General features: G+C 35.5%; 4 protein-coding genes across 5 annotated transcripts in view; 2 read left to right on the top strand and 2 right to left on the bottom strand.

The window, feature by feature from the left end:
- The window catches only part of LOC129254716 (vacuolar protein sorting-associated protein 37B-like), a 9863-nt gene extending 2446 nt beyond the window's left edge, over positions 1–7417 (top strand). For both annotated transcript variants that reach the window (XM_054893227.2, XM_054893228.2), the window contains exons 2-5: positions 415–586; positions 905–987; positions 3087–7123; positions 7194–7417. In XM_054893227.2, the coding sequence (XP_054749202.2) occupies positions 415–586; positions 905–987; positions 3087–3464 (633 nt within the window). In that variant the 3' untranslated portion in view covers positions 3465–7123; positions 7194–7417. The remainder of the gene's footprint in view (positions 1–414; positions 587–904; positions 988–3086; positions 7124–7193) is intronic.
- A 2059-nt stretch (positions 7418–9476) lies between these two features.
- On the bottom strand, positions 9477–13060 carry LOC129274883 (uncharacterized). The gene has a single exon (XM_064110924.1). It carries the CDS (start codon positions 12628–12630, stop codon positions 11464–11466), a length of 1167 nt encoding a protein of 388 aa, XP_063966994.1. The 5' UTR covers positions 12631–13060; the 3' UTR covers positions 9477–11463.
- On the top strand, positions 12742–25479 carry LOC129254715 (arylsulfatase A-like). Its single transcript, XM_054893226.2, has 6 exons — positions 12742–13103; positions 14246–14500; positions 17318–17686; positions 19538–19790; positions 20397–20666; positions 22118–25479. The coding sequence occupies exons 1-6, from the start codon at positions 12802–12804 to the stop codon at positions 22373–22375; spliced, it is 1707 nt and encodes a 568-aa protein (XP_054749201.2). The 5' UTR covers positions 12742–12801; the 3' UTR covers positions 22376–25479.
- A 10093-nt stretch (positions 25480–35572) lies between these two features.
- LOC129284234 (uncharacterized) lies at positions 35573–44281 on the bottom strand. Its single transcript, XM_054919663.2, has 3 exons — positions 43713–44281; positions 42851–43100; positions 35573–42492 (listed from the first exon to the last, which is right to left on the bottom strand). The coding sequence occupies exons 1-3, from the start codon at positions 43976–43978 to the stop codon at positions 41062–41064; spliced, it is 1947 nt and encodes a 648-aa protein (XP_054775638.2). The 5' UTR covers positions 43979–44281; the 3' UTR covers positions 35573–41061.
- Between the last annotated feature and the right edge of the window lie 27808 nt (positions 44282–72089).

The raw sequence follows: 72089 nt of genomic DNA on the forward strand, positions 1-72089 counted from the left end.
ACCCTGTTTTATCATTTAAAAGGTAATCAAGTATTGAAACTCAAAGCTATTTTTCTTGTACCATGTCCATTGCATTGTCTCATGTATCATTTGAAAGTATACGGTATATGCACAATTTGCACATTTTTCAAATGATCATGATGATAAACCACCTGAGTGGTATACATGTCAGAAAGTGTGCATTATCATTGTTGTTATCGTTGGCAGTGGTGGTGATGTTGTAATTCATTGTTATTTTCATTATTATTGTTATCATGATTTGAGGCTTATTACTAAAGCTAGGATACTAATTGATGGTGATGATAGTGTGCCTCAGATTGACAGTCCTTTATAAATATAATTTTCATAATAATCATCATAATTATGTTTTGTACATTTAATTTTGTATATTATCCTTTATCATGGAATGCCCAGAATAAACAGAGGATGGTTGACAAGGAAATGGCTATGGCAGAGAATAGGAGTTTAGCAGACTTCAATCTATCACGAGAAACAAGGTTACGGGAAGGACGCAACCAGCTAGCGCGACTCCACGAAGAGGCCAAGAGGATACGAGACGTTTATGATGTAGACAGGAGAAGATTAGGTATGTATATTAACCCTTTGTCCACTAGATATCAAACTGAAGACTGCTATCACATTAAAAGCCCATGTAGCCAAAGAAACTTGAATAAATAAAGAGAGGATTTTCACAAAGTTGTGTGTTAAGAATGCACATTGTAAGAAGGGCATTCTTAGGATGAGTAGACCTACAATTCAATAGGCACCTGTGGAGTGTCATCTCTAATTATATAGAAGTCATCCAGAAGTTGTCAAGAATAGTGGTCAAAAGGTTGAATACTGCAAACCATGTTTTCATATAGTTCGAACCTAAAGTTCCAGTTGATGTTTCTTTTCTTTTCAGAGTCTTTAAATGAGAATTATTCATTGGATGCTGCCAAAGTCATGTTAGAAACCTCAGCAACCAAGACAGAAGAAGAATCAGAGGTTAGTATTATTGGGTTACAAATCCCACGGTTGGCTCTTTGTAGCTAATCACAATTATTCCAGGAATAAGATCACAGATTCAAATCATGCGATATGTGACAGTGGGAACTTGGTGTTACATAAAGCTCTTTGATAAATAACTATATGACAAATTATTGGAATTAGTTAATATGCTAATGAAATACCAAAAAATTTTCATAGTGTTTTTATAGTGAAATGGGGCTGAATATCTCTACTCCAATTCATACTAAGTAATGATTGATAAGCTTCGTACTTTAATGCTTGTTTAAAATAAGTCTTTTGATCTACATGTACAAAGATTATTTTTCAATTTAACTGATTGAAATTAAAAGAACTGAGGTGCTGATTAGCATCCTAAGTACATGTATGTTCCCGTCAAACCTAAGGTCATGCATAACTTAACAGCTCTATGAATCTCCCCTAGATAATTCTTCAACTTCAAGACAGGATCTCCAGGCACACTTATTACTTGTGTGGTTGAAACTTGAAATTAACCTCATATCTCAGTACTTACAAGCAATTCAGTTACATGAACAAATAATGGGTTTATTTTGTGTCATGAAGTATTTGAGAGGACAGAGCAAAAGGTGGAAACATGGGGTGTGATCAGACCGAAAAATGCTAAAAGCATTTTGTTGCTGCAAAGTACCAATGCTGCCCTGATTAATATATTGTAAAGATGATATGGAAGGGATGTGGTATGTTCCCTGTTCTTATGCCAATACCATATTACCAATGCAACAGAAGTGAGCGTATATTGTTTATCCATTAAAAAAAAAGACGCAACATTTGTGACATGGCCTAAATTATATGAACAGTGTATGGTTTGATTACTGTAATATTACTGTAGTATACAGGGTCCCATCTGCAAAATGAACGTAATTTAGGAGAGGGCAAAATACTGGTAAATTCAGACCCCTTAACATGTTAAATGAGGGAAACGTCAACTAACATCAATGTTATCCAAGTATTACATTAAAGGGATATCTATTTCACTTTCTGTGGGTTTTTCTGAAACGGAGGGTAGTGAGGGTTGTAATATATAATAAGCCTACCAACTTTAGGTAGTTGAGGGATTTCTGTTTGTATTAATGCATGAAAATTACGATTTAGGGACTTTCAGATATATATGAGATCCATGCAAGTACTTTGAATTTCAGTGGAAATTCAATAAGTCTGTTGTTTTATCACAGTCAAGGAAATGAAAAGTCCATTTCCTGTATTGATTACTTGAGAGGATGGAAAATCCTCATTCAAAATCTTGGAAGAGACGAATGATTATTTCTGTTATTTAATCAGTATAAAAGAATCCCAGGAAGACTGACCACAAGTTTTTATTTTGGCCTTTGGGTCTATGTAAAATGTATCACATTTTCATGTTCATGTTCAAATATGGTCTGTTATACATTTGAAATTATAAAGTAGGGAATTAATGAGAATGTACAAATATATATCTGAGGGTTCATTTCTCTTCATTTGAATTTATCATAAATGTTTTCTGTCTCAATTGTAAAAAAAAAAAACATTGAAAACTGAAGGCAAATGCTTTGTGTTATACTATGGTTCATAAGAAACGACTTGCCTTCTAGCATTCTAATAATGGCATGTAATATTGTGACAGACCTTTGTGGATATCATAGGCATGGATTCACAGGGCAAGGCAAAAGATGTGCATGTCCCTCTTACAAAAAAAAAATGAAAGGTTCCTCACCCAATTCCTGAAATGCCTGTCATGTTTGAAGTGATAATTTGTATGTGTGTTTTTTTTTTTTCATTTCAGATTTTTTGGAGAAAATTCTTCTTGGTTTGAATGGGGACCTTTTTTATGTTTGTCTGAAAAATTTTGTCTCCCCATTTATGAAATTCTTGATCTTCCCCTGGATTATATGAATGCTTAAACAGCTTATTTAAATTTCTGGTATGTTACGTATATATATTTTTTTTGTCAACCTGCACATGGAAAAAAAGGGAATGTTTTTTTGTTCAACTCAAGAGGAAGTACCTTCTTGTAAGTATTTTTTCTTGTTAATATTATTCACACTTGACATGAATCATTTGTTTGTTTCATCCCCACTCAGGAAATTGCTGAAGAGTTCTTGAACGGCAACTTACCCTTATCGGATTTTGTTGAACAATTTATCCAGAGGCGCTCGATGGCACACATACGACGGATTAAATCAGACAAAATGCAAGAACTGTTGAGAAATTCTAGTCGAACCAATCCTCCAGCTGCACAGAATGTAGATATCCCCATGACCACGCCCATGGGCTACACCCCCATGCCCACCAGACCTGCACCAGCTGTCCCCCATGCTACCGGTAGCCAGATGTACTATCCTGGATACCCGTCACACACCCCTGCACCTGTTCCTGCCCAAGTGGCAGCCAGTGGGTCGTCATGGTCACCCTACCAAGGATCGTCCAGTACACCATCCCTACCGGCTTATCCCCGTTAACAGCATCTTATAAACTGCCAAAATGAGACTGAGCATTATTAGATGAAGGCACTGGTAATGGAGGCAGTGACAACAGGCAGCCATCAACAAGTGCAGTCTGAGTTCAATCTTGATGCTAATCATTCTATGCTTGGACAAGTTGAGGGAGCTAGATCTAGTACACCTGTCCCTATTCTTGAGAGGAATAAATGAAACTGCTTTTTCATCTCTGTAACCATTTACAAATTAAGTCCTTAGTAGTACATTTTAAATTCAGGAATGTTGCTGCTGTTTAGAATTTTCAAACTCTGTTTATATTAGAAGGCTTATAGGTCAGGATATACAATAGAATGGCAGGTTTCTTGAGAGTGTATCATAAAATTGTTGCCATATCAGGCATGGAAGAACCTCATGCTTAGTACAAGGAATGTGGTAGAGCAACACTCATTTTAATAGAGCAAGTTTCCCCAAGGGTATGGCTATAGAGCCAAGCCATCAAATTGGTCTTGAAAATAATTACCAATTCTGTAAAGTGAATTCTGATTGTAAGAGCATTCATTCAAGAAATTTATTCAAAATGGACAGAGCAATGTCACTGTCAATTTATAGAAGGATATCTATTGGATGTTTCATAAAAAAGCAGTTCGTTAAGTTACACACAACTTTGCGCACAACTGGAACGTTTTCTTAGGTGCTAAGTCAGTCGCATGCCATAGGCATACATCAAATAGCAAAAGATGGATCACCAGTTGTGCATGAGGTCATTCGTAACGTACATACAGCTTTATGAAACACCACCCACTTGGTGCCTTTAACAGATTAAAGAAAATTGCTGAAATGTAATATGGTACTGAAATCCATGTGATTGTCCATTGAAAATCACTCACAAAACTTCTCCCCTTATTACAATGCTAGAATCAATTCTCCCTTGATTGGGATTCTAACTTTAACATCCCCAAGCATTCTTTGACAGTGTCCATAATATTTCAAAGAAAATATTTTTCATATATATGCTGTTATTAGTAGGATCAGCCTTGATTGTTATTATAGCAAATTGTATATCTTACTATATAATCATGCATGCTAGCCTTGCTTTTCTATATGAATATTATGATGATGAAATGTTAAATCTGATCATGTATTGATACATTTTGATTATAAAGGCATTTACACTGCCATTTAAAGTTAGCAGTCTCTGTCATAATCATTTTTTTTTCTACTCTTCATTTAAAAATAAAACTTTAAAGATCTTAAACAATCAGTTGGGTCATACTGTACTGGAAAAATCTTCTGAAATCTAGTGGAAAGCCCTGGCTCTACCACCAATGACAACTACCTTGGTAACTTAATTAGTTCTTCAGGCTTAAAATCATATGGGTGTAGGAGGGGGTTGGGCTCTGCCTTCCCCCCCCCCCCTCCAGATAGGGGGGGGGAGAAATGGAAAATGATGAAGTATGATATCATTTTCATATATGTCAAAAATATATTCCAAAATTAAATTCTCATAAAAAGGCCCAAATTTTTGCTTGCTTGCTTACAAAATTTGAGTTTGTGCCCACATGGTTTTGTTTATTATACCACTGCTGAAAGTGATTTGAATAAATGAGTAAAATAAGCATAACACTGAAGATGTCTGGAGTTCTCTGATCAAGTCATCTCCCTATTTTTCTTTTTTTTAAATTTCATGTGAAACTACAGTTATTCAAATTTCTGCTCTAAAAATTAAAACCAAAGTTGACTGCTGAATCAATGTGTAAAATTGTAGTTTCTTTACCTTGTGTAAAGTTTTAGCGAAAAGAAATATATTTTAATATGCAAATGTATGAAAACTAAGATTACCCAAAAAGAGAGATTAAGCTTTCAATTCTTTAATTTATCAATTTACTCTTTTGATTCTTATTATACTATCTTTGGCCCCTGAGTACCCCTTTATGTCAACAGTTAAATCCTTTTTTCCTTGGTACTAATACTACTGATGACAAATGTACCAGATAATAGGAAGTTCAATGCATGGTGACGCTGATCTGTAGAAGTATTGATAGATATTTTGTGATCAGGCACCACGAAACTACCAAATAATCACCAGCAATTATCTGTTAGTATGTGATTGGTTCTGGAAGAGGATATACAGCTTTGAAATGATGTATAACTCAATATGATCCCAATACCATTTACCAAAAGAAGAATATTCACTACCAAAGAGGGGGTTAGAATTTGCCAGTTTATTGAAGTGCTCTGATGACTGGTAGCCCATTATGAACAAAGGTGACAATTGGAAGATTAGATCTCAAAAGAATTTTTGTGGAAGGAGTCATCAATTCACCCCAAAGTGTTAATTTAAACACATCCTGTTCTTTGTAATGAATCAAGTATGTGTATCAGTGAAAAAGCTTGCTTTAAAATGAATTTATATATTACATTGAAAGTCAAATGGTGATGTCCAGAAATAATTTACAGTAAAAAATGTATTTAAGAATCAGTCATGAAATAGCAGCATGTGTTTATTTGGTACAACCTAGTTTTACAGTACATAGACAAGTGAATGATACTATCAGAAAATATCTCAGTACATAGACAAATTAATGATATTTCCAGAAAATATAAAGAACGTTTATTTGATAGTTATGACCAAGAACAGTGTTGACAAGCTCCAAATGATGATAACACTGTGGATCCAGGTTGTATTTGAGAAATACGTTTGTTTGTATAAGTTGAATTGACAAATTTCATAGGGGAATGTTCAGATTTTGATCAATAACCATGACAATGAGTTTTCTATTTGTATGTACCAGTTTAAAAGTATATTCTTATTTTGTTTAATAAGCTTAATGATTAAATGATGGTGTGGGCTGTCGCAGTGCATGAAATTCATTTAAAAAATCAACAATTTTTGGTCAGATTCAGTTGTAAATTACACTATACATAATTCTGTGTCATTACTATTGCTTTATTAAAGGATTCATATTCCTGTTGAAATTTTTAGTTTTGAATGTGATTTGATTGAATGATATCTGTATGATCTTGCCATCGGGTGTTGTAGGACTAAGGGTCTTTTCATTTTTTTTGTACCAATATATTTAGGAACTCTAGATTAGATGTCTTTGTGTGTCCAAATTTCCTTTACACTTTTATTGTTATGTTCATACCTAATATTAATGAATAAGTTGCCCATATGATCCCTTTATCTTCTAATTGATAATGTGACAGCCTTTCAAGTAGACATTACCATGGTCTAACAAGTTTTGTTTTTAATATAAGGCAATGTCATGATGTAAATACGGCATCATTATTCACATGCTTCAATTTAGTCTGTTGTGCCAGTCAGTCCTATTCAAGGATGAAAGGTAGAGCTTAAGATTGTTATGGGGGGGGGAGGAGGGGGTCATACAATATGCCACTCTCCTTTGACTAGCAATGGACGATTCTCTGTGGAATAGCACAGGAAGCACTAAAACTTATATGCTGGGTTGGGATGAGGTTTCATGATTTTTTTTTCTTTCAAGTCTAAAAATAACATCACCTTGTTGGGCCATTGTCATAGAGTACCGAAGTGACTGTCACAATTTTATTTTATTTTATTGTTTTTGATACCATATTTTGGTTGAGCATGATGGAAATCACCTACAACCTAAATTTTTGGGAATCGGTCCATGGGCCCGAAGATAGGACCTCATTAATACATAATTGGCCCTACTGAAATCAATGTATTATTGGCCTGGTTCTAAATGTAATGAACCAGGCCAATAATACATTGATTTCAAGTTGATGGCAAAAAAGGATTAACGATCACTCCCTTTGTAACATTTTGAATCATGCTTTTGGCAATGAATTTACTTTTTTTTGGCACTTACCTTTTGGCAGCTGTTATTCATTGCATGTTTTGGCAGTATTATTTCCTACGTATGATTTGCAGTACTGTTTGATGTCTCAAAAAAAAAATTATGTCATGATATATTAAATTGTTTTTACTTGTACTTCATTCTGATTTTTGAGTGAAATCTTTAGAGTGATTAATTCATTTTGCACATTTAATTTAATGCTCTTGTAGTGTTCTCTTGAAGAAATTTATTTGTAAATTAACCTGCATTTTGATTTATATATTTATGTTTGGAGTGATTAAAAGTTTGGGTGCTTTTATTCTAAAAATGTTGGAGGGGTGCAAAGTGATTTGGCTATCACAGAATGGTTTCATGCACTGATATGGCAGTGTACACCTGAATCTTAGCATGTGTTTTTCTTGTTTTTTCTTGCATTTAAAGAAATATTGTTGTAAGCCTTTTGAAATAACCACTTGGTCTAATCCCACTTGTTTAATGCTAGATTGGTCTCGTCAAACATCTTTTTCTCAGCTATCCATCCTGTTTTTTTTTTCATTATTCATGTGATAACTAAAGTAACATTAGATCAACTTCAAATTTAGTCTTAGTTCTAGTGACATTGATCTGAACATGTTCTGTGGTCACGAGGTCAAGTTAAAGGTCACAGATGTCATTATATACCTGAAAATATATCTCTTTGTAGTAATTGAAGAAATGTTTGAGGGATAAATTTTTAACTTGGCTCATTTTTTTGTATTAGTGCTGTAATTTAATTATTTCCAAATCCGTTTAAGAAAGAATGATCGGATTTGGGGGTTGCGGTTTCAAACGCCAATGGTCATAGAGGTCATTATTTGAAACTTTTAGAAGTTGGGTGTGTAATAATTATATTCTTGATTTATAGGGGGTAGACATACATTTTGAAAATCCATCTTTAATTAGTAATTTCATCTTTAATCAATTGGCTAATATAAAATAAACATGCATCATTTAAGCATTGGATTTCCCAAAAAATGTTTAATGTGCAAACATTCAAAGCTAGAAGTGAAAATGCTATATTTGATTATTTAAGATCTAGGTAACTACTGGAGCAAGATTTCAAGTACATGTACATCTAAATATTTTTCATATTTCAATCATTCTTGCTATTTGTCTGGCCTTTTTAAAATTTGTATTTGCCCAATTGGCATGCTTAGCATTCACGGCTGGTGTCATTTTCTGATGCATGCCTGTATTGGATCAGTAATTAACGATCTGAAAATCTTTACATACCTGTTACATGTACACGAGTAATATGAATATTCAATTGTTTAGATTATTTCCTGTGATTCTTATGATGATGAATATTTTTCTTCATTTGTCTGTACCTCCAATCACATACATGTAGATTAAGAGCAAATGAACAAAAAATTGTCAGGATAATTTTTTTCCCTTTAAATTTCACCTCATTTTGTACATCAATGCATTCATTTAATCATTCATGTAATGACATTGATGGAATGTCAATATTTGTACTTTTTTGTGGAATGTAATGACCTATCCTAGGAACATAAATGTTCGAGACCCATTGCATATATTATACATTTCTGAATGATAAATGAGTTACAGTTAGTCTTTTAAACAAAATATTCATGTAAAACAGCTACCCATGTATCTTAATTTGTTATTGTCATTGTCATTTTTGGCTTCATTGCAAATGTTTACAGAACCCCAATATCCAGATATTTGGCAGTATAGTATGTGTCATTATTGTACATGAATATACATTGTAACTTTATTGCTTTAAAAATCAAATGTCATGTACATGTAAATGTATATTAATAACAAATGTAATAAATACAATATCATTATCATGATCCTTGTAATATTGGAAGTATTGATGTATGGAATTTTGTAAATCTTTGTTGATTTCCAGTGAAAAGTAATTTAGCAACCGGTAGGTCTTGGAGGTAGAATTTTTTTATGATAAAGGATGAGGGGTGAAAGAGAGAGAAGGGAGGGAGAGAGAGAGAGAGAAGGTAAAGGGGAAAGATGAATGAGGCAGAAGAGTCAGATATACACAGAACTGAAGATGAGAAAGCAATATGAATTATAGATTGGGCACCTCTTCAAGTCTGTTGTATTGTGTTAAAGCTGAGACTAGTGAGAGGGATAAACCATGTTCAAAATCACTCCACTTGATGACAAAAACAAATCATAAGTTCAGCATACATCATTGTGATTTTAAAATCCATCTTAAAATAGATAATAATTTATTTGTCCACACACATACTGTGAAAAAATCAACTTCAAATACTTGTTTGGCAGTTGAGTGTACCAATTAATGAATCCATTCCATGCCATCACTTGCCACAGTACCCTGTACATGTAAAAGAACCTGACGAGTCAACTTTATTTGTTTTATCAATTGGGACAACAAAGTTGTATTAACTTGAGAAGCAGAGTATTGACTTGGCCATATTGCATCAAGTAGACGTTCATGTAAAAGTTAATGAACGTGAAATTGTAACTGCTTTGAAGTTTTAACATTTACCAGCTAATAATATTTCTAAAGAAAATGCAGCAATTGGCATTTTCAACTTTAAAAATGTCTTAGATTTACTTAATTTTTCTTAATATACTTCTTCAAAATAAATTATTTTATCTTATTCTTGCATTTAATTTGATTGTTTGAAGCAGATAAATTAAAAAAAGTTCTTCAAACAACAGATTAAAATGGCATGCTTGGCTTGAAGTACAGTAATGTAAAGAGTATATTGCTTTGAAACTTGGTGTATTTAACCAACCCAAACTTACATGAAACATGTAATCCAACTGTTTGAATGTGGCTTCTTATGATTAAAATTACCAGTAACCCATTGCACGTTGGCTTTTTATTAATCTACAGTATAAGTGATCTACATGTAGATATATCAATTAACTTCAATAAAAGCAATGTAAAGGATAAAGTCATTACTTTTAAAGTTTAAGCACAATCATCAAAAGAAAAAAGAAAATCAGCTGCAGACACATTAATGATGCAGTGGGTATATCTCTTGCACACAATCTTCTAGAACAAGATGTAGTTCCCGTAATTTCATCAATACAATCATTATCAAAGGTATAAGATCAGCAAAGCATGATTAAATTTGGGGAAAAAACAATATAATAAAACTATGATAATATGGGGATTATATACCCTATACAAATGTATAAGGCAACGAGCACATTTAATACATATTCAAATAAAAAGATGAATTCCCTCCAAATAATAATAGGCATTTATATAGCGCCATCTATCTAGAAAATTATATTCCGAGGCGCACAAGAAAACAAAGAATGAGAAAATTTGGATGAGTGTCAAAGTGCCAAATACTGTTAGAAAAGATAAGACTTCAGTTTAGATTTGAAGGTCTCCAGTGATGGTATGATTCTTAAATTTAACGGCAAATTATTCCAGAGAGAAGGTGCTGAGGCAGAGAAAGCTCGCGCACCATATGCTACACGTGTCTTGGGAGTGTAAAGTTGCTATAAGTTGAATAGATTGAATAATAGGTACATCTGTACAGAGTTGATGAAAGATAATACTGTATTCTACATGTATGTGTACCCTATATTCCACTCTCACATCCATTACAATATTGGTCAGATTTATTTCCTCTAAAACAAATCTTGCTTATTTTGTCTTTTGTTTATGCTTTTCATTAAGAGCATTGAAATTCATACATGAATTACCATACTTTATTTCTCCATCTAATAACATGAAAATAATCATAGTTGTTAAACTTTGTCTTATGAGCCCCATACACTGTATAATACAATTTCAGTATCAGTGCCAACTAAATTTGCACTTTCACAACAAATTGTATGTTTCAATGATGAAAGAAACAAACATTTTTTTTCAATATCAAGAAAATACTCATACATCAATGACAGATTTGATTAAAAGAAAATAAAATCCAAATAAAAATGATATACATGTACAGGTAAAAATATTGAGATTCTAAAAATAATCTGGCAAAAAGTGAATATTTTGACACACCCTATATCTATGTACATGTAATTGTAAGTGTTGGTTGAAGAAAGGAGGTACCTGGATTTAATATTAAGGTCTACAAAAATGTACATTGTATACAGTGCTTAAAAATAACAGTTTTAAATCAATATATCATGTGATATTTATTTTACTGGTACACACATGTACATGTAGATAAATTTTCTAGTTATCTTCTATCATTTTGAGCTTGTGATTTTTTTTCATTAGCATTCAATGCATCATTCCATTCAACACTCTTTACAGCCATTACAACTGCTGCAATCATGAATGCTGCAAGAATGAATGGAGAGATCTTGGCCCTCTTCTGGAGCTCCATGTATTCCTCAATGCGCTGCTGTCTCTCTGCTCTGTCCCTCTGTTCCTTGTCCCGAGCATCCTTGTAGTGCTTGCTGAAGAAATCATCCATGTTCTTGGCTTGGCGTTTTGCCTCCATGCTGAAAGGGACACCAGACCCGGTGTACGTAGGATTGCGATGGATTTCTTCGGCAACCTTCTCTTCTGGTTTCACCTCTCCATGAACATCCCGCTGGTTGAGGGTGCCACGGTCATAGCGCTTACGTAGTGTGAGGTTCCCGAGAACGCTGTAGGCTTCGTTGATCAAGGCAAACTTTCGTTGGGCTTCCTTGCTACCTGCATTTTTGTCTGGATGATAGATCTTAGAAAGCTTGAAATAGGCCTCCTTGACCTGGGCTTGTGTTGCACTTGGTGTGGTGTTGAGAACTTCATAGTAAGACTTCTCTTTATGACGGGATCTTGGTCCAGTTGCATAATGCCTCACTAGCGGTTCCTTCAAAATGCCAACACTTTCTCTTTGCTTAAAAGACAGACTTGATAAATAATTAGGGTGAAGAAGAACTTGTGATGAACTGAATGCTGTTCTCATACATGAAAACAATTGTACATCATCACTCTGTCTCAACTCTTTTTTACTTAGGCCTACTCTTAGCTTCGATTGGTGATAGCTCAATCTCATTCTAATTCTCTTAATATTTTCTCCAAAAGTTGAGGTAGTTTTCTGTAAAGTACCATGATCTGTCCTCGCTGATACCTTAGACATAAATACTTGATATTTAAAGTCAGACAATGAAGATGATTGGTGTAAATTTTCCAAACATGAAGAAGCTTCTGCTATCGGGGTATCAGGTATACTTGCCCCCTGGAGTTCCGGCTGATCGCGATCACAGGAAGCCGTTGGTAGCTGCAAACAACTCACCAATCCAAACGCCTGCTTCAGCTTGACTCGATTGTCAGTGCCATAACGTTTGATCAAGAACTTGTTTTTATGTGGGACTTCGTACCTACAATGACAAGATCTTCTGAAGAAAGCTGCCATCTTCCAATAAGTTCTCTATCAGCTTTTTCGAAATAATTGATCATTATTTCGGCTTACTGCGTTTCGACATCGTCTACGTCGCCTCCGAGCTAGCTGAGCTGAGCTGGCGCGCGATGACCTTGATCGATCGACCTTTCGCGAGATCACGTGTTGCCAGGCAGATCACCTGACATGCCTGACATAAACGCGATCAAGAAAAACAACATTTTGAACAAGTTAACCACCATGAATTTGCAAGATATTTCTTTGAACTGTTGTCGAATTGTTGCGGTGTTATTCATATGGATATCAAATTCATATGCTGCACAGTCTAAGCCAAACATTGTTCTTCTCTACACCGATGACTTGGGCTTTGGTGATCTGCAGGCTTACGGACACCCGACAAGCTCAACGCCCAACCTCAACCGTCTTGCAGCCGAAGGTCTCCGCTTCACTCAGTTTTATTCCTCAGCTCCCGTATGCAGTCCATCGAGGTATCATCTCTGCACCTTGGCTCTTAATTTACATATTTCCTGAGACTGTGTCTGTCATTTTTTCCATAATTATTAGGGAGGGTGTAGGAATAGAGGCGCTAATGCAGTTTTGCACCAGCCAACTTTGAGCAAATTTATTTCCCCACCAGAATAAGGCAGAAATTAATCGTTCACAAACATGACTGACAAATGTCATCGCAAGTCTCTCACTCTCAGTCACATCGCTTCGCCGTAATTTTGATGTGAGCTGAAGTTAGCGACAAAAAGATTTGCCTGCAGCAGTTTGTTTGCATGATTTGGTCGCTAACTTTAGTCTATATTGAAATTACGTAGAAGCCAAGCGAAGCGATGTCTGACTTGGCCTTGGGGATTTGAACGATAATGTTGAGATCGAGGCTGAAATGCAGCTGTTCCCAATCGCGATATTTGGAAAAGCGGTAGGCATTATTGTTAATTGACCTTGAAATGTTACTGAGAGACTTGTGATGACATTTACGAACAATTAATTTCTGGTGGGGAAATTTGCACGAAGTTAGCCGGTGCAAAACTGCATTAGCGGCAGCGCCAAGTTAGATTGGCATGATGGGATTTCAACTTCACTTTGGACATAAACTTGTCATTCATTTTTTGTTTTACTTGGATACTTATTTATTGATGCTTCTGAACACAGGCTTAATTAAGAGCCTCTGTATTCCAAATATTTTTGAAATCTTCAATACTTATCCAGTCCATTCTTAAAAATGTGAACACTGGGTGCATTAACTAATTCATTACCGTACAAAGAAGACTACATCATACAATACATGTACAAGGTTCCTCATTCTTATGTAGAAAGATTTTTTTAATATTATTTATACTGGTATAAAATATATAGGTCTGATAATGTCAGGCCTATAATTCAGTGGCTTGCCTTTTGTTCTCAAAATTGTTGGCTTATACCATTCAAGTTATATGATAGAACATATAGTTCAGCAACAAAACATTTTGATAAATTTGATTCAGAGTCAGCAAGCAAAAAAAAAATGATTGTGTGTGTGAAAGGTTGCATCTGTACTCTAGATTTACATTACTCACACAAATATCCCTGATGGAAGATCAGCTGGTAATTAAATGTAAATCATGCTTATTTGAAATTTCTGTAGGGCTGCCATTTTGACGGGAAGATACCATGTTCGTACAGGAGTCTATCCAGGAGTGTTTGACCCTGCATCTTCTGGAGGGCTCCCTCACAATGAGACAACATTAGCCGAGATACTCCGCCCCCTTGGATACCGGACGAGTATCATCGGCAAGTGGCATCTAGGTGTTGGGAAGGATGGTGAATATCTTCCTACATCTCAAGGATTTGATCACTATTATGGCATTCCATACTCCCAAGATTTTTGCCCATGCTTAGTGTAAGTATATTGGTCCATTTTCAGGAAGCAGTAAAATGATATTAAACCATGCCTTAGATAAGTGGTTTGACTATGGGTAGGCCTCCTTGATCTGTAGCTTGAATTGATGCAAATAAAAAAAACTCAATTTATCCGTATTTTCAGATCAGTTCATTTTATTTAAATTCCAAGTAAAACATAACTCAAAATTACAAGTATCCACACACGATTTGGAGGTAATGCTTACAATTGTATATGTACATGGTATAAAATATTAACGTAATAAAGATTTAAGGAAAAGCAAAATACAAAATCCAGATGGTATGTTGAGTAAGCTACCTCGTGGGGGGAAGTGAAAGATTTGCATCAACATTAAACCAGATAAAATATATCAAAATTGAAAAGAAGGACAGTACACCTCACAAACCCTACATAAACAGTTTTAGATGAAAAGAGAAAAATGCATGTAAACTATTAAAGCTATCAGCAAATATTTTGGTACTCATACCAACGAAAACTCACCTAAAGTGATAAAGTTGAATATATTTTTTACTAATCCAATACATTCTAGCAACATGGTAATTTCCCAGGATACCTTGATTTGAATGGTTGTAGATCATCTTGCACTATGGGAATTACGACTGATACAGAATTGCTGTTGAGGACAAGCTTTATGTAGTTGTGTCCTCATCCCTGGTTTACAAATCCTACATGTATAAAAATAATAAATGTTGAATTTATATGAAAAAAAATTTATCAGCCAATCAAATTATATAAATTAAGGGACCAGGACCCCATTACATGAAAGCAACCATGATTGCTTTAAGTTCGGGATATTTAGTTTTGATGGCTGTTGAACATCATAACTACTGGTTGTTATGAATGCAAAAGGGGATAAATGGTAAAACAATAGCTTGTAGGTTAAGAAGTCTGAAATACTCTACCAGCTAGTCTCAATAAATCAGCAGACAAATTTACTGGCTTGGCACATACATATATGTCGTCCCTGATTTGCTGATTGGTTCACATGATTTTATCTGATTTTGCCTACAGGTTTCACAATTACATTATACCTTTAATGCCCATGGATTTTTAGTGTTTTAATGAAAATAGTATACTGAATTCCACTCTAAGAGACATTAAAGAGATACTCCAGACTAAAAATAAATATCTAAATAAACAGAGTAAAATTCATCGAGCAAAATGCTGAAAATTTCATCAAAATCTGATAACAAATAGAGCTATTATATGTTAATGTTAAGCAATATTTTGTTAAAACAGTTGTATGCATGTCTTCATGAGTATTCATTTATTCATTAGGCGACCTGATGATGTAATGTCCCTAATTTCGCTTCTCTTATTACATGTAATCATAATTATTTCATAAATTCATGTGTGTATATGTCTCCCTTATATTGAAATAAGTTGCAGAAATAAATATCTCATGCAATCATTCAGTTGTCAATCAAATTTTTATAATTCTTGGAGGACAAAAATTTGAATAAACATATTTTTATAAAATGAAATACAAAAGAACAAGTAGGGATATGACATCGTCACTTTGTTCGTTGAATATTCATGAAAGCATGCATAGAACTGTTTTACTGAAACAATGCAAATCTTTAAAATGTCATAACTTTGATGTTCCTTGTCCGATTTTGATGACAAATTTCACTGTTTGTCTGATTTTTCTTAATCAGCCTGGAGTACCCCTTTAAGAGAAGACCATACATGGTACAAAATGGCTTTTGAAATGCACTGTTTCGACATCTACTGCGGATTACATTCCAGCTGTAGTTTTAGTTATTTTAAAGCTTTTCTGGAGTTTTGGTAAATCTCTTCAAAAGTGCATGTCACTATTCCAATTCATTACTAGATATTAATGTATGTTCCAATAGAATATGGTTATGGTGTGAAAGATGAAAACTAAAAATGTGTTTTATTGGATACATTTTGAGATTTTTACATTAAAATTAAATTCAATTGGGTGCCTGATCAAATGAAATGTGTGCATAATTGTGTATTTGTATAAAAAAAATGATATTCAAGCATTAAAGAATTGGCCTAATATTTCAGGACATTATCTTTGTCAGTTGGTATATAGAATTATTAAATCTGTAAAGTACCTCCGAAGGGCTATTTAAAATAAAAATGAAAATAAAAATATTGCCAATTGAGGGAGATGGATGCAAAATTCAAAATCTAATAGAAAATGCCCAATTTAAATTTTTTAATTCTGATGCCTGGAAGCTAATTCAATGACTGCTACACTTTTGTAATATAATTTAGGTAATAATCTGGTCTAACCTTTTGCCAAAGCTTTTATAGATGTCGTAGGCTTGATATTTCCTGTTCATTTTTCTTATCAATCATGTTTATTAGTTCGTAGTCCATTTTATGAAGACTTGTTACAATAACCAATGCATTATTTCCATAACCAGTTTACTATCAGCCTATCAAGTTGAATGATTTCAGTAGTATTGCAAACTTATTAAAACAAGTTTTATGAAATAGGCCCCAGAATTTAAAAGTACATCTCGAGATGTACTTGGTCTTTAATGCTCAAAAGTTGGATTTACCCCTTCCCAAAACTGTTGCAGCCAAATGCAATTTAATTTATTGTAGATTTAGGCATGAAATCATAACGTATATAGGCACAGTCTGACACACATATCTACTTCTATTCTTATAATGAAATTTTGATTGAACATACAAAACACAAGCATTTTTTGTCATGTATTTTAGTTTGTTGGTTTTTATATGAGCTTTGCCAGCACTGTTTAAGATAATGTATAGCATGAAAATTATTAGATTTTGATTATAATTTCTTTTTTTCAGCTGCTTTTATCCCAAAGACCCTTGTTTTGATGACTGTCGCACCAATGAAAGCCCGTGCCCTATCTTCAATGACACTGTCATCGTTGAACAACCCGCAAATCTCACCACCATCGAGGCACGCTACACGAACCTTGCAAAGAAATACATCTCTGACAACGCAGCGGCAGACCAGCCATTTTTCCTCTATTATGCCTACCACCATACCCACCACCCACAGTTTGCAGGAGAGCAGTTCCGCAATACGACGATCAGGGGCACATTCGGTGACTCACTGGCAGAGTTGGATTGGAGTGTTGGTGAGGTGTTGAATCAGCTAGATAGCAGTGGAATAGCAGACAACACGTTTATATTCTTCACTTCTGATAATGGGTAGGAAAAACTAAATATTGGCACCAGGAATTGTACTGAGGAATTTAATATATATTTGGTCGGGGTAATGTTTCACTCAGAAATAAGGAAGACTCATAGGGTCATATCATCCAACTTGACAATTGAAATATCTTTGCACAGCCTTTTAATATTTTTATGATTTCTAGTGAATTCTGATTTTTGTCTCGCCTGCATAGCAGAGCGAGACTATAGGCGCCACTTTTCAGACGGCGACGGCGGCGTCGTCAACATTGAAATCTTAACCAAGGTTAAGTTTTTGAAATGTCATCATAACTTAGAAAGTATATAGACCTAGTTCATGAAACTTAATAAGGGTAATCAAGTATTACTAAACATCCTGCCTGAGTTTCAGGTCACATGACCAAGGTCAAAGGTCATTTAGGGTCAATGAACTTAGACCATGTTGGGGAATCAATATCAAAATCTTAACCAAGGTTAAGTTTTTGAAATGTTGTCATAACTTCAAAAGTATATGGATCTAGTTCATAAAACTTATACATAAGGGTAATAGTGTATCACCAAATATTCTGCCTGAGTTTCGCGTCACATGATTAAGGTCAAAGGTCACTTAGGGTCAACAAACTTTGGCCATGTTGGGGTTATTTGAGGAATTGTCATAACTTTAAAATTTTATGGATCTAGTTCATGAAACTTGGACATAAGAGCAACCATGTATCCCTGAATATCATGTGCGAGTTTCAGATCACATGACCAAGATCAAAGGTCACTAAAGGTCAAAGAACTTTGGCCATATTGGGGGTATGGGAGGAATTGTCATCATAGCTTTGAAATTTTATGGATCTAGTTCATGAAACTTGGACAGAAGAGCAATCAAGTATCCTTAAACAACCTGTGCTAATTTCAGGTCACATGACCAAGGTCAAAGGTCATTTAGGGTCAACAAACTTTGGTAATGTTGGGGGTATTTGTGGAATTGTCATCATAACTTTAAAAGTCTATGGATTTAGTTCATGAAACTTGGACATAAGAGCAGCAGTGTATCCCTGAATACCCTGTGTGTGTTTCAGGAACATGGCCAAGGTCAAAGGTCATTTAAAGGTCAATGAACTCTGGCCGTGTTGGGAGTATGTGTTGAATTGGCATCATAACTCAGGAAGTTTATGGTACTTGCTCATGAAACATCGACATAAGGGTAATCAAGTATGAATGATAGTTTTGCACAATCCTTAGGTCATATGATCATGGTCAAAGGTCATTTTGGGTCAATGGACATAATATTTTATTATCTTATTAATGTTTTCTTCTGTGAATAATTATTCATTAGCTGTTTTTCAGAGGAAGCACTGCTGCTATATCGAATTGCGTAATGCAGGCGAGACTGCCAGAGGCGTTCCACTTGTTTTTTTTTGGCTTATTATTATCCAGTGTGAAATAGTAAAAGCTCTATAATCCTTTGTAGTTATGCCTTCATCTACATGTATCCATGGACAAACATTAAGCAAGAACCTTGAATAATCAATTTTTTTTAGTTCTTACAAAAACTTGAAATTAGCATACTATTTAGCAGTATAAATGTATGACTCATCTCCACATCACTCAAATTATGCTCAGGGAATGGAGGCTATTCGGTAGTACAAATTGGCACTTTTATTTGACTATGATCGCTAGATCCCATTTTGTGAAAAAATATTCATAAATTAATTTGAATGGTATATTGATAATTATAATTCAAAGAGAATATGCTCATAATTTTTTCTTCCCTAAATTAAGACAAATCCTTGACAGTACGGACCATAGGACTTTGTAATATTACTTTGTTGAAATGTCTGTCTTTTAAATAATAAAAAAAAATATTTTTCTTGAATCCAGCCCAAGCCTTACTCGAGAAGTAAGAGGTGGAAATGCAGGGCTCCTCAAGTGTGGCAAAGGTACCACCTATGAGGGCGGTGTTCGTGTACCGGGTATCGCACGCTGGCCCGGTCGCATTAATCCAGGTCGCACGATTGAACTGGCTTCTCAGATTGACCTCCTACCGACGATTGCGAATATAACAGGAGCTACACTACCTGAGGTGCTGTTAGATGGAGTAGACATGAGCCCAATATTATTTGAAGGAAAGAAGGTGAGTTGAAGACCATCTGTTTGGACTGAAATATCCCTCATCAGGGAAAAATCAGGGAATTTTATTTTCTTGAAATGCTGGGAACCCTGTTGTAATGTGCAGTTGAGTATATACATATAAAGGTTGTTCAATATAAATGTGTACTGTAATTGTTATTATTATTATCATTACTATTATTATAGTAGTAGTAGTAGTAGTAGTAGAAGTAGTAGTAGTAGTAATAGTAGTAGTAGCAGCAGCAGCACTGGCAGTTTGTTTAGTATTGGAAGTTGGCGCTCTAGTTGTTAATGAAGTATTGCAATGTTTTATCTATTCTGTATAATACCTTGTTCAGATATTGTGAGTCAAATTTTGTACATAAAAAGTTAGTGATATTTGTTGTGCCATGTCTCAAAAGGCATTAAACTGAAATTTTGATCGCAGTTTTATAATCAGGAGTTTTACCAAGTGCACCTTGGCCCAAAGTCCCAAACAAATTTACATGAAAGCCAAACCAAGATCATAAAAAAAATTACATGAAAATAATAAAAATGTATCTACACATAAATAATGACTCATAAATGTTATCATCGTTCCTCTTTTCATGTTGATAATGTTCATCACCAGAGTTTGAGAGAAGACTACATCTACTACCCTGTAAATGCCAACCCCAAGATCGGCATCTATGCGGTGAGATGGCACCAGTACAAAGCACATTATTACACCCAGGGTGCCGGTACCAGCGGTTCCTTCAACCATGACAAGGATTGTCGGCCCACGGCCAATCGGACTTCCCATAATCCTCCACTACTTTATGATCTTCACCAGGATGCGTCAGAGCTTTATGATCTCAGGAACAGTACTAACTATCCAGAAGTGATTGCTGAGATTGAACAGGTAAAGTAGGTTTGGTGCCTTGAAAATGAATCACAACTCACCCCACTTTGTCTAATGCATAGTCTCATCCACATGTAGTTATTCCAGTTTGTCAAGGGTTTTTTCACTAAGATCTAGGTATTACCAAATAGTGTGAAATGCTCTAAGGCACAATATCTTTCCAAGGCAGAGCTACATGCAATCTACATATTAAAAAATGGAACTGAATGAGGTGATCAAAAGTTTGGTCAGGTGACTGAAATCTCAGTATTTTCAATGGATTTATTGAGTGCATGTGCTCATGAATATTTGTATATCATAACATGTATCCCAGCCTAATACCAGTCAAGTGAACCAACGGCCCGAATTCACAAAGGGAGCTGAGAGAAATATTGAGCCCAGATATCACTCTTAGGAAAGATATCTCATTATAGTGAATAATCCATCTCCCAGATCTTCTAAAGTTCTTATAACCGTTTGTTTAGGCTGTATTCTTATATAGCTCATTTAACTATTTTTTCTCTGGATACAAGACATATAGTCTCTCTGATTGAATAAATATGAGAGACTTGGGTGGTGTTTCACAGAGATTCAGTGTGACTTAAATTCATGATCAGGTTCCAATGCTCATCTCTACTCAATGCATGATATCATTAATGGATACAAGTTAGCGTGTATTCCTTGTTCATGATCTCACCAATGCGATGATGCATCATATACCACTGGGACTTTATTTGCAATTTGTTTGTCGTACTTTAATATTCATGAAACACTCCTCAGCTTATGAGATGATATACAAATAGCGAATAGGCATGAGTGCGATGGTGCGAGATTTCACATGAGGTGAAAGAAAGATGCTCTATTTAACGAGGCATTAGCCGGGTTGAATAGAATGTCTCTTTCTTTCACCTCGTGAAATCTCACACCATTGCACGAATAAGAATATTCGCTATTTGTGTTGTACAACGCCTCGGAGTTTAGTGAAAATCTGAAAAAAACAAGAGTTTTTCCCTGCAGTAATCTATCAAAATGGAGCAAAAATATTGAAAGCGAAAAGCAAGACCCCATAAGCACATGACCTCGGGTAGCATTGTGCATTTAGCCAGCAGGCTATATGCGTATTTCACCTTCATTTTTTACTGACTGAGCGCAATGAATTGAATCATATTGTGAAGTCACCTCCTAAAGCCGTGCAACGGCTCATTTTGGATGGTACGTCGTGTGTGCAACGGTACAAATGTTTGACATTCAGTCTCCCATTTGCTCGCGTACAACAAGCTAAGTAGGCGTTGTACAATATGAAATGAAGAAGACTTAGTGGGCAATGTGGCAAGTCAATCATTTGACCATTTAAAAGAGAAGAATATAAAGTTAAAGATCTTTTGTACTGTTATTTCCAATCTTATCTCAAAAATATAGAGTAAATATCAAGAACAATCATCTTTTACTTATCTGTCTTTTTTCAATGGCAGGTCAAGGCAAAATTTGAAGCTACCATGTTCTGGCCCAAATCAGAGGTACGCAAACCGGATAACAAGAACTTGGAACCCTGCTGTGACCTAGGATGCACTCCCTTCCCAGAATGCTGTCAGTGTCATTCGGACAGTGACCGAGCAGCTAGTGACCATGATGGTCATTTACATTGGACTAAAGAGATGTTAGATGAGAGCTGGAGGTCAAGGCCAATTGTACAGGTCCAGGAACAAGAACATCTAAATGGTCATCGGTAACAGTGGTAGAGGATGATTTTTTAACACTTGAACAATATGAAAGACGATTTCATAAAGTTTGTTTTGTTAATCAAATTCTCATGGTTTAGAGGGGTAAAAAAAATTATGAAATATTGAGAAGTAAATGTGTTCCTTTTATTGAAAGTGCTCCTTTTGTCATTCAGAACTCAAATTTTAGGGGTCATGGTTTCATGTCACTTAATTTCATTTTCAACAAAATATAGATTAAGTAAATACACTCATCATGACAAGTGAACAACATACCAAGGTCATTAGATTCACTATATCGGTTGAATGGGAGAATACCCCCTTTCCTCATACCCAATCCATAATATATATAACCTTCATGGAAAGCCACACAATTAATGTTTAATGGTTTAGAGGGGTAAAAAAAATTATGAAATATTGAGAAGTAAATGTGTTCCTTTTATTGAAAGTGCTCCTTTTGTCATTCAGAACTCAAATTTTAGGGGTCATGGTTTCATGTCACTTAATTTCATTTTCAACAAAATATAGATTAAGTAAATACACTCATCATGACAAGTGAACAACATACCAAGGTCATTAGATTCACTATATCGGTTGAATGGGAGAATACCCCCTTTCCTCATACCCAATCCATAATATATATAACCTTCATGGAAAGCCACACAATTAATGTTGTATTAACTCATAATTAGATGTTACTTTGTAATGATGTTTTTATTTTATTTGCGAAATAAAGATTGAATTGAATCATGATGACTGAAAGGTACTAATCAAGATGGCAACATGACTTCATGAACCAGTAAATGTAGCTAAACTCTTGGTTTTCTCTGTTTCTATTGATTTTTAAATGTTCACTATGAAATTGCCAATACACTGTACTTTATTGTAACTTAGTCAGGGAAAGTTAGATCAGACCCACTCACACTAGTTGGGCGAGGTTAGTATTAATATACTTACCTCGCATATTTGGCAGTGGATTTCTAACTAGTGGGTCTTGCGTGCTGCGACGCCACTTCTGGCATCCACAACACACGACTTCTATAGCTTGATTTTTCTGTGCGCGGCGTCATGTAATGAACCCTTGAGTGGATCAGACCGACATATCACTGACTGAACAAATGAAATGATTCTTGTATTTCTCAAAGTTTTTTTCAATGTTTATTAGCTGAAATACTGAATTGAATATTGTTTATTTTTTTGAAGGATTCATCCATTTTATTCATTATTATTTTTTTGGGGGGTGGGTACATTTCCTTAAAGTTGATATTCCAACCCTCTATTTGCTTAAGTGATTTCTCTGTTTTATGTTCATCTCATAACTTAAAAAATGCCTTGACTTTAGTTTTATCAGCCAGTTTCAGGGCTTGATGCATTCAAAGAATGTCCTTCAATATATATTCTCTTTATCATTGTAATTTGTTAAGTTTACTTGGTCACTTGAAATTAAATTCTTATCAAAAGTTTGAAGTTTTAACACAGGTGATGTATATAAAATGTTATTGTATACGCAGGATATAAGTCAATAGCTCAGATAATATGTATTGCAATCAACAGAATTCATTAGAAATATATAAAACATTACCTCTGTCCCCATTTCATGCACGCCCAATGAAACAGCCAAGTGCCATCTAGCTCAGTGCTACACAATACCAATATGAGAAAGGGTCATTCTGCTCTCCATTGTTGCACCTTTCATTCATGTAGTAATACGAAACATGGCATGCAGCAGTGCCACTCAACAGACCTTTTAATTCTTCTACCTATTTCAAATCTGATGATTGCAATTCAAAAGTGGGACCTGTGATGCCAACAGTAGGCTATAGACCATTTTGTAGTTACTTCATGGGCAAATTTGGTAAAATGACCTTTCATTTCTTTCATTGTGATAGGCAGATTTCAAAGCAAGGTATTATGTAAGCATGCCTTACATAGCAGGATGAAGAGATTGAATAGACCAGGGGAGCGTTTCATGAAAGGACTTGTCAGACGTTTTATCCGACAGTTACCATAGTAACATTGCTTATCAGCCAATCAAAATCAAGGAAAGATGTCAGATCTGACAACATGTCGGACGAAAATGTTGATGAAACGCTCCCCAGGTGACTAGAATAGCACACCAATGAACTCTATGAAGGTATTTGTTCCCTTTTTACTTTGAATGCATATTACAGGGGCCGCGGAACCGGGGGGGCTGGGGGGGCTTCAGCCCCCCCCACTTTTTTCCAAAACCGTGTACAAAAACGTAAAATTGACCATATAATTGTGATTTTTAGCATGGTCAGCCCCCCCACTTTTGGCTCAGCCCCCCCACTTTGAAAACCGTTCCACGGCCCCTGTATTAGAGGATGTTGTACAATGTACTTGGCAAACTGTGAAATATACCAGTCATTCGTGGACGCATTGTTTTTTGTGGATGTGAATGAAAAACACAATTCAAAAGAATATATGAATAATCAAGACATCAAAGTTGGTGCTTATCTCATTAAATTTTAGCATGTTGTTATGACAATGTACTTGGCTAACTGTGAAATACCAGTCGCTAGTGGACATATTGTTTTTTGTGGATCTAATAAAATACACAATTCAAAAGAATATATGAATAATCAAGACATTGGTGCTTATCTCATTAAATACCAAACCACCATGTCACTTTACTACCAATGACCTTCTGATCATGTGCAGCATGGAACTACGAAATGGCTTAGAGCTTATAACAGTATTTTTGCTTGCCATTTAAAATATGATTACTGAGACAGGCCAGCTAATGATGCTGAGGAAATCCATTGGTGTTTCTTTAGGGAGATGCAGAAACATTTCAGGGGTGGCACAATAGTAGGTGTGGGGTCGCTGCATCCCCCCCCCCCCTCCAAAATAGATAAAGATAAACATGGAAGAAAAGAGAATATATGGCTTGGTCTTGTATTATGTAATAACATGTTTTATATTTTGAAAAATTAATCAGTCGGTTGGGACCAATACCATAGTGTCACTCCTGATAAAGAATCTTAATAGTTATGAATTGTTTAACTATGTTAGTTTGTATGATGTAATTACATATTATGACTTATCAACGGTGAGAGGAAAATAAAGATATTTATTTTTATTACATTTCAGAACATTCTTGTCATTGGATGTATCTTTGGTCTCTGTCTTTCAATGAGTAGTGTGTTACTAACAAAACTGAATGGCAGTCTTACACTTCTAATGCTTCTTTATATCCTTGTTTGGAAGTTAACTGGAATAGAAGGAGGAGAAGAAGAAGAGAAGGGAAAATGTAAAAAAATAAATCAAGAAGATGAAGATGAAGAAAACAGAGAGGAAGAAAGAGGATGAATGAGTAGTCAGAATAAATCAAAAAAGGAGAATACGGAGATGGAAAAGGTGAAGGAGGAAGAGGAAAAGTGAAGAAGGGGAGGGGGATGGGAGGAGGAAATTGTTTACTCTAAAAATATCAAAGGATTTCCGATCTTGAAAAAGGAAAGAATTCTCTACAGGGATGACATCCAATAATGTTATTGAAAGATCAAGTAATCTGTCGGTTGTGACGAATATTGAAAATATAAAATAATCATTCGTTCAGGTTGCATTAAAGCGGTGGAATTGTCCATTGTTATCCAAATCATCTGTAGAGGTAAATTATGTGCAAGTCTCTGGTGCCTTTTAGCAAGACTTAGTGTTTAATATTTTTTTAAATATATTATTGAACTATTTCTTCTCACACTCCCTTCCTATTGGATCTTGATACCCGTCCCCAATCTGTTATGAATTCAGATTTTCTCATCTACCGCCCTCTCCTGTGCCCCTTTAAATTCACCTTTACGTCCTATCCTCTATCCTAATTTCAATCCCGCGCACCAAACCCTTAAAAAAAATCTTAACCCTTTATAATCTACCCTTGTACCCTCTATTTCAAAAACCACAATATCACCTCTGACTTTTTCTTTCTTTCTCTCTTCACTCTTTACTCTGTCTCTCTCCCTCTCCCAAGATCCCTTCCTTTTTCTCTTTCCGTCCCACCCATCTCGCTTGTCTACATTCCACTTTATATCTATTCCTCTTTTACTTCCCCCTAACTATTCCTTTTGATGCCCCCATTAATTTTTACATACTTTCATCACTTTTGTTCATGCCCTATCCCGCATTCGTCATCGCCCTATCCTGTCTGTTAAGTTTAACATGAATGTCAATGCCAAATTATCATAACTTAATTATGAGTCTCGTGTTTTTTTTAAAGGAGACGATTATAATGATGGAAGGGAAGAGCATACTTAGGGAAACACCTTATTAGAAACAGCCTCTCGACATCACAATCTCGATAAACTTATCAATAAAATCAGATTTCGCTAATGAAAATAGACATAACATGGTCTCACATTCTCATGATCATTAATAGCATGACAATAGTTTTCATCAATGCAGCGTGTGAGAAATTATTGCTTCTTCCTTCATCTGTTCATGCATAGTCTAGCATAAAACCCTATTGCAACCCTATTATCTTATACGAAAAAAAGCTAGGAGCAAATGTCGTGTCGCTTAGAGGGTCCATTTATTAGTTTTATCGCCCTTCATTTATTTTATTTTCAGGAATTACCCCTTCATTATGCAAACCGTTTCCTTTCAAAAGTTGACTTGCAGTGAAAAAAAAAAATAAATCTCCTACATAAAAAACACAGTCAATGCTTATTCATCTTCTTAGTGGATTGTACTCCCGGATGGTACTTTTGTACTCTACAGTGCGTCCCAAAAAAAACTATACACTTTTGAAATGGCTGCCAAATAAAAAATATATCACTTTGGGGGAAAACACTTACATACATGGAAGCCTATAAAGTCAACTTTAAAATGACACCAAAAAGTTGGAAAACTTTTCATGCTTGAGCGAGCACTGCCCACTAAAACAAAGGGTATGAAAATTAGGGTGGGCAGGAATTAGCCTTCCAATTTCTTTCAGTTTTTGAGATGCGAGTCCCTTGGAACTTGCAAAGTTGAGGATGTTTTGATAAATCAATGATCAAGCATTATCAATTTAGGTTTTTAGAGCAAATTTTAAGAATTATTAAATTGAAATTTAATGTATGAGTGAACATGAAATACAATTTTTCACTTTTTAAGTGGATCTCAGCAATGTGTTCATGGAAGTCAGAATAGGGATAGGACTTAGGTGGGGGAAGTAGGTTGACGGGATATGGGTCAACAGAACACTTAACCCCCCCCCCTCTCTCTCTCTACCCCTTTCACCCCTCCTGAGAGACTAGCCTTTGCTAGGGTGAGCAGGAATTAGCCTTAATTCCTTTTTTTTTGTTGAGGTGAGTCCTTTGGAACTTGCAAAGTTAAGGGTGTTATGCTAAATTACTGATAAATGGAGATCCGTTTTGGTTTCTTAAGCAAATTTCACGAGTTACTAAATTGAAATGTAATGCATGAGTAAACAGGAATGGTAATTTAAGTGTAGCATTTTTCGTTTATTATGTGGATCTTAGCAAGTGTGCTTGTGAGAGTCAGAGTAATGTGATGGTACCTGTTACATGCAAGGGGATGAGATAGGGTAAGACTGGGTTAAAGGGGCATTCTTCTTTGTGTTCTCTTACAAATTACATGTCATGTACTCACCCCGCCCTCCACCCCTTTCTTTCTCTTGGTTGGTATTTAAAACTTAAAATGCCAAGTGACTGATGGTTGATGGGTCTTTCTTTTCCATCGAATGATTTATTAAGAACTTGACTAATTATGATAATTTATGAAATCATTTATTGAAAAAGGTGAATATTTGATTGATGACATTGATTGAGTTTATTTACTAACAGATTGTTGATTGAATGATTGATAGATAAAAGTTGATGATCTAATTTTCAGAATTTATTATCAAATTGACAGTCCGCTTTGCACTTAATGCGTACATGTAATAGCAATCAGTCTCAATCTCAACAGGAGGGGGGAGGGACGGACCTGTAGGAGGGAGGCTAAACGTTCTGTTGACCCTTTTCCCATCAGCTTACTTCACACACTGAAGTCATTTCTTACCCCTATTCTCCTGACTCCAATGAACACACTGCTGAGACCCACATTGTAAGTTAAAATGCTTCACTAAAGATTGCAATTCATGCTCACTCATGCATGGAATTTCAATTTGATAATTCATGAAATTTGCTCTAACAATTTAAATTGATAATGAATGACCATCAATTCATCAGAACACCCTCAAGTTTGCAAGTTCCAAGGGACTCGCCTCTCAAAAACTGAAAGAAACCGAAAGGCTAATTCCTGCCCACCCTAATTTTCATACCCTTTGTTTAAGCGGGTAGTGCTCACTCAAGCATGAATAGTTTTCCAACATTTTGGTGTCATTTGAAAGATGACTTTATCGACTTTCCATATGTATAAGTCTTTCCCCCCAAAGTGATATACTTTTTATTTGGCAGCCATTTCAAAAGTGTATAGTTTTTTTTGGGACGCACTGTATGTTGAGTGAGTTGGGACTGATATCTTCAATAATCTTCTCAAAATCACTCCCTCACCGAAACAATCACTTAATTTTAAACACAAGAGCAGATCCCGCTGCATCAGAATGTTGTTTATTATAATTGTATTCTTTGTCAGCATTTTCTTACATTATTTTGTTTCAACGGTCTAGGTTGCCGCAAACCCCTTTGGCATCAGAGATCCATTAGGAAAGAGTTTCCATCATCATGACAATGTACTTCCAGTGTGCGATATTTTATGCATGTTTAATTCTATTTTCAGAATTAAGACGACAATCTGTCGGCTCACATATTTGTATATTTAAATAAACAAAACTATTTATCTTTTCCCCAGGCAATTTGCAATTTAGAACAGGAAAAGCAAGTATTGAGGTTGCTCCATAGGTGGCGGAAGCGGGGGGGGGGGGCGGGGGGGACATGTCCCCCCTAGATTTTAGGTGGGGGACGATCCCCCCCCTAAATTTTTTGTCGATAACCTTTTTTTTTTCTTTTTGCTTGTCAAAAAAAATTTGTGGTCCCCCCCTAAAATTATTGGCTTCCGCCGCCAATGGGTTGCTCCCATCTTCAACTTACTGACACGCGGACTGCTATCTTCAGAAGAAAGCATTCTGGTTATGTCTATTACTACGAAATTCGTCTCACAAGTCAATTTTAGGAAATGGAATTTAAATTTCATGTGTGCAATAAGGACATTCGGCATCGGTAGAGAGCAATTTGTCGTATTTTACAGTGGTCTGCATGCTGGACCTCCTGCTACACTCTGCCTGAATTAAGGCACAAAGTGCTCTCTCCCCCCTCCCCCCCCTCTCTCTCTTTGAGTCATTCTTGTCCTGCCAAGAGTTTCACGTTCGAGGAAAAGATGAAAAGAAAGAGAAAGTAAAAGAAATTATATCATTTTTTTAATAGTGCGTCAAAATTGATCATAAAACTTCATCTTCATTTTAAAAATATCACAATTTTCGCTCACGACTTATTAGAATTATTGTCCGACCCGCCATATGTAGTGTCCCCGCAATTTTCTGGCTCATTATATACGATCTGCCGTTAAATTGGTCAGAGTATAGTAGGTCCATGATAGTACAAATATTTGTACCTCACTGTTTGGTTTTTTTAGTACTTGGTCATGTTCTTGGCAGTTGACCTGTCTAAGCCGTTATGATAATGCTTGCAAGTTTCCGAAGGATTAAATGCCTAGATTACACTCTGTATAGATTAAGGTGACACCATAACAGTTAGAAATATGATTTAAACAGTTCAATATTATGGAAGGCTCTGGATTGCCGCATATTTTTTATTTTTTATTCTATTCCTGTAATCCAAACTATGCTAAATCTAGGCGTTTATTATGCTTTTTTGTATGATACAGGGTTTTTCTTCCTTTGTGCTCCAATAATATACTAACAATAAAAAAAAAAGGATTTCATTAAAAAACGCAGGTCATTTTTTCCAGAATTCATGGTGCTGCTGCTGCCTATGAAAAATAATACACGCAGCACCCCCAAGGAAAATGATACACGATACACGCAGCACCCCAAGGAAAATTTTGTGGGGTGCTGAAGCACCCCCGCTTATCAGGGCCATGAACAACACTTTATAAGAAAAATATAATCTGCAACGAAATTTATCTCGCCAAATTTTAACTGGTCATAAGTGAGGGGATGATGTTGTCCATTAGTTGTCCATATTGGAATACATTTTATTTGGAGGTACTTTCAGCTCAATTCAATATTCAATAATCGGAGAACGATTTAAAGGGATGGTCCAGGCTGAAAATATTTATATCTCAATAAATAGAGTAAAATTTACAGAGCAAAATGCAGAAAATTTGATCAAAATCGGATCACAAATAACGAAGTTATTGAATTTTAAAGATGTGCATTATTCCGGTGAAACAGTTCTAGGCATGTCTTTATGAATATTTATTAGGTGGACTGATGATGTCATATCCCCACTTGTTCTTTTGTATTTTATTATATGAAATTAGGTCTATTCAAAATTTTTTTGAATTTATTGCCGCAACTTATTTCATCATAATGGAGACATATCATTTACACATGTATGAAAAAATGAAACATTTATGCTTTCATGTAATAACACAACAAAAAGGAAAGTGAGGATGTGACATCATCATCCCACCTAATGAATATTCATGACGATGTGCATATCATTTTTTTTTAATATTGATGAACTTTAAAATTCAATAACTTCGTTATTTGTTATCTGATTTAGATGAAATTTCCAGCATTTTGCTCTGTGAAGTTTACTCTATTTATATAGATATAAATATTTTCAGCCCGGACCATCCCTTTAAAACATTGATATGAGGTTTAAAGAAATTATTTGAATATTTTGTATAATATTCAGTTTAGGTCAATTTAGGGGCAAAAATTCTTGTATATTTATCTCTTTATTTATTCATTATTTCAACTGAAACCACATAAAAATAAGAATAAAGGCACGACATACCCAAAATATAAAATTATTTATTCCATGCGTGACCCTAGGAAATACAACACTCCATTCAAACAATAAGAAATATTATCATAATAACGAAATCAAACTATGTATATAGGCCTGTTTGCTGTGCAGGGACAACATTCCATGGAGAGGAGAAAGACTGCTGCAATTAGAGGAAAGAACAAAAGTGAAACGAAATTGGAAAAACATAAGACAAAAATTGCGGAAAGAGATTGCTTGGTCGTTGAACTATAATAACCCCCTAATTCCAAGATAACCATTCAAATGTTACCCACATTTTTGGGCGAAGTGGGCGATGTAATTCTTTCATTGTGTCTTTTGATAACTTATTCAGAGAAAAACCATAAAGTAATTTCAGAGAAATCACTAAAGAAATGACTGTCAGCACGAGATATAAATGAAGAACAATGAATATAAGATACACGCAGAGCCAACGACTTTTCATTTATTTCAAGGTTATACAAAGAAATCGCACTTTTCCTCTCCCATTAGTTTGCGCTTATTCTCTTTCATCTCTGTGTATATTTAGTTCTAATAGAGTAACATATCCAATGTCTTAATAATCACCATTGTTATGATTAGTATATGATATTTTTCGTTGTGAAATAATTTCCTATTAATCATAATCCCATACATGCCACCCCCAGAAAAACCCCAAATACTCCTGAACGTGTGCTTCTATATTCTCCTTGAGGACATTTTTTTTATAGGCCTATATTTTGTGTTTATTAATAAATTAATATTATGAATTACAATATTTACACACAATATTGAGATGATTATCAATAATAATAATAATAATAATAATAATAATATATATATATATATATATATATATATATATATATATATATATATATATATATATATATATATATATATATATATATATATATATATTAAGGCATGGCTTGCAATGAAGGCATTCCATACATTTATGGGGCAGGGGTATGTGCCCCATGCGGGAATATTAACTTTGAGAGATCACCAAAATGGTTTACTATTTAAGGGCACAATTTTTTATAAGCCGTAACCTCAGTGTCTACCCTGGGCGCCATAATGCCTAGATACGCCACTCACCACCCTCATCTTGGATAAAAATAAATAAATAATAAAAACATCGGTCCAATTTAGCAAAGCCACTGTATATGCCAGAGTGATGACCAGAATGGCTCGAACTCGGTAACATGGGTACAACAGGGTTCGTTCGCGGGAAGCAACCACAAGTTGATTTTTTTTTCCAAGAATAAAGTAAAAACTAACATGAAAAACCACCGAGTGTCAAAGAGTGAAGAGGTATAAGGTTAATCTAATTTGCCTCACAGCGCGTTTAATAGCACGGAGTTGATTGATAACATTTTCTCAAGCAATGATCAGGCTCATCCATGTTAGCTGCTACTTAACCCCCCCCCCCCTCTCTCTCTATTTTAGACGATCACGACTCTATACCTTAGCAATTACATCGTCTGCTGATAATTGAAAGGCATGTCGCCTTTTGTTTTCAATCTCCACGGAAATAATTTCACTCACAACCATTTTACATGTTTACCTTTGACAAAATCCCCCTTGCCCGGCTTCAAGGAATTGCAGTGCACCACATCCGTTTATGGGTTTTCGATAACTTATACATTAATATTAGTTTTTTACAAAGTTGATGGGAGGAGATATTTCTGGAAAATTTTCTAGCTGAGAGGAGGAGCCCAAACAGAACAATGAGTTTACGATAAAAATGTAAATGGAAACTTTTGTTCATCCCGAATACCGTTTCAGGAAACAGGTCAAATTCTTTTTTGGTTCTTTGCGCCGTCAAGAGAAAAGACGTTAATGTAAGGATCTATTATCGTTCTTATATAATTTATGCATGATTTGAGGTGTGATTTAGGGGTCGCAGTGATGGGGGTGCTCAGTGCATAGGACATGGGCCTGGAAACGATTTTAAAAGAGGGGGTAGTGTTTGTTGACAAAAAAGTGATTTGGGTCAAATCCCTTCGTTATAGCATACCAACCTTATTTCCAGGGGGTGCTGCCCACCCACAGAAAAAAATCCTTCCCCATCCCAGCATGCAACCTGCCTTCTAGGGCCGTGGCATAGGCCTACACTCATGAAGACATACCAAAAGGAATTTGATAAACATCATTGCAGTGCATTTACTGGATCACATTCCACAAAATCTACTTAAAGATAAATTCCAGTATTGGTAACGATCTCAAAATGACTTTTTACAGAATCTAATATAATGACCACCCAAGTGTCTGTTTGTATGAATAAAAAATATGTGCCAAAGGATTCTGGAAGAAATTGTGTAATTGCTGAGAAATAAGCAAAATAAGCGCGGATTCGGTCACTTCCGTCGGGTCTTTATTCCAGCAATAATAATGCACTGTCCCACGTGTGCCTAACTGTGTTGGTGATCTTGAGTGTGAACATTTTTCAGCGTAGATTTCAATATTTCACGAAGTTCAGTTTATGTAACTGTACCAGATCTAGATCCTCGATGATATACTGACAATTAAGCCTGGTTTTACAGACTTTCTCATGAAATCAGTGTTTACTGCAATTACTGGCATTTCTCTTTAAGTGTAATTTCCATATGTCTCAATCCTGGTGCCTATTTGCCCCCAAAGAATTCATGTTCAGATTTTCAAATTGTTTGAAATGGTGATTTTCAATGTTTCTGAAATTTCACATTTTTAAGAAGCTGTCTCTTTTCCATTGCCACAGTTTTAATTATCCTCAAAAAGTTTTTTTTTCACACTCATGTCAGTGACATCTTTCAACTAAGGCTGTTCACTACATACTTCTCTCAACACCCATGCTCAGTTTAGCCCACCACGGGGGCGCAAACAAAATTGATCACATGATAAGATCAGGAAACTAACAATTCCCTGTCAAGATTTCAAACATCTAGTTTTCAGTGAACCAAGACTAGAGCATGTGGGAGAGTAATGGGCGACACCAAGCAAACATAATACAGAGCAGAATTTATAGTAAATCTATAGGAAAATTGCTATGTTCATAGTCTCTTCTCTTGATTTAGAATATTGACATAGAATGTGGCATTCATTATTTTTTTTGTAATCTATAAACAAAATTTTAACATAAATAATGTATGAAGCTGTAATAAAAACACTGTAATGACAACAAAGCCTCTTTTTTTTTTGAGGGGGGAGGTCAAAGTTTACTATGACACAAAGAGAGAAAAGGATAGATAAGGTAAAAACTGTTGCAGAATTTTTCTGAGATGGTACGTTGATAAGTCTATGATGTATGCCATGATATTTAACAGACTTTTTATTGGATTAAGTTTTGGATACTTTCATGAAAAGAATTGCATGAAAATAAACTAGCTAGCAGATCATAATAAAACCCCCAACAAATTGGTTCCAAAATTCAAAACAAGAATGGGGTTATGCATAGTCTAATTGACAAAATGTGAGGACTATGAGGAATGAGATGAATCTACATATTATCTACAAAGCGTCAACAAATTTTGAAAGGTAATCCTTCTTGCGCATATATACATGTGCGGATATAAATCCATAACTCTTAAATTTGACACTTTTATTTCAATGTAATTGATGAACTCGTATGATCTCTGTGTCGTATTCCTTTCCCTTCCTTGCAACTCCTCTCTTCCTGTTGTCTTTCTCTATCCATATTTCTCCCTCTCTTTCTTTATCCATCTTTCTTCCTCTCTTTCTTTGAATTTTTTTTTTCTTTTTTCCCTTATGACACGTGTTCTTAATGTACAAGAAGTATATACCGGTAAATGATAATCTGGACCACTATACCAATATGTGTTAAGGATAATATTTTACTTTCAAATTCTTCTAACTTTGTTTATTCTAACGTAAAATTTTGCAGCCTTACAACTTCATGTTTTTACCTCTTTTATAATGTTTGTACCTTCTTTTCTTCTGACTTTCTGCTCCACTCCTTCCCTTCACTCCCCCTCTCTTTCTCTCTATCCCTTTCCACACCTCTCTCTCTATCTGCCTCTCCTCCTCCCCATCTCTTTCCTTTCTAGAATTCCGCAACACAAGTAGTTTCAATACCATACTTTATCCGTATTATTCATTTTGTAATTATCTTTATTGTTTGAATATTTGTTGTGTCTTTACATGTATTACCTTGTGAATACATCGCAATTCGGCCTTAGCCGCGATGATGTCTTGATTTTTATTAATAAACCATTTATCTATCTTTTATCTATCTATCGTCTTCTAATGAAAAAAATATATTTTGACAAAGAATTTTTTTACGAGTATTGTTGAGCAGTTTTAATGATAAATAATTATTTCTTAAATAATATCCCAATTAATGAATAACACATGTATTGATTATCAAGACACAATGGGTATCGAGTTGTCTTAGAATCCTTAGAAATTATAGAATTTCCATTAAAAACACAAACTAAAAAACAATGCATTTTTTTATATTAAAAGTATCATATATAACAATATTATTTCCAGAAGCCTTTTTTTTTCATTTTAGTAACAAAATACAGATTACCACACTATATTCCAAACTAAATTTGGGCGAATATCAGCACCCAAATCTGCTGAAGGAACTGAAATATGTAACAAAGTGATAAATGCATGAATACCTCAACGTTTTGGGAGTTCCTTTATATTATTGCAGAATAGGGGCTCAATCAGATGACAAAATAAAAAAATCAATGTGAATATACATACAAAACAAGAACAAAAAGGGGCTTATTTTCACAATTTCTCTGATTAGAATTTGGATGATTATCATGAGATGCTATACTGTAGATTGATAATGCCATATTTTCATTCAAATATGAAAAGCTTCCCTAAAAATAATACAAAAAAAACCCTCAGAAAGTGTGATAATTTACTACATTAAAGATTCTTGACTGCCCAAATGCCAAAAAAGAAATACAATAAAAAAACTTTAAAGCAAATTTTCTACATGTACACATTCAAATTGACTTGTCTCAATCTTGAATAAAAGCTGTTTTTTTTTACAAAATACAAATATTACATAAAATATCATTATTCAATGGAAGCTATTTTGTACTGTTTGTATAATCAAAACTACAATACACAATGGATTTCATCTCATTTGAATGATTCTCATTAAAAAATAAAATATGAAATCTGCAGCTGTTAATTCATTACAAAAATTTACACTACAGCGAATTGCACTAGCACATACCACACTTTAAAAAAAGTACATAAAGAAGACATTTTGAAATATTTATCTTCTATAAAGGATTCTGATGAATAGAGTAAAATTAAAATTTGAACCCCCCAAAATGATGAAATTTTAAAAATGAGTTACAGATTTATCCTAATCAATGAAGAGCATCCAATAGGAAAGTCAAACCAAATCTTTAAAACTTTTTTTTCAACCAAGATGTTGTGGCATTTTGAGGTCCTGCATTTAGGGGTGCCACAAGAAAAATATAATTACAAAACTTATATATTTCAGTGTATAATATTGACGTCAAACCCATAATAAACCCCCAAATAGAAAGAGGGAGTAGAGTAATGAAAATTCATGTTTGAAAAATAAAGTTCAATTCAACTTCCCTCTCTTGCATGATTCTTAATCAAAAATGTTTATTACTTCATTAACTAAAATATAACAACCCTGTCAATTTTGTAACAAGCGGTCTAAACATATTTGTGTCTTTCATATCAATAATACATAGCAAAACTAATTTACAACACAAGAAAAACACATTTCGAGGAAACAAAATATCCAGCTATTGAACAGTTCATTTAGGTAGAAAATAATGAGGAGTAACGTGGGAAAAAAATATTACTGCACTGCTAATACTGTGACGATCTTTAATATTTATATACATCTTTGAATTTCTGAAACTTCACCAACCAGCTTGTGAGATTTTCGTAAAAATCTAAATATGTTAATGATATTCTCAAGGATATTTTTTATTACAGTTTACATAATTTTAAGAGTGATCAATAGAATAACATCAGATGTAAATGCCTGGAAATCCTAGAGTCTCCCAGCTTAGAAACATAATAAAAATTCCTACAACCATAGATATGAAATTGAATTGATTTTCAAATAAAATTTGAAATGTAACTTTGAGCAGTATAAAGAAATGTAAAGATGAATTCAATTACATAATGAAAAATGGCAAAAACATGGCATAAAAACTGAATACTTTTTATAGAAAAATTACATAATGGGGGAAAAACTCTTTGAATTGTTTATATTATATTATAAAACAGCTTGCTCTTATTATCAATGAAAATAATGAAACTTTTGGATAATGAATTGATCAGGAGATACTATGGCAAAATGAAATACCATAAATGAAAATGCCAAAATGAGGCAAAAATTTGTTGTTGTTTTCAAGCTAACTCAAGATTTAGTACAGCACCAATGTATGCGAGGAATATTTCATGTATCATCAACTGTGCCTGCATGGGCAAAACGCTTCATGGCTTTTATGAAAGCAATTACTGTATAGAATAATAAGTTTTTACTAACAATTTACTGTTGGTGTCAAAGGAACACTCACTAACATTTTCAAAACACTGTATTCTCTATTTGTGAAATGAGAGCACTAAAAGGGCTCGAAACCCTAAGGTCTCAACTTTCCTTTTCTTTTAGAATAAATATCAGTTCAATTTATCAATTTATGAGACCTTCTATAGCATTAACAACTATTTTGCCCACTTCCTGTGACTAACTAATAGAAAAGTTGTGAAGAATTTATCCTATTTCAATTAAAAAATGTCTAATTATCATTAACTTCTGGTACCCTGTGACATATTACATGTACCTAAATTTCAAACATATATATGTACTCTACAAAGAATGATCATATCCAATTATTCTAAAATCTATGACTTATAAATGAGAGTATCGTTTGCTCCTATTTGTACAATGCCCTGTATGCACAATGCTAAGTTTAAATTTCTACACACACACAGTTAAAAAGTACTCAAAATTGAAAAAAAAAAACCTAGAATGAATACAGATATCCAAATTTTAAAAATGCACAATTTACAGCAGCAACAAACAAAATACATAGGCACTAACAAAAATCATTATTCATTAATTGAATTTGAATTATTAATCGTAAGTCCACATATGCTTGCATATTCATTAATTTGTACGAGGCACAATGTTTTTACTCCTAAGGCAACGTTTACTGTCATTTATTACAAAATATATATTCTGATATAAAATATACTACAAAAAATGCATTCAGCCTGTGAGCCAGGCTAGGCAGTGTGTGGATAGCACCTGTTTATTTTATAAAGACACTTTCGGACTCCAAAGCAGGGAATAAGTTTATTTTACAAGTTCGATTAGCATTTTTGGTCATGAGAGAAAAGCACTAAACTGAGTTTGGAAAACTATATGTTAAATCTGCTCCACAAGACTTTTTGTTGTAGCAGTTTAAAAAAAATGTGGAGTACATTTCGATGCGATACAAGGAAAATTATTCCCTGTGAGGGGGAGACTAATGCAAAGCTTCACAAACCACTGTTACACGGCAGTACAAGTGGATTTCTTAATTATTTGAGGTCACATTGATTAGCAATAGTGTAAACATGTTGATGTTGATTACAATTTACATGACTGAAAAACTTGCTATAAACATATCAGTGCAAATTATTTATAGCCGTAACTTCTCCAATACAAAGAAATATTTGAAAGGTCTGAATCTCTTGAGTTTTTTTTTTAAATGAAGCAAAAAATCTACTTTAATTGTGAATATTATCATGCACATTACTTTATGATGAAAAAAATAACAAGTGATTCAACCCATAATATTTTTCATCCGCTACATGGCTCCATACTGCTTTTAAGTTTGAGTGTCTTTAAAATTTTCTGCACATTTTCGTCTTGGGTGGCTGACAAAAGAGCATTCACAAGTGTATGCTCTACTACTGCTTCATATCCCTTTGACAGTCGTAATGACATAATATTTACACATTTGTGGGATGTTAGTTCCCGTTTTAAGACTAAAAGAAATTTAGAAACCTCATTAACAAGTGCATAGGTTCATAAGTGAGTGTTAGATAAATAATGACAGCCGAGTGCAGACCCTGCAATGTGTTTTCCTGCATAGCATTATAAATACATACCCTGCATCGTAAAGCCTCATACTCTCACTGACCATTTTCAAATAGAGAATAGCAATGAGATGCTGAATTTTGTTTGAGCTACAGACTTAATTCATACTTAAATAGGAAATTCACCCTGAAGAAAAGATTGTTGTAAAAACAGCGGAAAAAATAGAAACAAAATATCGGTAAAGGTTTGAGGAAAATCAATTAAAAATTAAGAAAGTTATCAGAATTTTGGTTTTTGGATTTGGGACATCATAAACGAGCAGCTGCCCCATATGTTATGTAATATGTAATGCATTGATAAATTTCAAACTTTTAATGGTTCGTGATGATTTATTTTTGTTTTCTTTTAAGGAACGGGTGTGAAATGATTTGTATATTGATATACTGAAGGTACAGTAAATTTTTTTTTTCAATTTTCTGAAAATAATGACATTTCATTGATTTTTTACCATATGATATTGTAGGAAAGCTGCTCGCATATGACGTCACAAATTAAATAATTAAAATTCTAATTAAGAGCCCTGGAAAATCTCAATTCACTGTAATATTGAAGCTTCTTCAAAGTTGCAGATTTGTGCAGTAGGTTGTGAAAAATAGCCCCTAAATATTGAAAATAATTTTTTGTCTGTTCTCATTCACCCTCTTACTTTCTTGACATATCTGTGTCTGTCTCACACCACTATTCGTCGGTGTTCATCTGAACTGTCACATCAGTCAATTTTGGTCAAAATATTAATTTTGATATTTTGCAGAAAATGGAGATACAAGTCCTACTCTATACAAAATTAATAATAATAATAACGCAGTTCTTGTATAGTGCATATCACATTATGTCATAACGTCCCTATGTGCTCCCAAAGGACTTGGATATTATTACCCTGGCTTTAGCCCCGCAGCCTTTTACAGCGCGGTGGCATTTCAAAGAATAAATTCCTGCCAGGTACCCATTCACCTCACCTGGGTTGAGTGCAGCACAGTGTGGATGAATTTCTTGCTGAAGGAAATTACGCCATGGCTGGGATTCGAACCCACGACCCTCTGTTTCAAAGTCAGAAGACTAATCCACTGGGCCACAACGCTCCACGTTAAATTCAAAGGCAGTAACTGATTTTAGTTCCTGAGAAGGCGATGTCATTCAAATTTTTGATAAAATGCGCAAATCCCACTGGAAACATGTAATGAAACGGACAGCTGCCAGCAAACCATCGTTTCTGCATTGTGGTAAGCATTGTATTTCCTATCGCAGTTTTGTACAGGGAATCTCTAAACCGCTCAAACCAAAATTAAATGCTTGTAGCTCTTTTGCGATATTTTCTCTGATTCTTGGTTTTGCATAAAATAAAGATACCAATGTCAAGCAATTGTCTTGGTTTTTCCTGCACTACCATGTATTTTTCTATCAATGAAAATCTTGCAAGGCTGTGGACAAAAGTGTGGAAATTATAGTAAACTTTTAAGTAGATTTTCTCTGAAATGGGTTTGCACTTTCATATCTGTGATACGACGGTTCGGATGACCACCAACGAGGATAATGGTGTAATGGCAACACAAGTTCATACTGGCACTTCAGAAATTCAACATTATACATTCTCTTTCACCTATCCATTGACACAGAAGCATCATGTTTGCAGTAACATGCATCTGTAGTTTCCATCAAAAGTTAAATGTTCGATCATCATTTTGATCTGTACCAAATCTTATTTTGCGCAACTCTTTTTTGTTCTGCCTCTCTAATCTCCTGTCAATGTTCTTCTGGTCTCTATTGTGTCTCCTACGGTCTTTGATCACTATGTCAAATGCCAATGGTGCATTTGGTGTGGTCTCAAAAGCTTCTTCATAGGTGTTTGCTACCTGTTGGACTTGAGTGTCTGCAAGAGGGTTGGCAATGCCTCCAAGACTACTCTCATCCATTTGCTCATTGGAACTGTCCCAGGCAACAAAGCTCCCGAAGTAATTATTGATTGTTTGTCCTGTTGCATCTCTCAAGTTGTCTCTGCCTTGATGAGAACCACTTCCCCCATATCCCAAACCCGATTCCTTTCTCCCATTCTGTGGGCTAGGTGTTTCACTGGTGGTATGCAAGTGTGAAGGATTCAGATAATGTAAGTTGCTACCACTACCAGCACTTTCTCTAGCATCATCAGGAATATTTACTTGACCATTTAACCTGGCTTCTTTCCGCGAACCTTCTCTTCGTCTATCTCTTTGGTTTTCTCCAAAAGTGTTCCCACTATCTCTGGGTCTATCCCGACTCCGATCCCTAACGCCCCTCGATGGAGGATCTTCAGCTGTGATGATCCGGACTCTTCCTCTAGGACTGACTTTCATTCTTTCCCTCGTGCCATCACTATCCTTCTCCCAGCCTCTCTGTGGTTTATCCCTCACCCGATCTCTGTCTGTGACTCCTACTGGAGGGTCATCAAAGATTCCCCTGTTGTTATCTCTGTTTCCATCCCTTACTCTATCTCTACCTGCACCTCTATCAAGATCAGCATCTAAGAAGACATCTTGAGCATTGTCCCTCCCTCTTTTCTGGTCTTTATTAAACCCCAGCTGCCTTCTGCCTTCCTCTCGCTCTCGTTTATAGAGCTCCTTCCTCTCCTTCCTCTTCATCTTCCCCTCCCTGTTACTATCTTGCCAGATGTCGGTGTAGAGCTCCCAAGGATTGTAGGCAATTGAGCTTGTCAGGGTGCAGTGGCAGCAGTACGGCTGTGGCTCACATCCAGGATTGCAACAGGGCATGTACTCACTGTAAGATGGTTTATGCATCTCTGACACAGCCCACTCCATTCTCCCATCAAAGTCTTCCCTAATGCGGGTGATGAGCTGGATGATATCCTGGTACTCGGGCTCGTAGGCAATGTTGTACTGTTCTGCAGGATCCCTGTGGAGGTCATAGAGAAGGGGAGGGCTGTGTTTGGTTCTCTTGGCAGTCTTCCTGCAATCTGGGTCAGGATGTCCCACCCCTGAGAGAGTGGAACCCTTGGTGTAGAAGTGAGCCTTGTATTGCTTGTAACGAACTGCAAAGGAATTCTGTTTCTCACTGGCTGCTGGTGAGTAGTAGAAGAACGTCTCTCTCAAACTCTACAAGATTCAAACAAGAAAAAAAAAGGTTACATATTAGCAAGCATGCTGTGGATATCCATATTTTTTTGCTAATTATTAGCACAATCCATTTTTTAAACACTAATTCTTGACTTATGAAGATATCTTTTTGAGTTTTACGAGACATTATTAAGCAAAGGTAGGATAGGTTATAAACATTTTGGGTAAACATGGCTGTATATTCTAAGGGATGTTTTCAGGTGGAAATAGACAGGAAAGAAGACAGAGAATGAGAGAATGGGTGAAAAAAAGATTGAGAGAGGGGGGGGGGGAATGAGTGAGTCATAGACGGAAACAGGAACAGTCACAAGATCAGATGTTCAGAAAGGCTACTCACCTTGCCATCATTAAAGAGAAATGGTGCCATGTCTACACCGTCTAACACAGCATTGGGAAGTCTGGCCCCTGTGATCTTGGCTACAGTTGGTAGAATATCCAAGGTGCTGGAAAGTTCTAAGGTGTAACCAGGCTTGATACGACCCTTCCAGTGGGCTATGGCTGGGACCCGAACACCTCCCTCGTAGGTGGTGGCCTTGCCACACTTTAAAAGTCCTACACTGCCTCCCCATCGCTTAGAGAGACTTGGTCTGTAGTACAAGGTGAAATGCAATCACTTTAGGACTTTATGCTATAAAACTGTGAAATCTTCTCACTATGCAGCAAATTATATTACATAAGGGATTATGGGAGGTCTTTCACAATGAGCAAATTTTGATACTACAAAATAGTGTACTTCCTCAGAGCATGGTGTGACCAATGTGGTGAGGTGATTTAACTTAACACATTGGCTACTGAAGTATGACTTTAGAAAACTAATAACCATTAAAAATTCACAGAAGCTCATATTGATCACAGTTTATCAGTTATAACCACTGGATTAAAACAGACATCTCCTATTGGTCATTTCTGAGGTAAATGTAGATTACATCCTTGAAAAGAATCTGCAAGTTTAACTTGAGTATGGGAACTTGGAAACATACATGTAATTTTTTTTCAATAGCACCAAAGTGTTTTTGTCCAGTTAAAAAAAAACTATTTCAATTATTAATCATCCAATGCGATGTGATTTCAAAACAAATGTTGACATTTGGTGTAAAAAACAGTTCAAAATGCTGCAACAAAGCAACAATTGTCATCAATGGATAACTAAGAGTGATGTTTCCATATAGTCTATCAAAGCTGCCATTGACAACACATACCCATTGTCTGCACTGAAGAAGATGAATGTATCCTCCCATATATCCTGTTGATCAAGCTCTTCCATCACCTGCCCAATCTCCCAGTCCATTGCTGCCAGGGCATCACCGTAGTCACCCCGAGCAGTCGCCCCAGTGTTCCGCCAGTCTGCATACTGCGGGTCATGAGTATGCTGGAAGGAGTAGTATAGAAAGAAGGGTTTCCCAGCATCTACACTCTTCCTGATTGCCCTGCGAGCCTGAGTGGCATACTTCTCATCCAGAGTCATCAGGTCAATGGGTTGTTCGATGATGGTGGTGCCATTGTAGAGAGGACAGGGACTGAAGTTCTGCTTGCAGCTGTAGACGCAGGTTCGGTTTGGATGAAAGCAGATGCTGCATGGACAGTGACTGTGAGATGCAGGAAGACCTGAAGCGTATCAACAAGAAATCAACAGAAAGACAGTTATCAATAAATTGAAGAGCAGGAAGGGAGTCATGGGTCTCGATTGCAGCTGCTGTTAGCAGAGCTTCAGGTCAGATGAATGCAGACTACACTGTATGGACAGTAACGTTAGGATGCAGGAATACCTGAACAAAAATCAAGAAGAAAAACAGTCATCAAGAGGTAGAGTGGGCCCAGGCTCAAGTCCTGTTTGCAGCTGATCTGAAGAAATATGTTCTGTTCAGATGAAAGAATATGGTTCATTGGTGGTAACTGGAGAAACAGGAACATCTGAAGGATATCAACAAGAGATCAAAGGAAAATCACTTTTCATCTGCATATAATATTTCTGGTGCAGAAAGACTACACAGTACTGTAGAACCACAATGTTGTAGAATATATTAAATGAAATGAATTAAACATGACCATGACTCTTTTGATTCAAAGTTTAGTTTAAAATAAAAAATGTGAAAAGTTATTAATAGTCACATGATCAGGGCAGGGTTCATAAAGCAATTTCTCAGAACTTTTCAGACAACACTACTAAAATCCTGAAATCTGATTGGATGAGCCTGGCCAGTGAGGATCACTGACATGACGCTCTATCCAATGTTTTTGAAAGTGATACACCTCCAATTATAATACTTCAGTGTGCAAAATCTTTTAAGAAAAGAATAAAAACCCTACGAACAAGTAAGCTTGTGTGAAAATAGAAAATCCAAGAAAGAAACCAATGAAAGTTTAAGAAAATGTTGAACAAATAAAAAGAAAGTTATTCAATTCAATTCAATTCATTTATTCAAATTCCAATAAAACTTACACATATCATACAATTGCGTAAAAAGAAAACTTGAGCAGTGAAAATTTTTAAATATAATATTAAAATACGATATATAATATAAAAAGAACACATCATTATTGGAATAGGGCGGTCATAAAAAACCAAAAGGAATTGTCTGGATAACCACCCTTGATAACATAGTATAGAATTAGATTAAATCAATTTATAAATCATATTTAATAAAGAAAATTTATGAATAGGTAATGGGCATATAATTTTATAATGAAAACAAAGCAGAACACAACAAGATACAAAGACCGCACAAACCCAAAACAATAACAGGCAGTGCAGTAAAGACAGAATTTAAGTACTAGTGATTAAATATAATTTCAATTTTCTTTTGAAAGCATACATTGAGTTGAGAGACTTTATTGCAATGGGGAGATTATTCCACACGACTGGTGCATGATGTCTAAATGAAAATGATACATAATTTTTATTAACAGTCCACAAATGATATTTATTTTTATTTCTTGTGTTATAATCATGCACAGATGAATTTACAATAAGCATCGAAGATAATGATTCATGAAGTATATTGTGTTTATGTTTGAAAAGTAATATTGCACAGTGATATGAATTCAGTTGAAATACAGTAAGAATATTGAATTTGATAAATAATTCTTTTGAATGGGCTAATCTAGATGAGAATGTACATATGCGAATTATCTTTTTTTGTAACATATATATTGGGTTCAATTTAGTTGGATATGTGTTAGCCCATACTACATTGCAATAAGATATATAGGGTAATATAAGAGTATTATACAGAGTAAAAAGAATATTTTGGGGTAAAAATATGCTGAGTTTGCGGATGATACCAACGTTTTTTTAAACTTTGTTTGTGATATCTAAAATGTGATTTTTCCATGAAAGTTTTTCATCAATTATGACACCTAGAAATTTTAAATGAGCTACACGTTTAATATTATGATTGTTCATTTTGATATGTAAAAAATCTGAAATATTTTGAGAAGTATTATTGAGAGAGAAATATATATAATTTGATTTATCCATATTTAAAGATAGTTTATTAGAATGAAACCAGTCAGTTACGTTTTTTAGCTCAGTGTTTATAACATTATTTAAAGATAGTATTGAATCATCAGAAATTAATATGTTGGTATCATCCGCAAAAAGTAGAAACTTTAATTTATTTGTACAGTTCGGTAGGTCATTTATGAATATTAAAAATAATAGCGGCCCAAGGATTGATCCCTGGGGCACGCCACACAAAACATTCAAAGGTTCAGATAAAACATTGTTATAAAAAACATATTGTAATCGGTTTGATAAGTAACTTTTGAACCAGAGCAGCGGAAGACCCCTTATTCCATAGTACTGTAACTTACGTAATAAAATAGTAAAATCAATGCAATCAAAAGCTTTACTGAGATCTAAAAATATTCCAATTGTATGGTGCTTCTTATTCAATGAGTTAATTATATAATCATGTAAATTGATAACTGCCATTTCAGTTGATACATTTTTTAAAAAACCAAACTGATTATCATTTAAGAGAGAATTGATACATAGAAAATCATATAATCGATTATATACAGTTCTCTCAAGAATTTTTGAGAAAAATGGGAGCAAAGAAATTGGACGATAGTTAGAAATATCATGTAAATCATTTTTTTTATATACAGGAATCACTTTGGAAATTTTCAATTTGGAAGGAACTATACCAGATGATAATGACAAGTTAAATATGTGACATAATGGTTTAGAAATGAGTATAATTGTTTTTTTAATGACTATGGGACTTATACTATCGATTCCACAGCTTCTACTATTTTTCATTTTTTTAACAATATCAAGTATTTCATTCTCAGTGATAGGTTTAAAAAATAAAGATTTCATACATTCCTGTGGCAAGAATTTGGCATAATCATTATTATCTAAGCAATTTCCAGATTCATTTATCTTCAATCCAATCTTCACAAAAAAATCATTAAAACTGTTTCCTATATTCTTATCCCCGTGAACATTATTACCATTAACATTTATATAGTTAGGCAGCTTTTTCTTTTTGTTTCCAAGTACTTCTTTAATAATGATCCATGTCTTTTTCAAATTACCACTAGACTCTTTAAACTTTTGTTCGTAAAATCTTTTACGAGCATTCTTTAGTGCTGTATTTACAAAATTACGTATTTTCACATATTTTTTCTTAGAAATCTCATTAGGATTTTCACGATATTTTTTAAATAGTCTATTCCTTTTCCTCATCTGTTTTAACAGTGTCAAATCAATCCATGGTTTCTTTGCTTTTCTTTTTTCTTTGGATCTTGAAGCTTTTTGAAAGATATTGTTATATAAGTTACTGAATTTCATTAAAAATTTATTATAAACAATTTCAGTGTTTTCACAGAATAATATATCATCCCAATTAGCAATGGCAAGTTTTTCTTTGAAAAGATTGATTGTGTTTTCATTTATGTTTTGGCATGAATATATAAAATCTTGTTTAATCAAATTGTATTTTTTAGAAATTTGGAAAACCGGGAAGTGATCAGAAATATCATTTACTAATAGACCAGATGAAATATTGGAGTTGAAATTATTAGTAAGAATATTGTCAATTAGGGAAAAGGAAGATTGAGTAATTCTAGATGGTTTATTAATAAGAGGCAAGAAACTGTTGGCATAAATAACACTTAAAAATTGATTAACAGGACCATAATTAGAATATTTCATAAGATCAATGTTAAAGTCCCCCATTAAGTATGCATGCTTACATTCAGAATTTATTTTTTTTTAACAATCTTCAAAATATTCAGTAAACTCAAGTATGTTTGAGGAGGGTTTTCTATAAACAATACCTACAATAATATTTTTAGTATGTTGAAATGATATTTCAATAAAAAGTGATTCGTAACATTGTGAACAACTTAGTAAATCTGTCCGAACAACATAATTTAAGGAATCAGAAATCAATAAAGCTACTCCTCCTCCTTTCCCTTGACAACGATCAGAATTAACAAATGTATAACCATCTATGTTGAATAAGAGAGGGGTATTGCTATTAATCCAGGTTTCTGAAAAACCATATACAGAAAAGTTAAAAGATAAAGTGGATAAGTATTCTGATATTGCATCAAAGTTTTTACTTAAACTACGAGAGTTGAAATGTAAAATACTAAAACTACTATTTATATATTTAAAACTATCTACAAATTGATCATCTGAGAAATATTTACAGTTAAAATCAATATCCAACTCAAATTCATTGTCTTCATTTGCATTAAAAGTATTATATAATTCATTCAAATCTTGATTACTATAAAGATGATTGTTATCATAATGATGCATATTAATAAATTCATCATCATTTATCTCAAAATAAGGAAAAACAGAATGGATACATCTAGGAAAAGGACATTGGCATGTATTATGAATGTCACATGAGTGAATGTGAATGCCATTGTTAAAGTCTCTGCAAAATGGACATGTAATAATGTTTGTCTTTACTACAAGGTTACAATCTATACATAACATTAAATACAAAGTCTTAAAACATTAAAAGAAAAAGAAAAGTTTAATTACAAAAAAGAGAAAAAAATTCAGGAGTCCAATTATTAAAAAGAAAAAAAATTGAAACAACAAAAGTCATTAAAAATCGTCCAGGAGTACAAACTTGAGAGAGTTAAATACGATCAATATCTCCTTTTGATCTGATGAGTTTCTTGGTACTTCCACTTGATTTGCTTATAGCAAAGATCCGACCATCCAGGGACCAGGCAGCTTTGATTCGTTCATTGTTCTTCGCTCTCTGTAGTAGGTCAGCATTCGTTGAGGTAAGGTCTTCCAGGATGGCCTTTCTTGTTCCAGCAAGCTTCCGTCGTTGTTTGATGACTTCATCACGTTTACGATATGACTTGAACTTTGCAATGATAGCTCGTGGTCTTCCTTCACGGGATTTCCCAACGCGATGCGACCTCTCCAGATCTTGCTTTGTCATTTCAATTCCCAAGACATCTGACGACAGCTTGACGATATGATCATCGGTGTTCTCATTAGCTACCTCAGGAATACCAAAAAACCTTAAGCAGTTTCGTCGAGAGTACTGTTCCTGTTGATTCAACTTATCTTGCATGCTGGCTACACTGTTGGTGTTAGTTTCCAGTTGATCTTGTAGTGCTTTAATTTCGGTGTTCTTCTTCTGGATGGTAAATTCCATGTCAAGGATACGGGCTTCTTGCTTCTCGATATCTTCTTTTAACTTGTTAAGGTGATTTACTACATGGTTCTCAATAAGGCTTATGAGACGTTTGTCTGTGAGGATATCTTTGATTGTAGCTGCAACTATTGCTGAAGTTCCCCTTGTTGTTGGTGGTGGAACTTCTTTATCTGCCATCTTTGTAAGTAGGCGATTTAGGATAGAGATTACGGCAGTAATCAATAGGCAGATGAGGCAGGATTAAGAAAACAATGGAGTTCCAGGGTAGGGTAACAATACAGTGCAGTATAGTTGAATGATGACAGCTCTACAGGGTTCACAACAGTAAAGAGATTCACTGCTGACGATTTATGAAGTACATGGGACTGTAGACATTATTTGAGTGAAGTCCTCCAAAGTTGAAATCAGCAAAAACAGGTTTATATCCAAAAGAAGAGATAAAAATGTACTCCTGGGTGATGAACACAATAAAACAGCTTAAATAAACATTCCTCACTAATGACAAAAAGTTCCAAAAACAAAAAAAATGATGAAAATTACGACAGCATTCCACACACCTCAGACTGCCAGTGGATCAGATATATACCTTCATTGATTTTCTTGACCAGTTTGGAAGTTGGGATCCCTGATGATGTGGACATCTTCCCATTGGCAATGCAACCAAAATGTGTGATGTCACACTTGTACAACTCCCCATGTAATATTCTACATAACTGACTTAAATTGTCATTTTATCAAATCTATCCATCGATCAGGTGGTTTTGTTTCCATGGGAGGTCATGTAATGAAGTTTTCATGAAATAAATGTATATCATGGACAAAGAATTTGAAGTGTCATTAGAAGGAGGAAAAATAAATGTTTTGGGGTATATATTCAGTATAAACAGGGGACAGTTGTACTTCCAAGACATTAAAAATCTTGGTCGCATTGCCAATGGAGGATCTATATAGCTAGTGATTTTTAAATTCATATGCTCATAACTTTCTTGTTTGTCCAATTGTTCTCAAGGTTTCATTGATCTTATTGTTTTATTCTCTTATTCATACAAGCTAATTTGTTCCTAGGCTTTCATTTTCCTTTAACAGTAAAAATAAAAAGTGTAGAAAAATGCACACTAATGATCTACACGAGCTTGTACCTGCATGCAGAAATTAAGGAACAAATTTTAGCGCAAACTGACAGTTGCTATGGCAACTTTCCAATGCATAAACCACAGACGAAGCATAATGAAGATATTGCCAATACATTTTCATACTTCAATGGGCCACATTATGTTGGGCAGCAAGTGAGGAAGATTATAATCATGACTCATGATCTATTATTGAATTATGTAATATTCAACATCCATGTCATCCGTTTGTTAACTGGTTATAAGACTGATGACTGGAATTTGGGACATAACTGTAAATAAATTCAAAATAACTTGTGAATAAATATCAATATTAAAGGCATTAACCATATTGTTTCTGGCCAACTTGTGAAAATATGCATCTTGAGCCTGTTTACACTTTTATAGCACATTTTAAAAATTCCTTTAGAGGTGTAAAAATTATTTAGGTCACTTTTAATGCAAGTTTCATTGAGCATTTATAGCAGGGGTTTTCATTTACATTGATGGATAAATAAATTATGTTTGCGGGTAATTCATCCAAAAAGGTGTCTCATATGGCGCATCATAATAAATTGGCAATGCAAAAGAAGGTCCTTATATAGACCCATTTGTGTAATTGGCTCCAGGTTTTCACTGCAGCAACATACTAGCATGATCTCAGGAAAGATGATAAAAATACAGCTTAGAATTGCCAAATGGTACAAACTCTGACACCATTCTAAAAACTAGTTTACTGGAAATCGGTTCAGGAAACCAGTTTGAAAGATCGCTTTGCTAGCGTTCCCATTTGATCACCTGAAAGTGGTTTTCAAAACCACTTCACGGAAAGCAGTCTTGTGCTATGGGAACACTCTCAGTGGGGTGACATGTTTTGCGCAAAATTTGAAACCGCAGTATAGCATTCCACATACAGTGTGTGGAGTAGCGCGCTCGAAATGTGCGAAGATCGCTCCCCGAAGAACGGTTGTGTTCTCACTTATGCTAAAACCAGTTTAACTAGGCAAAGCGATCTTCAAAACTACATCGTGAGGTGGTTTTCTGAAGCGTTTGGAAGATCGCTTCTAAGACAGCTTCCACCGTTCTCATTACACGTTAAACTAGTTTCCACTAAACTAGTTTTAGGATGGTAGTGAGAATGGTGTCTAAGTCAGACTGGGTGCATCTGTATGTATTTAAAGAAATACTGAAACTCTAGCACATTTACACACCTTTATCCAAATATATAAATAGAAAAACATAAGGAAGAATTTTGATTAGTAGGCAAATCATTCCAAAATGAAATACCATGACAAAACATTTATCACTTTCAATTGTTCTCAAGTGTTCTGTGTGGATGTAATTCAAGTGTATAAAAGTAGGTCAAAACAACAATATCAATGTCCAACCGGTCTGAATTTCACTAAAAAAGGTCATATTATTCAGGGTTTCCTCACCGATAACAATGGCTTTCATAGTATATAAGACTAAAGACACTGAGTTCCTGATGCCTGAAATTGGTTAAAACATAATGTGCACTTAAAAATGACAAGTCTTCTACTGTAATACTAGTTTTAGGAAGTATGTTTGAATTTATTTTTTTTAATAATTAATTAATAGCTTTCAGTCCTTGTAAAGGCTGGTTCAAATTTTAGATTTACACAAAAAGAGATATTTTGTTATTGAATTAAATGAATTCATCATCCTCTTACAGGAATAAATATAACATTTGAGAAATAGAGTTTGAGATTACAAAAACTGATCTGTTTCAAATGATATGATAGATTCCATGGAAAGTATTTTTAATAGTCAAAAGCTGAGCCAGTGCTTATACTATACCAACATTGATCCTTCCAACTGCAACTATTCCCTGCAACAGTGAGAAAATATTCACAACATTGCTATATGATAGCTATCAAACTTGTTTCATTCAAGTTTTGTTGTTGTTGTTGGCTTCATGCTTTTTGAGTATAGAAAGATCATGCTATGTACATGTACATTGACTTTGGATTTATATGCTAATAATAGCCGAATTTTCTGTCTTCTCAGAAACCAATTCTGAGGTCTTTGATGTTCTAAATTCAAATTTAGTTTTCTTAAGGGATATGTACAACACATACAACAATGCATGGCAAAATTTAATTTTAAAACACACGCTAAACACCGAAGACAGGTTTGATTTAGAATTTCTGCTGATGAACAGTTGTATTTTATTTTACTTTATTTTATTTTGGATTTTGCTTTGTTATCAATTCATTTTGCTGTATATATTGGTAACTTGATTTTTATTCTTGCTGAAAACTGCAATTTCCGTAACATAATTCTGTGTTTTTCCTGAATTCTGTGTATTTCAAACATGCTTTCTTTAATGTGGCAAACTGGGGACTTAAACAAAGTGCCTCTCCATAAAACATTTTTGGGTCACTTTACCACTCAAACATGGACACTGAATTCTAGTTCAAAGTAAATATTTAAACAATATATTATATTACCATACCACATGTATTGTGGGTCCAAAAAACATTTGCAGTGAATTTTAAGTTGAGGCTGTGTCCATCAAAGGGATCGTTTAACTTTGTGAGCAACCGATTTAAAAAATCTCGTACTAAGGCTGCGTTTATCCGACCTCAAGCCAGAATCATGATTTGAATCATGATTGGAATCATGATTCAAATCACAAACATGAATCACAATTACTACAGAATTAGGGTTTAGACGACCTTCGTTCCAACGCTGTTTCTCCTCGGATTCGGACCGATCCAGTGCGCATCACAGTGCGCAGTTTGACCCAGGAAGTATAGGTCAACTTATACGCGCGTTTTCTAAATGTAGCATCGCGAGCCCATAGCACAAGCAGAGCCCTCAGTTCCTCGTCCGTCCAATTTGATCCTTTATATGAATTGGAAGTTGAGGACATGGTGATGATGAGCAGGAGAATGATAGTACTGGATGACGATGATGATGGTGATGAATGATGATATGAATTCGAATAAAGCTAGCTCTATTATTTCGATAACGTTGGACACTTAATTGGAGGTCGGCGACGTACATGTGATGTGACAACGTGGGGCGCGTGCCTTGGCAAGAACCGGAAATAGCTCGACACAATGACGTCATATAATCATGATTCAAATCACGATATCGTTTATTCGAACATTTTCGTACGTGATTCTGCAGAAACGTCTTTCCAAACGCCCCTTTTTTCGTGTTTCATGTTTGTGATTCTAATCATGATTATATTCAATTTCGACTAAACGCAATCGTGATTCTGCAGAATCGTGATTTGAATCATGATTGGAATCATGATTATAGGGTAAAAAAGTGGCGGATAAACGCACCCTAAGATGAAACATGTTTATGAGTTTATGTATTTGTTCTTAAAAAAAACCTGGAATTTGTATCAATGCCAGATGTAGGGATGATCATCTGAGAAGCAACTGCAATTTAACACTAAAACCATTAAGGTTTGCAATGAATCACTCAATGCCCATGACCAATCAAGATCATCGTTGCATTCACACTTTCTTCCAAAAAATGTCCATGAACCAATCACAGTTTTTCTATATTTTCATTCCATCAGCAGAATGTTTTATACAGTGTGGAAGCCAAAATAAAACAATGAAAACAATTACTATTTCCAGTTTGTTTTGAAATAGTAATCCTTGGATTCCAATTAGGTTTATGAATGTACCACTCTGTACATTAATTGAGCACAAGGCTACAAAGATGCACTCATAGAACCATGGATGAATCTAACTGCATATTTGGCAACGTTTTCACAGTCAACTGGGTTCAATGTTCTCTCCAGGACCTTTGGGGGAGGGAGGGGGGGGGGCGGTGGACTAGAATTAAAAGTGGTATGTACTGTAGATAACCTCATAACCAACCCATATTAAAAACATTTTGCTTGCTATAAGCAGATTAAAATGATTTAAATATAAGCCTATTATTAGTTTTGGTAAATCTCCCAAAAGCCAATGTCACTACCTGTATTCCAAGTGAGTACTAGACAATATGGATGTGTTTCAGTGTTTGCCCTAAAATGTATCAGATGTGAACTTGTGAAGAATATGGAATCAAAATGTGATTGATGTGATAAATTTGCTGATTTTACATCAAATTAAATATCCAAGTATATTTGGCTTGGTTAAAAAAAACATGTTCAAACTATTAAATACTGGGTAATTCAAATGAATTGTGTTCTTAACAATATACTAATTATCCAACCCTGTGGCTATGCAACCAACCTTCAATTTGAACCAATGGCCCACTGGTTGCAAGACCATTGCTTAAAACCACCGTAACAGTATGTATCTCCTTCGTCACATCTTTGAGGCATTTTAAGTATACAATGCTTTTGTTGAACTGTCTGCTTATTACACAAAACAAACAAATTATTTCCACAAAACAAACTGAATCCTCTTTGAACAGCTGACTGTTCAAATAAATTATTATCAGGTAAAAGGAATATTTGCTCTTCTTATGAAATACATTGTACAATATGATTTTGTGCAAATATAAATAATGTGGTATTAACCAAACATACTTGGTTGACAACCAAAACCAAAATACTTTTTTTTCTCATGGACATAAATTGTGTTTACCATATATACTAGACAACAAATGACACCCACTGATCAGACATGAAATAAATATTGGATGAAATATTTATAGAATTTTATCTATTGAATTATATCATCAGTCTACATACCTGGGGGTGTTTCACACAGATTTAAGTATGACTTAGAGTCGCACTTAAATGCCAACGCGCACATGATATGTAATGCACAATCTGATTGATGGATATGTGGTAGTGTGCGTCCCGTGCGCATGATCTGACCAATGTGGTGATGCCTTCTATACCGTACGCAACTGGGAATTTAAGTGCAACCCTATGTCACACTTAACTATTTGTGAAACACCCCCCTGACAACTCTAGCATTAGAATTCATACTATCTTGTGCCAATTTCATGGACAAATTAATCCTGGATTGAGGAAATATATTATAAAGCACATAGTTATTTCCAGAGCAACTCGGCCTCATCAAAATATTGTTGTTGCTATGGAAAATATGTTTATGCACAGTGCATATTTAAGTCCAGTAAACATCAAAAAGAGAATCTTGTTTTGATAAAAACTAGTACAATTCCCACAAGTAGGCCCTTTAGCATTAGTATCATGATTTAAGCTGGTCCTAGAACCCATACTCATCTACATTGTACTTTCTTAAACCAGATTAATGTTTAATTGGAATGCTGAAAACGATCTTGAAATTGATTTCAAGTGGTCTTCCAAACCAGTTTGAAAATCCACCACACGTGGTATATCAACACCATTGGCATGACTGGTTTGAAGGGATACTTCAGGATGAAAACAATATGATTTGCACAGATAAAGTGAAAACAGCTTTGCCAAGCCAACATTTTGGGACCAAGTTTATGGGCTGGCTATCTACATAATTATGGCCAAGATGAAAACCCGGAGGGGGGGGGGGGCAGTCAAATATATTGCTGTACACACGCGTGACCACAAAAAACGTGTGTAAAGGGGTGTTTTTTCAGTTTTGGACACGTTCCGCGCGGGCTCGTTAAGGGTATAAAAAACACAAATTTTCAAGAAAAGGGTTGGTTTTGAAAGACTGGTCAATGGTCAATCGTGGGGTCAAACATATTTAGGGTATGTTTTTTCCCCCAAAGCTTTTTTTTAAGACTAGCCAAACGTGTTTAGGGTATTTTTTTCCCCAGGCTTTTTTCCCTGAGGTCATATTTTGGCGACAACTTGTTGAAGGGCCAAAATGTGTAATAAAGCCCGCAAAAAAACTTGTTTTAAAACATCAATAAAACTTGTTTTTTATTAATATCTTACTGCTGAGGCACATTTTTCAAATTTGATTTTGCTTTGTTTATTAATACATTTCTTGTATTTAGGTAAATGCAACCACAATTGAGTTTTCAGTGAAATTCTTCTGCACCAGTGTTATGAACCAGTACAATAATACACTGAATTCAATGGGCTAATTATGTATTCATGCGGTCATATCTTGGGCGACCAAGGACTGATTCCCACCAAATTTAGGTTGTGGAGGTATTTTATCACGCTCTACCAAACTATGGTATCAAAAATGCACAAATGGAAAATTGATTACATCACACTTCTGTACTTCATTTTGATGACAAGAAGGGAAAGAAGAGGTCATAGGCCTTTCCATGTTTATTCTTCTGAATTTCCAAGAATTCTGTTTGTATGTCATGTGCATTAAGAAATGATTCCTGAGCCCCCCCCCCCGGTTCGCTTTCTAGGAAATTCACTCTTGAGAATGAAGCTTCTGTAGAGAAAACATCAAATTAGAAAAGACATCATGTTGGCAACTTTCCTGCAACGGATGAATTGTTTCCTTTTAATTTCACTTTACCTAATCTTTTAGGCTGTACCAATTTTCCTCAAATATACTCTGAATGAACGATATACATGGTAGAGCAATTCCCCTGTACTAAAACTTCTCAAAGGTAAAGTTCTTTAAGATTAATGATCTCCAAAGCAAACATATTACACCTCATTGAAAAGATTCAACACCTTAGAATGACCTCTGCTGAAGGTAAATAGATTAATCTCCTTGTTAAGACCAGTATCATGACCATTCACACCACAGAGAAAAAAAAGACTATGCATGAATTAACATTTGGAGACAGGAAATGTAATGAATGATGTCACAAAGGCATTAGCCTATAATCTAGGTGGAGGCTGCAGTTATTGTCTTTGCTGTTATGCTGAACGCGAGAGATACGGCTAATCTGGCGAAGACTACGCATTTGTGGATGCGAAGCATCCACTGCCTATACACTCTCGTCTGCCCAATCAATATTCATATATTCATCTCGTCGTTTGACGTGTTGTGGTACCGGGATCCGTGCCGGTACTTGTATTGCTGTTGCATGCCAACGACTTGAGATCATAAAAGCAAAGATATTATCGTTACACAGAGGGATTGCCTGGTAGATTTCGCTTTTCCACATCCCTCCCGTCGTCAATAATGCTACGAATGGCAGATTCAGAAAGTGACGTCATCTCACATGACTTATATGCATTACCTTCTTCTTTCCAACGTATTTCTGATTGGTCTGATTTATTTCTTCTCATACATATGCATGAGAATTTTTCATACGAAAAACTGGCGTCATTTCAAGGTCGATAATAAAAAACAACATCCAAAGCAAGACGGGAGTGTATAGGCCGTAGATGCTTCGCATTCACAATGTGTAGTCTTTGCCAGATCAGACATATCACTTGCGTTCAGCTTAACAGCAAAGACAATAACTGCAGCCTCCGCCTAGATTATAGGCTACAAAGGCATTGGCATCCCTACCTCTTAAAATCAATGTATATTGAGGATAAATTAAAGATGATAAGCTAAAGTGAATAAATTTTCACAAACATGTAGGATAAACACTATCTAACTCAATGGAATTTAATATTTAAGGCATTTGTTTTTATTGAAGTAACACCAAATACATCAAAGTTATTTCTTCAAAACACGGCTTAATTTTCCAACACTGAATGAAACATTTTGCATTACAATGTGCAAAAATAAATCAGTCCCTTAAACATTTTTACAAATACTGTGAAATTTGTGAGTCTGAATGGGGTAGGTGTGTGTTGGGAGGGGGGAGGGGAGGTGAAGTACTTGAAGATCTTGATCCTGCATTGACCTTACTACAAGAAAGATAAAAGAAACTCAATAACACCAGAAACCAAATCTGAGAATGATATCATGTTGAGAAGGGGCTCGATAAAAAAAGTGCATGTGACAAGTTCATAGAAACTCAGCATGCATAAGGACAAGAAATTCCACAAGAATTAAGATTACCTGAAATAGTTTGTACAAGTCTCAGTTAAGGGCCAGGTTGCAACTTTCTGGAACACTCTAATCTAATAGACAGTTTAGGATGATCAAAAAATATTTTTTATATAATAAATTTAGACTTCCAAGTATTACTATTAGCTTTAAGATACATTTTAATATAGGCCAATTTATTGCCTGCCAATAAAGGCAATAACATTTTCACAGGAAATTGATATACCACAGTTAAAGTTATAAAGGGTAAATAACCATTTGATTCTCAACAGAGAAAATCAAATGTACAGTATTGCAGCTTGTATCTGTATCACTCCTACCTTTTCTTGTGTAATTAATGCTAATTGTAGTTTACAATGATAATCTTTATGTTTACAAATGATGGGATGAATCAGCATTATCCAGCATGGACATGATGGAAGTGACTCACATAAAGAAATTCACATTAAGTGATTAACTCCAATAAATCACGTCTTTGAGATTTTCCTGGGGTGTTTCATGAAGTTCATCATATTAAGTTAATAAACTTTTCCGATGATTGGAATATGGAATGCCAAAGTAGGTAAACATGAAAATCATTGTGTATTGCATTAGTTTTAATTATGCTGTAGGCCTACAAAACTATATAAAGTATGTTGTTTCCAAAAATTGGTTCAAGATTATTTGCAAACAACAATAAGTTATTACCATCTGTAAAATTCTACACTAGTACACACACAATGACATAATAACTATGTAGGCCCACAAAGCTAATATTTTGCTAAGGCACCAAAGTTGAAACCCAAAGGAGAATAATTCCTTTAACTCCCCCCCCCCTATGGACATGGGCAATGCTCTATAAATGTAAACTATGTCCAAATTATTGTATCTAACTTTAATAAAATCAAAGTAACTGACATTTCTGAAACGGTTGGAGGAGGAACTTGTCTTACAATGAGTGGTAATCCTAAAGATAACATGTTGATCTAAAGTTGATACCTATAAGAAGGGAGAGGGAGGCAATGTCACGTACATGCTGCGCACTTCTACCATAGATTCTTGCAAGATTCAAGACTTTCCTCACCAAATGTGCTATGTTACAGATCCAGACATGGTACATGTAGGATGCAAATGTCAATGTGATTCAACTGGCATGTGCGCACAGGTAAAAAACAATGGTTGCCTAGCCAGGTTGCTCCCAAGGGAGTGGTGATGGTGTACTTTATGTGAGAAACAGTGATGGTACGAATAGAATAATATGTAACGCGGTTAGAAATGCAATTTTTTTCCTTCAAAATCTAAATAGTGCTCAAAAGCATCTAAGTCTTGCCAGCATTGTGCAATATGACATAGCAGCAGAGCTGACTTTAAAAATAACTAAGATTATAACATTTCAAAAAAGAGAAAAAATATATTTGAAAAAAGTCAAAAGTTTGTTGATCTCGAATGACCTTTAACCGCGGCTTTGAAACTTTTTATTCATTTGATAATGATACTCTGTATTTATATAGCGCTTATTACACATAGGAACAATGTCTCTTTAACTGCTTTACAGATATTATTCTGTCATCGGATCCTGGCTTGTCTGAACACAATGCATGCACTTTCTCCACTCCCTGGGGATCATTCTAACATAAGTTTTAAACTCAATTGGTATGCTTTTGCATCCTACCAGGTACCAGGTACCCATTGAGTACCTGGGTGCAGAGTGGCAAAGGCGACATGTGGATTAACAGGCTGTGGTGGAATTTGAACACAAACGTGTACACCCTAATCTGTACAAGATTCAAGGAATGGGTATGACAACTAAGCTATAAATTATGACAAAATATAAATTTTATCCAATTTTTTTAAAAGATTATTATAATAAGTGATATTTTGTTTAAAACAAGAGCAAATATTAACCATGGTCTTTTGTACTTTCCATCCTCTTCACAAGTTCAGACAGTTATTCACTGGAGGTACGTAGAATGTTCTTACAGCTATTGATAGCACATTCATAAGAGAACAAAACAAGATATGGCTGGAACTACATTTCAAAGGAAAGAAAGCGAGAGCTTGTTTGTCTTGAATGTTATCCTGGAGAGTAGGAATTGGTGTTGTTCATGAAAAAAAATGAAACTAGATTTATAGAATACATTGGCATCATGTAGCGCCAGACAGGTTCAAGGTAAGTTCATATTTAATCAAATAAACGTTCCTTCCAATACACCTTGCTAAAAATAAAATAAGGAACCAAACTAAGGGATGGTATCTAAATATACAGAGGCACTAAATGAAATGTTTCAAGGTGAAAAGTACAACGTGAAAACATCTATGCTGGTCCTGGCGCATAAAAAACTTAAGCCTGCTACAGTAAATATGGTAACTTCCATGTAAACAGGGCTTGACTTTTCTTCTTTCCCCTCCCCCCCCCCTTACTTTCTCTTCTTCTCCTCAATCATATTTTTCCTTCTCATTCCTTTCTTCTCTTCCTCCCTCTTTTCTTCTAAAAAAATACTGCTCATCCCTCTTTTTCTCATGTTCCCTTAATTCCTCTTCTCCCCTTTCCCCCTTCCTTTGTTCCTTCCACTTCTTCATAATCCTTCTCAATCTTATTCCTCAATTTCTCTTCCCATTCCCTTCCTGCCCCTACTCCTCCTTTTTTCTCTTCTTCCCCCACTCTCTACTGGCTACCATCCTCCCATTTTCTCCTTCCCTTCCTAGCATCTTCCTCTTCACTTTCCTTTTTTTCCTCCTCTTCTATTGGTCTTCTTTCTCTTTTTCCTTTCTTTTTTCTATAATCACGCTTTTAAGCCAAGTTCTTGTGAAATTTCAGGCATCAGGAAAATGGTATATGGAACCATTGTCTTTCACAAGTTCATTTCACTTTAAAAATATATCACTACCCAAATTTCCAACATAATACAAGATTGCTATTGCTTCATGTATACAAAAGATTCTATGATCAAGACCTCTTCAAATTCTTCAAATTTCACCCCATGTGATGGTGGAATGATGCAGGAGTGGGATATCCAGGAATTCCTAGTTCAAAAATTCTATGAATTTTTCTTAGCAGATGTAGCACGTAAACTGTACTGCATTTTCAAGGCTTTCCCAACATGAACCATAAAGTCCCTATGTAAGGTGAACAAAGGTGGATGTCATCAGTTCAGATGGACTGACCATGTACAAATACCAAAACGATGATTAATATATAACTTTTGGGAATGTTGTACTTGTTTTCATGTTTATCAAAAACCCCAAAATATTGACCTTACAAATTACAGACCAGAAAGTCCATTATATCTTGAAAAGACATAAATATGTTTATAAGAAATTACAATGAAAATAACTTTTTGAAGATCTATAATTAGCCCCCAAAATATGAATTCAGCTGTATTTTGGCAAATTCCTCCCCTAGCGTGACTACAATTTAAAAAGAAATAAAGGCTGGCCTCTAGTATTAACTGCACTATTATTGGTCTCTCATTCGTAAGGATTCTAAAATCTGTAGACTCTTTCACCCAATTGTTGTCAGGAATGCATTTTGTACAATTAAAATATTATTTGTGATATGGACAAATAGAAGGGTCAATCGTTCATTAGAAGACATAAAAACACATGGTTCATAAGGGGGGAGGGGCAGTAGAGGGGTGAGAATGGACAAGAACTGAGAATGGGAATTAAGAATTGAGAATGGGGGTGAAAGGAAACAAGTGGAATGCCTCTGGCCGTCTCACCTGCATCACGCGATTCAATATAGCAGCAGTGCTGATTTTGAAAACTTCTATAACTCGCACAAGATGTTCAGTGATACTTGGTTACTCTTATTTCCACGTTTTATGAACTAGACCAATACACTTATAGAGATATGATGGCAATTCAACAAATACCCCCAACGTGGCCAAAGTTCTTTGACCTTACATGACCTTTGACCTTGATCATGTGACCTGAAACTCGCACAGGATGTTCAGTGATACTTGATTACTATTATGTCCAAGTTTTATGAACTAGACCAACACACTTTCAAATTTATGGCTGTAATTCAACAAATACCCCAATTTGGCCAAAGTTCATTGACCCTAAATGACCTTTGACCTTGATCATGTGACCTGAAACTTGCACAGGATGTTCAGTAATACTTGATTACTATTATGTCCAAGTTTTATGAATCAGATCCATAAACTTTCAAAGTTATGATGGTAATTCAACAGATACCCCCAATTCGGCCAAAGTTCATTGACCCTAAATGACCTTTGACCTTGGTCATGTGATGTGAAACTCATGCAGGATGTTCAGTGATACTTGATTAACCTTATGTATAAGTTTCATGAACTAGGTCCATATATTTTCTAAGTTATGATGACATTTCAAAAACTTAACCTTAGGTTAAGATTTTGATGTTGATTCCCCCAACATGGTCTAAGTTCATTGACCCTAAATGACCTTTGACCTTGGTCATGTGACATGAAACTCAGGCAGGATGTTCAGTAATACTTGATTAACCTTATGGCCAAGTTTCATGAACTAGGTCCATATACTTTCTAAGTTATGCTGTCATTTCAAAAACTTAACCTCAGGTTAAGATTTGGTGTTGACGCCGCCGCCGCCGCCGCCGCCGCCGTCGCCGCCGCCGTCGGAAAGGCGGCGCCTATAGTCTCACTCTGCTATGCAGGTGAGACAAAAACTAAGGTGGTGCTGCACCAGCCCAAGTTTGCTCTTCGCGATTAATCTCGAGATTCAAGAAACCCCGTCTCCACCATCGCAAGAAGAGCAATTCCTGCTCGAGCGAGGCATCGATGCATTATGGTCTGATGCCATGAATAAATAATTCCGAGTGCGTCTGCACCTGCGTATTAGTGGGATAATTCGTAAAATAGCGTGCTATTTTGCAAATAATCCCAAGTTGACTTGGGATTGCAATCTCGAGATAAATCCTACGAACTAGCGCGATAATTGAGTCTCCATTACAAATAATAATTTTGAGATTGTTCAGATCGGGATAATTTGCTGGATCAGAAATAATCAAGGAATCAAGGAATAATCCTTAGTCATCCTGGATATACAACTGAAACTAAACATTTTGATTGCTTTTCTTTTGTAAAGAGTAAAATTTTAACAACTTTTTGGGGGGGATGCTGGGTACAATCATCCCCAGTGGCGGATTTAGAGGGGGGGCACTGGCCGGATCTTTTGAGAGTCATATTCAATATTTTCAATGTAAATATGCCATTAATAAAGAAGTGTGCCCCCCCCCCTTTTACTTCACAACAAATATTTTCAATGGGAATGTGTAACTATTTTTTTTTTGCTTGTCAAATTCTACATGGGACAAAATGACTTTCAGCTATTGGGGGAAAACCTTTTTTTTTTCTTTTGCTTCTCAAAATTTCCTAGGATAAATGTGCCCCCCCCCCCCACCCTCTTGGAAAATCGTGGATCTGCCCCTGATCATCCCTCAGTTTTCAAGGAGGAAAACAATTCTTTTTATGTGATATAAATTCATAAATATCATCCTCATCATCATTCCTGTTGTTATGATAAATAATATTATATAGTTATCAATGAAATCATTCCAGAAAAGTCAATTTTTTTCTCACTCTCATGTGTATTACGTATTTGATCGTTTTGACCAAGTAATTGTGATAAATACAGCATTGTCTCAGAAAAAATGACCAATCACACCACATAATTCATGAATTCTAAGTACCAGACTAATGAATGTCTGGTAATAGGGAAAATAAGAAATGCCAATGTAAAGTGGGCTTTCAGTGCCAGACAACCTCCAATCCAAGCTAAATTTTACCATTGACCCCTTTTGTCTGGAACTATTGTGACTCCTGAATACTAAAGTCAGTTGACAGACAAAATTAAAGGGGTAATTGAAATCCATCCAAAAGCAAAATAGAGTGAAAAACAACAATAATCTAGTGAAAGTGTAAAGAATCATCAAATAGAAGAAAGTAAATCTAAGTCACACATGCATAAAAATAGAGTTTTTATTCTTGATTAATGTTTACACTTTACAAGCAGTTCTCTTCTAAATGATGTTGTATGATTCAAGTCCCCAAATCATAAACTAAATTCATCTCTCCATGCCATATCAAGTGTAAGACTAAAATTAAATTATGATAGAGAATACTTTGGCTTCTTTTACACTTGCATGTAAAAAGAATGTAACTGATATCTATACATATATTTCAACTAAGCAAACTTTCAAAACATGCGATAGAAATATTCCAGTCATTTGTAAATTCATGCAGAACTTTAAAAAGATCTTTAGAAATAGCTGTATGAAAGCAGCCCCCAGGACCCCTGTTAGCATTGAACCCTGATCAATATGATCTTAATTTAAAGCATGATTTGGATTCCTAGGTGGGACCTACTAGAAAGCCAGTCCTAAGCTCAGCGGGAGCTTGGTGGGAAATTCCGCATAACGAAGGATACCCCAAAACAGACTGAGAACATGAGCTTGATCATGGAGGTAGAAATTTCTACCTCCTTGGCTTGATCAAGCCAAGGTCAAAACTCCTCTCTATCAGTCCTTTCTTTCCTCTAATAAAAGAGAATTGTACATAACCTCTGTAACTTGCTGGAAGACAAACACTCTATTCTTAATGAAGTAAGCTCTTTATTTTCTCCTGATAAACAGAAGTGGAAATTTGCAAAATGATATCTATTCATATCCATAATAACTTTGTCCAAATTACAATGAGATATAAATATACTTTATAAGTCCAGAGCAATCCTTCAAGAACAAACTATATCAATTTAAAGCTGAATAATAGCCCAGCCTTATCATCCTATTACCATGATAATGCAGTTTAAAAAACATTTGGAAAATGCCAGGTTTGTGCATGGACACAATTTACAATGCATTTAGAAAATGGGAATTGCATGTTTTTACCCAATGACCAATGTTGGTGCCAATTTTATGCGCACTGGCCCAAAACTAAGGAAAGATTTTATCTACAACGGCCCGTATTCTGAAGTCAGGTTTAACTTAGACCGCGGTCTAACTCTGTGCTAAAATTATGGGGAGCCAAAAATTCAAAAATTCTTTTTATATTGTATATTTCTTATGTTTTACTATTTTGTTTCCTTTTGCTTTCATAATGAAGGTGTCATATGAGTTAATAAATTGAATGTGTACTGTTAGGGATTTCTGACCCAATTGGCTCTCCATCGTTAAACCAGGTTTTAATTAAAACCCGACTTCAGAATACGGGCCAAAGAGTTTTCCTTGGTTTTCGGTCAAATATTGTTACTATAGCAACACAATTTCCTACTGATTTGAAAAACATATCTTGCACATCTTTACCTCAAGACGAATGTGTGTACAAAATTTCATGAGAATTGGTTAGAAACTGGGGAAGTAGCTTGAACCACAAGATTTTTACCTTAGACTTTTATTCTAATAATATTGTGTTATCATGGCAACACAACCAAATATTGTCTTGCAGATCATTACCTCAAGGCAATAATATGTTGTTACCATAGCAACATTATTCCAACACATGTAGAAAATATGTCTTGAACATCTTTAGCACATGACCAATATATGCGCTACAAATTTGTTGAAAACTTGACATAGTTCGGACCACAATAGTTGCAACAAATGTATGTTGATTTGTAGGTGCACCCCTTCAAAAGCGCAGAAATTAAAAAGTTTATGTGATAGTACACTGTTTATTGAGGTGCCTTTAGAAATAGACTGGTTATCATCTTGCTTAATGTGTTCATCAGGCAGAGGGTGGGAGGACAAAGTGGAGGAATTATGGGGGTGGCTGACGAAATGATTGAGAAATGCTAACTGCAATATCAAAGGATTGGTGAAAAGTTTAAGAACTCTTCATACAGTGCATGTACACACATGCAAGCAAGAACACCTCCTCCGCTCCCCTATACATGTACATACTTGCAGCCTCAAATTCAGCTTTTAAATAGGTTACAGGAACACAAATAGAGGAATTATGACCAACAATCAGACCATACATTTTTATTAAATGATGGTCTGCTTACCTACATAGGTTAAAGCAATTCTCTATCCAAACCCGAATCTCAAAGAAATCTAAGTTGCTTCATGGAAGTGAAGAGGGAAAAGAATGAATCCTGTTGAATTACAATTCGAGGTGGTTCCAGAATTTCAAAATACACATAGGGGTGTTCCAACAGTGAAAAGGTCTTTACAGAGCATGAGCGGGAAGGGGATGCAGACTCCAGGATTGAAAAAAAATAAGGATTGTTGTGCAAGGCACAATGCCTTTATCAATGCTCTAATAACCTACTTATAACAAAACATAAATCTAACCACACACTCAGAAGTGAAATATGAAGTAAAATGTTTTTTGACAGTTTTTTTCTCTTTTATCCTAAAAACCTGATTTTATTAATTTTTATATCTAAGGAAATGAATATATAAAATGGTGCCGACAAATATATTTTGGCAGTATCAACAAAAACTTAATCGGTCATGGACATAGGAGGACAATTGGAAACATTGTCTGTACCACACAGAGATGACTTCTACCCCAGACATAGCTTCAAACTAGAACTGTCAGGAACAGTTACAATCATACATATGCCATGCAATCAACGACACCGTTCTCAATACGCTTTCTAAAACTAGTTTACTGGGAACCGGTTCAAGAAACCAGTTTAAAAGATCACTTTGCTAGCATTCCCATTTGATCACCAGAAAGTGGTTTTCAAAATCACTTCACGTAAAGCGATAAAGCGATTCTCAGTGGGCTGACACGTTTCATGCGAAATTATAAACCGCAGCGTAGGCATTCTACACCTGTCGTGTGGAGTAGCGCGCTCAAGCGAAGATCGCTTCCTGAAAAACGGTTGTGTGCTCACGCTAAAACCAGTTTTACGAGGCAAAGCGATCTTCAAAACTACATCGCGAGGTGGTTTTCTGATCCGGTTTGGAAGATCACTTCCAACATCGCTTCGACCGTTCTCATGACATGTTAAACTAGTTTCCACGTAACTAGTTTCCAGTAAACTAGTTTTAGGAAGGTAGTGAGAAAGGTGTCAACCTCTCTTAATGGCATGAACCTATTGACCTTTATGTCATCTTTATATAATGATTGCTATCAAGGGAAATGGTATCTGAGGTTTAGCTAGTCTCTATTAACCCAAATGTGCATCCCTAGGATGTGTGTCACTCTCAGCCCAATCCATGGCCCAGGGGTGTATTCTTCTAAGCCGTTGGGTGTATTATCATAGGGTGCAGTCCTATTCCTATCCCAATTCCCAAAGGTGCATCCTTATGCCCCAGCATAGAACTATCCTTAGGTGGTTTCAGACCGCCTCGAAGTTCGCCAGTTCCAGGTATTCTCTGATCGGGAAATTTACCCCGATCAGAAAATACCAGGTATTTTGGCGGTGTGAAAGCAAACTACGCGTAATATCCCCGAAAGAAAATACCCGATAAATAGTAGGTACTTGGCGAAATTACGAGAACTTTCGCGGGGATTTTTCCAAGGTCGTGGGTATTTTGGCGGTCTGAAAGCAAATTACGGGAACTTTTAGCCCAGCGTGTCGTTGGGTGCGGCGCCGTGCATGGGTTGCTGCTGGGCTAGTGATTTTGAATTTCGCGCCTTGCTGCTTATCAGACCATACTGCGCATGCTCGTAACTTCAGGAACTTATCCCGAAGGGTATGTTTCAGGGCGGTGTGAATGCAGGAATAATTAATGGGTATTTTTCAGCCTAAAAAAGTTCTCGTAATTTAACGGGGATTCTTGTGATCGAGGCGGTTTGAAACCACCTCTTGAGCACTTTTAGAAATGTACGTCCACATAGTGGACTGGTACGATATGACGTCATTTTTTGGCCTGCCATATGCCTCAGGTCCTCACACACGTCCACTATCAAAATCGAGAACCTCGCCACATCCATTTTGCGGTTCTCCTAAATCATAGACGACGTGCACGTGAGTGACGCCATTTTAACCGTTCAAGCCCAGCATGAAGATCAACCTTTCCCTTTTAAAAGACAGTTTTCAGTGACTTTTCACAAAATTAATGTAAGTTGTACGATGCATTATGTTTATCATATTTGAAATTGCTTTCTGATCTCGAAAATATACATCGATATATATCCTAACTCGCGTAAAAAGGAATCAAAGCAAGTGAAAGGGCACATGTGCACAAGTTGCACCTTCGCATCACCCGACCGGGTCGCCGGTCGATGGTGCGCCAGATCTTCCGGGTCGGGCAGCGTGTCATGACCCACTGGTTATCGCGCTGTTTCAAGTGGACGTACGTACACGTACAAGTCGAGTGAAATCTAAAGTATTCGCATCTGTAGTGAACGAGGGCAGACGACGACGTTGACTCGAACGATCAGAGGACTGCTACGTCGTTCACGTTCACTGCTCCTAAAAGCCCTTCTTACTAGCAAAAGGACACACTCCTGTTACTATTAGTAGCCCAGGGGGTATCTCTCTTTGCCCAGGGGTATGGTATATTTCTATCATCCTAATGATACATGTATATCCCTATTATGCAATAGGTTACCCCTATGAGCCAAGGGAGTATTACAAATGTAGCTAAGGTCTAAGGAGTTTAGCCAAGGGGTATATACCTATAATCATCGATGATTTAAAGGAGAATGAAACTCTTGGAGCAAGTTAGCTTTCGTGAAAGCAGAAAAATCAAAGAATAAGATCAACAAAAGTTTGAGTAAAATAGGACTAGCAATAGAAGAGTTATGAGCATTTGAATTTCCAGATCACTAATGCTATGGAGATCCTCCTATTGGCAATGCGACCAAGATCTATGATGTCACAGATGAACAATTCTCCCCTTTTGGACACTGAAAATATACCCCAAAACATCTCTTTTTGCTCATTCTAATCATATGACAAACGATTCATCAATGATGTAATGTTGTGAAACCTCTGTACTTGTCCTCTCATAAAGAGAACACCTCACCTTGTGATAGACTCTATAAAAGTGAGAATATAATACCCCTTTCATAAACCCAATAAAACATATCCTCCAATTAGCCGCCTAAGAGTAATGCGGATAATTCAATAAAAATTGTGTTCACAAACTCCATAAATTATTTTTACGAGCGCCCGTCCTGAAAAAGGCGGATAATCGTCATGACAACTGGACACGCCCCCTCCAATGCGGTTGTGTTGGAAAAGGGTGACCTTGTGACCGCACCATGGCAATTATCCGCATTATTTGGAAATAAGTTCATAAACTCAAAATCTTGTCCCGATGCCGCTATTATGCGGATAATAGCAGCATCAGAATAATGCGGATAACCCTTGTCCTCCTCTGATTTTACGACCAAATTATGCTGCTATTAGCCGCATAATTGTGTTTTATTGGGTTTATGAAAGGGGTATAAGTGAAATAAGTACTAAAGTAATGAGGGAGTTGTACGTGTGTGACATCACAGATCTTGGTCGCATTGCCAATTGGAGGATCTACATGGCATTAGTGATCTCGACATTCAAATGCTCATAACTTTCTTATTATTCATTCAATCTTCCTCAAACTTTCAACAATATGTTTCTTTGATTTTTCTCTTTGATATGGATTCAGCTGGTTTCAAGGGTTTCATTTTCCTTTAATTATCCCAGGGGTGTACCCCTATCGTCTGCTGTGCAAACCCTTCACTCAAGTTAAGGGTCTGAATTGCAGCCTACTCATGCCTTGTGTACTGAAGGCCCTCTCGCTCGCTGAATTGAAACAGCAAGTTTTGTATGTGCTAGTCTTTGCTTGGAGACACACTTGCTGATCAAAGTTTCAATCACGGTCTGTGCCTGCAGACTAGTAGTACCCCAATATGAGCCAAGGTTTGTATCCCTATATAAGCCAAGAAGGGATGTATCCTCATTATCCCAAGGGTGTATTCAATTTAGCCTATCAAATGGGGAAAGGCCTTGATATTTACAACAGAACTTTCTATAATACCCCTTTCATAAACCTATCCTCCAATTAGCCGCCTAACAGTAATGCGGATAATTCAATAAAAATTGCGCTCACAAACTCCGAAAATTATCCGCATTATTTTTACGAGCGCCCGTCCTGAAAAAGGCAGATAATCGTCATGACAACTGGACACGCCCCCTCCGATGCGGTTGTGTTGGAAAAGGGTGACCTTGTGACCGCACCATGGCAATTATCCGCATTATTTGGAAATACGTTCATAAACTCAAAATCTTGTCCCGATGCTGCTATTATGCGGATAATTGCAGCATCAAAATAATGCGGATAACTCTGGTCCTCCTCCGATTTTACGACCAAATTATGCTGCTATTAGCCGCATAAATGGGATTTATGAAAGGGGTATCAGACAGCATTTGTTATCCTCCAATGTATTTTAGCCAAAACGGAGCGAAATTGAAAACTTTTTCTGATTTTCATCCTCTGCTCCGATTTCATCATGATGTCATATTTACGCTCATATATCATTTATGATATGGTTTGATTACATGCAATGTGCAAGGGACGTTCTGAGAGAGATGTCGTATTAAAATCACGAACAAAAAGGCTCCCTTATTTGCTTTTCACACTGCACTTTTTTCCCTTAACCCCAGGAAATTGGTGGGGCTAAGGGGGGGTCTTAGCCCCGCCAATTTCCCGGGGTTAAGCCTAGCCCACTTCGTTTTCACACTACGTTTTAGCAAAGATTGGATTTAATCAATTTTCAGCAGGTGATTCAAGTAATGGATTTTGAAAATATTTTATTGAGTCTTGAAATATTGCTACAATAGGTGTATTGTGACTGACTTGAGGTTCGAGAATACAAGGTATTCTCCAATTATGAAATTTACACTAGGTGGTTTCAAACCGCCTCGATCACAAGAATCCCTATTAAATTACGAGAACATTTTTAGGTTAAAAAAATACCCATTAATTATTCCTGCATTCACACCGCCCCAAAACATACCCTTCAGGATAAATTCCTGAAGTTAGGAGCATGCGCAGTATGGTCTAATAAGCAGGCAAGGCGCGAGATTCAAAACCACTAGCCCAGCAGCCACCCACTGCGCCCGCGCCCAACGACACGCTGGGCTAAAAGTTCCCGAAAATTGCTTTCACATTGCCAAAATACCTGCGACCTTGGAAAAATCAGCGCGAAAGTTCTCATAATTTCACCAAGTACCTACTATTTAGCGGGTATTTTCTTTTGGGGAAATTACGCGTAGTTTGCTTTCACATTACCAAAATACCTGGTATTTTCTGATCGGGGTAAATTTCCAGATCAGAGAATACCTGGAACTGACGAACTTCGAGGCGGTCTGAAACCACCTACTGATCTACCCCGATCAGAAAATACCAGGTATTTCGCCAATGCTGCAAAAGTAAATACTTGTAATAGAAAATACCCATATTGGCAAGGACTTTTCCAAGATCGCAGGTATTCTCACAGTGTGAAAGCAAATAAAGAGAACTCATAAGCGTGATCTGCGTGGGCTGCCGAACTACAGCTTTTGAATTACGCACCTTGCCCTCTAATAAGACCATACTGCGCATGTCAAAAAAACTTCCAAGAACTAATACCCAAAAGGGTGTGCTTCTGGTCGGTATGAATGCAAAAATTAATGATTAGGTATTTTGAGGCTTGAACAGTTTCTTGTAATTTTACAGGCATTCTGGTGCTTGAATTGGTTTGAATGTACAGCTAATAAGCATCCTCACATCAAATGTTTTTTAAATGTAATAAAGTTATTTGAGACTACTGAAATACAATGAAGAATTTTAATGAGGCAATCCGGACATACATCGACAATAAGAGCCATATTATTGACCACCTCTGAACCCATAGGAATCATTTTATCATTTTTGACATTTTTATAAAAATACATGTATATTATATCTACACAACAAAGTAAGTCCCCCCTTAATCAAATTCCTGTAACTTTTGAACGGAATTATTTTGAGATATGATATTTCGTAGGTGGTTTTCTACACTCATTAAGCAACTCCTGTGGGAAAATGAGATTGATCGGTTGAGTCATGCATGAGTAATTAAAGATTTAATTTAAAATGACCATTT

The sequence above is a fragment of the Lytechinus pictus genome, chromosome 2 (assembly GCF_037042905.1).
Source record: "Lytechinus pictus isolate F3 Inbred chromosome 2, Lp3.0, whole genome shotgun sequence".
Taxonomy (NCBI): Eukaryota; Metazoa; Echinodermata; class Echinoidea; order Temnopleuroida; family Toxopneustidae; genus Lytechinus; species Lytechinus pictus.

Excerpts from the sequence above, each read along its gene's own strand:
- LOC129274883 (XM_064110924.1), bottom strand. The coding sequence starts at position 12,630 with ATGGCAGCTTTCTTCAGAAGATCTTGTCATTGTAGGTACGAAGTCCCA.
- LOC129254715 (XM_054893226.2), top strand. The coding sequence starts at position 12,802 with ATGCCTGACATAAACGCGATCAAGAAAAACAACATTTTGAACAAGTTA. Across the intron at positions 17,687-19,537 it reads TTCTTCACTTCTGATAATGG|CCCAAGCCTTACTCGAGAAG; the intron begins GTAGGAAAAACT and ends TCTTGAATCCAG. Across the intron at positions 20,667-22,117 it reads TGATTGCTGAGATTGAACAG|GTCAAGGCAAAATTTGAAGC; the intron begins GTAAAGTAGGTT and ends TTTCAATGGCAG.
- LOC129284234 (XM_054919663.2), bottom strand. The coding sequence starts at position 43,978 with ATGACTCTGGATGAGAAGTATGCCACTCAGGCTCGCAGGGCAATCAGG. Across the intron at positions 43,101-43,712 it reads TTCTTCAGTGCAGACAATGG|ACCAAGTCTCTCTAAGCGAT; the intron begins GTATGTGTTGTC and ends CTTGTACTACAG. Across the intron at positions 42,493-42,850 it reads TTCTCTTTAATGATGGCAAG|AGTTTGAGAGAGACGTTCTT; the intron begins GTGAGTAGCCTT and ends TGAATCTTGTAG.